Source organism: Lolium rigidum, chromosome 4 (assembly GCF_022539505.1).
Source record: "Lolium rigidum isolate FL_2022 chromosome 4, APGP_CSIRO_Lrig_0.1, whole genome shotgun sequence".
Lineage (NCBI taxonomy): Eukaryota > Viridiplantae > Streptophyta > Magnoliopsida > Poales > Poaceae > Lolium > Lolium rigidum.
Genome location: NC_061511.1, coordinates 64,052,386 through 64,123,873, shown reverse-complemented (window position 1 = coordinate 64,123,873; position 71,488 = coordinate 64,052,386). Strand labels below are relative to the sequence as shown.

General features: G+C 43.1%; 4 protein-coding genes across 5 annotated transcripts in view; 1 reads left to right on the top strand and 3 right to left on the bottom strand.

Annotated features, from left to right (window-relative positions):
• Positions 1-46,225: 46,225 nt before the first annotated feature.
• LOC124708255 (membrane-bound O-acyltransferase gup1-like) lies at positions 46,226-54,394 on the bottom strand. Its single transcript, XM_047239938.1, has 19 exons — positions 54,287-54,394; positions 54,138-54,193; positions 53,868-54,049; positions 53,739-53,787; positions 53,065-53,168; positions 52,904-52,968; positions 52,196-52,266; positions 50,547-50,606; positions 50,003-50,116; positions 49,019-49,143; positions 48,879-48,930; positions 48,262-48,324; positions 47,950-48,059; positions 47,543-47,635; positions 47,368-47,449; positions 46,873-46,950; positions 46,641-46,716; positions 46,496-46,545; positions 46,226-46,416 (listed from the first exon to the last, which is right to left on the bottom strand). Exons 1-19 carry the CDS (start codon positions 54,387-54,389, stop codon positions 46,375-46,377), a joined length of 1,575 nt encoding a protein of 524 aa, XP_047095894.1. The 5' UTR covers positions 54,390-54,394; the 3' UTR covers positions 46,226-46,374.
• Positions 54,395-58,389: 3,995 nt separating this feature from the next.
• On the top strand, positions 58,390-63,750 carry LOC124708724 (LEC14B homolog). 2 transcript variants are annotated; one of them, XM_047240398.1, is made up of 10 exons: positions 58,390-58,469; positions 58,698-59,136; positions 59,252-59,371; positions 60,467-60,544; positions 60,643-60,813; positions 61,686-61,763; positions 62,111-62,283; positions 62,371-62,526; positions 63,101-63,161; positions 63,243-63,750. In XM_047240398.1, exons 2-10 carry the CDS (start codon positions 58,783-58,785, stop codon positions 63,459-63,461), a joined length of 1,410 nt encoding a protein of 469 aa, XP_047096354.1. In that variant the 5' UTR covers positions 58,390-58,469; positions 58,698-58,782; the 3' UTR covers positions 63,462-63,750. The 2 variants fall into 2 exon arrangements, with proteins under 2 accessions (XP_047096354.1, XP_047096355.1); XM_047240399.1 differs by having other exon boundaries at positions 58,394-58,469; positions 58,759-59,136.
• Positions 63,751-65,687: 1,937 nt separating this feature from the next.
• On the bottom strand, positions 65,688-69,744 carry LOC124708241 (putative FBD-associated F-box protein At5g56390). The gene is made up of 5 exons (XM_047239928.1): positions 69,736-69,744; positions 67,860-67,974; positions 66,808-67,740; positions 66,511-66,666; positions 65,688-66,417 (listed from the first exon to the last, which is right to left on the bottom strand). Exons 2-5 carry the CDS (start codon positions 67,962-67,964, stop codon positions 66,058-66,060), a joined length of 1,554 nt encoding a protein of 517 aa, XP_047095884.1. The 5' UTR covers positions 67,965-67,974; positions 69,736-69,744; the 3' UTR covers positions 65,688-66,057.
• Positions 69,745-70,284: 540 nt separating this feature from the next.
• LOC124707980 (ribosome biogenesis protein NOP53-like) overlaps positions 70,285-71,488 on the bottom strand; it is a 4,565-nt gene continuing 3,361 nt past the window's right edge. The window contains exons 9-11 of the mRNA XM_047239669.1: positions 71,009-71,075; positions 70,864-70,940; positions 70,285-70,671 (exon numbers count right to left, since the gene is read on the bottom strand). Of these exons, the coding sequence (XP_047095625.1) occupies positions 70,653-70,671; positions 70,864-70,940; positions 71,009-71,075 (163 nt within the window). The 3' untranslated portion in view covers positions 70,285-70,652. The remainder of the gene's footprint in view (positions 70,672-70,863; positions 70,941-71,008; positions 71,076-71,488) is intronic.

The window sequence follows — 71,488 nt, the reverse complement described above, 5'->3', positions numbered from 1 at the left end:
CACTATACTTATCATGTCATGTATGTGCATTGTTATGCCCTCTCTATTTGTCAATTGCCCGGCTGTAATTTGTTCACCCAACATGCTTTTATCTTATGGGAGAGACACCTCTAGTGAACTGTGGACCCCGGTCCATTCTTTTAATACTGAAATACAAATCTGCTGCAATACTTGTTTTACTATTTTCTCTCGCAAACAATCATCATCCACACAATACGGTTAATCCTTTGTTACGGCAAGCCGGTGAGATTGACAACCTCACTTGTTTCGTTGGGGAAAAGTACTTTGGTTGTGTTGTGCGGGTTCCACGTTGGCGCCGGAATCCCTGGTGTTGCGCCGCACTACATCCCGCCGCCATCAACCTTCAACGTGCTTCTTGGCTCCTCCTGGTTCGATAAACCTTGGTTTCTTTCTGAGGGAAAACTTGCTGCTGTGCGCATCATACCTTCCTCTTGGGGTTGCCCAACGAACGTGTGAAATACACGCCATCAGGCCCCCCAGGCGGCCACCGACCTCGCTCTTCCGCCTATTTATTCACGATCTCGGGAAAAACCTAAACACCCGATCCTCCATCCACGAAAAGTTCCATCGCGGCCGCCATCGCAGACTCTAGCTCGGGAGGGTTTTGAAGCTCTTCCCGGCACCCTGCCGGAGAGGGAGATCATCACCGGAGGCCTCTACATCGCCATGCCCCGCCTCCGAACTGACGCGTGAGTAGTTCATCCCTGGACTACGGGTCCATAGCAGTAGCTAGATGGTTATCTTCTCCAATTGGTGCTTCATGTTTAGATCTTGTGAGCTGCCTATCATGATCAAGATCATCATTATGTAATGCTACATGTTGTGTTTGCTGGGATCCAATGAATATTGAATACTATGTTGAGATCATGTACTAAGCACATACTGGCTCGTTGCAGGTCCTTCTCTTGCGTGCACTAGTCGTGGTCAACAAGCCTGTCATTTTAGACTCAGCAATCAGGTGAAATGTTAATCCTCCTACTCCATTGTCCTTAATCTGTGTTTAGATATCACATTTAAGACCAAACTAGTTGGTTTAAAATAACAAAAATTTGATCTGCCAAATGAATAAGCTAATATTCACTAGATATCGGATTAAAACCAACTAGATGTTACTTTGCATGAGATAAGAATTTCAGATATTCAGATTTAGAGTAGGGAATGAATGTAAATGTAATGCCAAGGTTTTCCACATAAAGTAAACTGGCATTAAGAATGACCAGATGTCAGGTTCAAAGCACCTTCGCTGTTGCTCCAAGACAAGCATATCAAAAAGTAGAAACATAGTAAAGCGTGAGTGGCATAGCTATGGCAGGGTTCTAAGTGTTAATCTCTGGCAGAAAGAACAATGCATACAGGTTATAGATAATAACAGAAGTAAACTGCCAAAATTACCAACCAAGAACTCATTCAAACATTGCCTAGCGTCACCGCTGTTAATGTTTGATGTTCTAATAAGCGGTTCGATGATCAATCCCTAGGAAAAATAACATTGACAAGTTAGCATGTGATAATACAAAGACCAGATATGCACGCAACAATAACTATACAAGTTGTGCGACAAGAGCATTCATGGGAAAAATAGCTATAAGCTAATGACGAGGTATAATGTGGGGCCCCGGACTAGCTGTCCAAAACACCCGTTATGCATACACATTCATGATCCCATGATTAGTGTGTCGTGAAGGCATAACCGAACTGGTATCAATACAGCATCCATTATAGTACCGAATAAAAAGATTACAACGGTCACATGACCAAGTACTTACATAAGAGCCTCAATGGCAGGAGATCAACAATCACACAGCGGAAATACTTCAGACGAAAGCGTTCGCATGGCCCAAGTCACGCCATAACCCTACAGGCAACTGACTGGGAAGACGTTCCTAGCTCGCATAGACGTCGTCAACTCCTTCTTCATCTGTCGAACTCCACCAAGTCTGGCCAAGTAAATAGCCAGGGATAAAGCCATGAGTACATTGTACTTGCAAACCACCTTATAGAGAAGTAAAGGATATGCAATTTGGCAGTAGCAAGGAACATGCACTATTCTAGGGTTACAAGGAGCGAGAGATAGTTTCTCTCAAGAGTATGACATCTCTCTATATCTATGTTGAAAACATTTTTGAAAACAAGTTTCTTTTGAAGACTAATAGGTAAGGGTGGACCATTTTCCTTTCCGGCCATCTCAATATGACCAAAACAACTTTTCCAACTTTTCACCATACCTCCCAGGTACATTTCCACCAGTCCCACTGGTATCATTTCCCAAAACATTTTTGAGAAAACACTTTTATAAACTAAAACTCCTTCAATGCCAAGCAGCAGCCTTTCCCACATTCATAACCGCGGACACGGCTATTCGAATAGATTTACACTCTGTAGAGGTTGTACACTTTCCCCACAAGATCCAATAAATCCGCCGGGATCATCCCTGGTTCAGCAAGCGTCAAAATGCGAGGCTCGGATAACCGATCGCAGTTTTTCGCATGCTCGCCTTAGCCTAAGACATGCCGAATGAGTTGTACCTCCCAACACCAGAGTCTGGGGGCTGTCCAGGAGTAGCAAGGTCCCCAGCACACCCGACCCTCTGGAATGTCATCCAACCACTTAGGCATCTTCCAATGGGAGCTCATAAGTTGTACCCCGTGTACCTAAACATGCAAATGGGTTGCGTCCCTTCTCATGAGAAGAAACCCAGTCGAAGCATCCATGGTCGGACTGCCACTACACTTGCAGGACCCAAACTAAGGCGAGACAAACTACTATGCTACGCCCCATCCCACTTAAGAGTAATGTGGTTGTACTGGCTAGGTCCGGTTAGGTACTCAGTCACCAAAGTTTTTCGAAAACAATTTTCTCCACTTGCCTCCAGCTATTTTCTTCCCAAAACCTTTTAACTTTTCATAAACTCACACTTGGGCAGGGCTACCCCATTCCAAGGTTTTCAAGAACTCACTTTCTTTAAAACCTTTTCCAAATTCTTTTTTCCAAAGGGCTCCCAACCTGTAGTCCAACTTTATTTGAAAATCGGCGACAGAGAGGATAAGGTGTTAAGCACCATATCGCTACCAGGATTGTCCAGTAGGTAACAACGAGGGTTGCACCCTAAGGGTGGAATAATAAAACTCCGAGTGGCAATAACCACTCACATAAATAATAAAAGACATGCAATTTATAAAACATGTAATAATGCAAGAGTAAGACAATGAGGGTAAGGTATGCATCAAGAGGTGGATTGCCTTGGTTGGCTATTTGTCCATGGACTTCTTCTTCAGAACCTCTGCTCTTCCTTCCTCTTCGAAATCCTCACCGGGATCCTCCCCTCCTTCTCCGATAGTACTCGCATTCTAGCGCTGCAAAATAAAAGAGAAGGCAATCAATCCCTAGGAATAGCATCAAACCACACAACAACACGAAACAGCCAACCACTAAATTAGAGACACTAAACACATCAAATAATCGCACCTAGGGAAAATGATTATTTTCCTAAAAAGGCTCTACCTCACAACAAAACATAATCTACACAATCAAAGGTGGCTAATGACCTTTTGGAAACCACCAGTAGGGGTCTGGTGCCAAGTTTCATTAAAAGCATTTTAAACAAAAACAACACAATTTTCCTATAGGTAAAATAAGCACTAGCATCAAATTAACCATCCACTCCAGAATATTGAACACAAGTTTTTGGTAAAATCACAGGGAGTAAGCTTGACTTTTCAAAGCTACAGAAATTGGATTTACTAATTTTGAATTTTTAAAACAAAAGATAAGATTTTTATAAAACCAGAAATGCCTTAAGGACCAAATAATTGGCCTAAATCTTTCTGGGAGTCACAAAAATACATGCAACATACCTACTGGAAGCTATCTACATGTAGAACAAACTTGCACATGGAATCACACACAAATAATTTTTTTAATATTTTTGGAAAATAAAACAGTACAGAATCTAGACCAAACTAAATCCTTAGTCAACAAGCACCAGAGTACAATCAACCAGAGACAACAATACCAATGGATAGGTACTCCCAAATGTGACCTAACAAAACTTGTTTGGCATTTTTCTGATTTGTAAAATAATTTACAAAAATCAGATACTGAAAAGGTACTCTGTTTCACTATTAAAATACTCAGGAAGAAACTACCACTCACAAAAATATTCCCTTCGACCCAAATGTACCCTATCAAGATATCTACAAGTAGCACTTGGGTTTTATCCAAAAATATTTGTATTTTTCAAACTAAAAATCAAGGAAGTCCTCTCTGGACATTATTTGATTTGTTAATCAAGCAAAATCCAAGAATCTATTGCATCCAGAGAGAGGGACACACAGAAAAAAAAAGAGTGGAGAGAGAAGAGAGAGGGATGACATCCACGGCCATGTCAGGACGAGTAGCCGAAAGGCGAGCTCGGGTCTGCTAAGTGCTAACTCCGCGGCCGGGGAGGGAGGAATGCAGGGCTTCGCCCTTGGTTCCTCTGGGAGGGAGAAGGGATAGTGAGGAGCGTCGTGGCTAAGGGAAAAGGAGAGACTCGGGTTCCTTATTAAGCAAGGGCGTTGTGTACCGTGGGCAGCGGCCACGGCTCGTGGCGAGGTGGTTCGCGGATGCCATAGGGCAAACTGGCGGTGCCAAAAGGAACGGCGTGGGGTTCTAGGTGTCTTGCAAACTAAGGGCATCTCTAGCGGCGCGACGCAAACGGTCGCTCAGCGGCCGTTTTCGTCCGCCGTGACCGGAAATGCGTCTGGGGCCTGCTCCAGCGGGGCGACGCAAAGTGACCGGGTCGTCCGCGGAGACGCAAACCTGGCCCAAATATGCGCTAGGTTTGCGTCTCCGCGGACGCTCGGCGGTCGCGCGGAGTGTCTGCCGAAAAAGACGTAGGACCCGCTCGTTAGTGGCAGGAGGCCGATATTATTCCCGCCACTGGCCATTCCCCGCGCGAAATTGCAAACTAGACCGGTGCGAGCAGTCCAGAAGCGATGGACGTCCTCGCCGCCGCATCCACCGCCATGGATGCGGAGAAAATCCTCGCACCCGCCGCCGCCCCACACTCCCCCGTAGCCAGGACCATAGCCACAATGGAGGCTGCAGCTCCGGTGGAAGCAAAGTGGGCCGCCACCGGCGGCGGCCGGGAGGCAAAGCCGAAGGCGGCAAAGAAGGTGCTCTCCCCGGAGGAGAAAATCATCAAGGCTGTGAAGCATCGCGGCCGGCGCAAGAACCAGAAGATTAAGACTGCCGCGGACACCAACCAGCAGGCCTGGCAGATGCAGATCAAAGCCAGCGTCGCGCAAGTAGCCCTCCATCCGAGCTTAGCGGAGGACTACATGCTCGCCAAGAAAGAGGGGATGGCCGGCGTCGCGCCTCCGACCTCGTCGGTGAGCTCGGTAAGTTCCCAGCTGCGCCCTGGAACTCCCGCTCCCTTGCAGGGCCACACGGCGTCACGGTTCGCCTCCGGCCTGCCGCCGGTGAAGTTGACCGGGGTGGCGGTTCCCGACCTCAACCGGACGCCTAGAAGCGGTGACTCCTGCCCTGGCGCGACACAGAAGACGCGCCAGGTGCCGGAGGAGAGCATGCCGCAGCCCCGCATCTTGTTCGACGAAATGGCGCCGCCTGCCCCGACGATGGACGACCCGGTACGTGAGCTCTGTCAATGTGTGCGAGTGTCGTGTATCATGTGTCTGATATCCAGTCGTTCGTAGGACTATTGGAAGGACCGCCATGATTCAGACATCAAGGAAATTATCTTCGGCAGTGGCTTCGTTCGCGATGATCGGGCCGGGACGCAAGATGACTGGGCAGCAATGCAAGATGCGGACGACATCGAAACCGCACGGCTGTTCGCCACCCAGCAGACGCAGCCAACAGCCGTGTCCGTAGACGACTTCGACGACGCGCCAACACAGCCTGACATTATTACGAAGAAGAAGGGGGAGAGCCGCAGGACACAAGGCTTCGTCGACGACGAGGATAAGTGTTTGTGTGAAGCGTAGCTGGCAACGACCCATGATTGTATTAATGGCGCGCAGCAAAAGGGGAAGGTCTATTGGGCCAAGGTCTTGCAGCAGTACAACGAGACCAGGATGCACCCGCCCTACCATATCACAAGCCCTCGGACGGAAGAGTCCCTCCAGAAAAGATGGAACTACATCAAACAAGAGACAAGCAAGTTCTGCTCGGCGGTCGAACATGCTATTAACAACCCCGTAAGTGGCGCTGGCGTCATGACAGTGGTAAACACGATACAACCAACATCATTCTACACTATTTGCATCATTGTATGTACATCATTGGTGGCTATGATTACAGGTATCCTGTGCCTTGGAGAAGTTCAGGGCGACGCATAAGAAGGGCTACCATATGGTCCATTGCTGGGAGGTGCTCAAGAACAAAGACAAGTGGATGACAAGCTTTGTGGCCTACAAAGAAGCTGTGAGGAATGGGACAGCGATCAACCTCGACGGCAAAGACGACGATCAAGGCCGTCCAGCCCTTCCACCTCGTCCACGAGGCCATAAGGCTACCAAGGCCGATCTTGTCCGGGAGGCGCAGGCCATTGCGTTGACCCAGAGCATGGAGAAGATAATGGCCGACAACCGTGCCGCCATGGCTGCTAGGGACGAGAAGAGGCGTCTGAAAAAAGAGGCCGCAGCTGCCATCTACCAGAACATCGCCAAGGAGGTCCTCGATGTCCAAAGGCTGGACGCTGATAACGCGTGAAGCACTGATACGCCCCAAACGTATCTATAATTTCTTATGTTCCATGCTACTTTTATGATGATACTCACATGTTTTATACACATTATATGTCATATTTATGCATTTTCCGGCACTAACCTATTGACGAGATGCCGAAGAGCCGCTTGTCAGTTTTCGCTGTTTTTGGTTTCGAAATCCTAGTAAGGAAATATTCTCGGAATTGGACGAAATCAACGCCCGTGGTCCTATTTTTGCACGAAGGTTCCAGAAGTCCGAGGGAGAGACGAAGTGGGGCCACGAGGCGCCGCCACAACAGGGCGGCGCGGCCAGCAAGGGGCCCGCGCGGCCCTGTTGTGTGGGCCCCCCGTGGCGCCTCTTGACCTGCCCTTCCGCCTACTTAAGGTCTTCGTCGCGAAACCCCCAGTACCGAGAGCCACGATACGGAAAACCTTCCAGAGACGCCGCCGCCGCCAATCCCACATCGGGGGATTCAGGAGATCGCCTCCGGCACCCTGCCGGAGAGGGGAATCATCTCCCGGAGGTCTCTTCATCGCCATGATCGCCTCCGGATCGATGTGTGAGTAGTCCACCCCTGGACTATGGGTCCATAGCAGTAGCTAGATGGTTGTCTTCTCCTCATTGTGCTATCATGTTAGATCTTGTGAGCTGCCTATCATGATCAAGATCATCTATTTGTAATCCTACATGTTGTGTTTGTTGGGATCCGATGAATATTGAATACTATGTCAAGTTGATTATCAATCTATCATATATGTTATTTATGTTCTTGCATGCTCTCCGTTGCTAGTAGGGGCTCTGGCCAAGTTGATACTTGTGACTCCAAGAGGGAGTATTTATGCTCGATAGTGGGTTCATGCCTCCATTAAATCTGGGACAAAGGACGTAAAGTTCTAAGGTTGTGGATGTGCTGTTGCCACTAGGGATAAAACATCGATGTTTTGTCTAAGGATATTTGTGTTGATTACATTACGCACCATACTTAATGCAATTGTCTGTTGTTTACAACTTAATACTGGAGGGGGTTTAGATGATAACTCGAAGGTGGACTTTTAGGCATAGATGCATGCTGGATAGCGGTCTATGTACTTTGTCGTAATGCCCTGATTAAATCTCATAGTACTCATCATGATATATGTATGTGCATTGTTATGCCTTCTTTATTTGTCAATTGCCCAACTGTAATTTGTTCACCCAACATCTGCTATCTTATGGGAGAGACACCACTAGTGAACTGTGGACCCCGGTCCTATTCTTTACATCTGAAATACAATCTGCTGCAATTGTTATTTACTGTTCTTCGCAAACAACCATCATCATCCACACTATTCATCTAATCCTTTGTTTACAGCAAGCCGGTGAGATTGACAACCTCACTGTTACGTTGGGGCAAAGTTCTGTGATTGTGTTGTGCACGTTCCACGTTGGCGCCGGAATCTCTGGTGTTGCGCCGCACTACACTCCGCCACCAACAACCTTCAACGTGCTTCTTGGCTCCTACTGGTTCGATAACCTTGGTTTCTTACTGAGGGAAAACTTGCTGCCGTGCGCATCACACCTTCCTCTTGGGGTTCCCAACGGACGTGTCATCTACGCGCATCAGGACTGTTTTCTGGCGCCGTTGCCGGGGAGATCAAGACACGCTGCAAGGGGAGTCTCCTACTTCCAATCTCTTTACAGGGTTTTTGTCTTGCTTTGTTTTATTTTATTTACTGCTTTGTTTGCTTCTTATATCAAAATACAAAAAAAATTAGTTGCTAGCTTTACTTTATTTACTGTCTTGTTCTCTATATCAAAAACACAAAAAAATTAGTTACTTGCATTTACTTTATTTAGTTTGCTTTATTTACTACTGTTAAAATGGGTACTGTTGAGAATACTAAGTTGTGTGACTTCACTAGCACAAATAATAATGATTTCCTATGCACACCTATTGCTCCACCTGCTACTACAAGTAGAATTCTTTGAAATTAAACCTCGCTTTATCGAATCTTGTTATGAGAGAGCAATTTTCTGGTGTTAGTTCTGATGATGCTGCTGCCCCTCTTAATAATTTTGTTGAACTATGTGAAATGCAAAAGTATAAGGATGTAGATGGTGACATTATAAAATTAAAATTGTTTCCTTTCTCTTTAAGAGGAAGAGCTAAAGATTGGTTGCTATCTCTGCCTAGAAATAGTATTGATTCATGGACTAAATGTAAGGATGCTTTTATTGGTAGATATTATCCTCCCGCTAAAATTATATCTTTGAGAAGTAGCATAATGAATTTTAAGCAATTAGATAATGAACATGTTGCTCAAGCATGGGAGAGAATGAAATCTTTGGTAAAGAATTGCCCAACCCATGGACTGACTACTTGGATGATCATCCAAACCTTTTATGCAGGGTTGAATTTTTCTTCGTGGAACCTATTGGATTCAGCTGCTGGAGGTACCTTTATGTCCATCACTTTGGGGGCGGCAACAAAGTTTCTTGATGATATGATGACAAATTACTCTGAATGGCACACGGAAAGAGCTCCACAAGGTAAGAAGGTAAATTCGTTGAAGAAACCTCCTCCTTGAGTGATAAGATTGATGCTATTATGTCTATGCTTGTGAATGGTAGATCTAATGTTGATCCTAATAATGTTCCTTTAGCTTCATTGGTTGCCCAAGAAGAACATGTTGATGTGAATTTCATTAATAATAATTTCAACAACAATGCTTATAGGAATAATTCTGGTAACAACTATAGGCCATATCCTTCTGCTAATGGTAATAGTTATGGTAATTCTTATGGGAATTATTACAACAATAATAGGAGTGTACCCCCTGGTCTTGAATCCATGCTTAAAGAATTTATTAGTACACAAATTGCTTTTAACAAATCTGTTGAGGAAAAGCTCGATAAAATTGATATTCTTGCTTCTAAGGTTGATAGACTTGCCTCTGATGTTGATCTTTTAAAATTGAAAGTTATGCCTAATTAGGATATTGATAATAAGATTGTTACTACAGAAAATGCCATCCAAGTTCAAATTAATGAGAATATTAGATTGATGGCTGAATTGCATGCTAGGTGGGAAAGAGAAGAAAACGAAAAACTAGCTAAAGAGAATAATGTAGCTAAAGTTTGGACTATTACCACCACTAGTAATGTTAATGATTCACATGTTGCTACACCCTCTACTATCAATGGTAAAATAATTGGTGTTGGCAATGTTACTACTCCTAGTGCAAAGCGTGCAAAATTGCCTGAAACTGCTAAAACCGCTGAAATTGATAAAACTGCTGAAATTTTTCAAAATATCGGGGACAATGATTCCATTGTTGTAGATCATAATGGTTTAGACTTTGATGATTGTCACATCTCTGAAGTTATAAAGTTCTTACAAAAGCTTGCTAAAAGTCCCAATGCTAGTGCTATAAATTTGGCCTTTACAAAACACATTACAAATGCTCTCATAAAAGCTAGAGAAGAGAAACTAAAACTTGAAACCTCTATTCCTAGAAAGTTAGAAGATGGTTGGGAGCCCATCATTAAGATGAGGGTCAATGATTTTGATTGTAATGCTTTATGTGATCTTGGTGCAAGTATTTCTGTTATGCCTAAGAAAATTTATGATATGCTTGACTTGCCACCATTGAAGAATTGTTATTTGGATGTTAATCTTGTTGATAATGCTATAAAGAAACCTTTGGGGAGGATTGATAATGTTCGTATTATGGTTAACAATAACCTTGTCCCCGTTGATTTTGTTGTCTTGGATATTAAATGCAATGCATCTTGTCCCATTATATTGGGAAGACCTTTTCTTCGAACTCGTTGGTGCTACCATTGATATGAAGGAAGGTAATATTAAATATCAATTTCCTCTCAAGAAAGGTATGGAACACTTCCCTAGAAAGAGAATGAAGTTACCTTATTATTCTATTATTAGAACAAATTATGATGTTGATGCTTCGTCTCTTGATGTTACTTGATTCACACTTTCGCGCCTAGCTGAAAGGCGTTAAAGAAAAGCGCTTATGGGAGACAACCCATTATTTTACTTCTACACTTTATTTTATATTTGAGTCTTGTAAGTTGTTTACTACTGTAGCAACCTCTCCTTATCTTTATTTTATTGCATTGTTGTGCCAAGTAAAGTCTTTGATAGTAAAGCCAATACTAGATTTGGATTGCTGCGCAGGAACAGATTTCTTGCTGTCACGAATTTGAGCAGTAGTCTCTGTAGAAAATTTAAAAACATCTGCCAATTTACGTGCGTGATCCTCAGATATGTACGCAACTTTCATTCAATTTGGGCATTTTCATCTGAGCAAGTCTGGTGCCACTTTAAAATTCGTCTTTACGAACTGTTCTGTTTTGACAGATTCTGCCTTTTTTTCGCATTGCCTCTTTTGCTATGTTTGATGGATTTCTTTGTTCCATTAACTTTCAGTAGCTTTGTGCAATGTCCAGAAGTGTTAAGAATGATTATGTCACCTCTGAATATATGAATTATGCACTGACCCTCTAATGAGTTTGTTTCGAGTTTGGTGTGGAGGAAGTTTTCAAGGGTCAAGAGAGGAGGATGATACAATATGATCAAGAAGAGTGAAAAGTCAAGCTTGGGGATGCCCCCATGGTTCATCCCTGCATATTTTAAGAAGACTCAAGCGTCTAAGCTTGGGGATGCCCAAGGCATCCCTTCTTCATCGACAACTTATCGGGTTCCTCTAGTGAAACTATATTTTTATTCCGTCACATCTTATGTGCTTTACTTGGAGCGTCTGTTTGTTTTTATTTTTGTTTTTGTTTGAATAAATTCGGATCCTAGCATTCTTTGTTTGGGAGAGAGACACGCTCCGCTGTTTCGTATGAACACATATGTTCTTAGCTTCATCTTTAATGTTCATTGCGAAAGTTGGACTATTTCATTCATTGTTATATGGTTGGAAACGGAAAATGCCGCATGTGGTAAATGGTTTAATGTCTTGAATAATGTGATACTTGGCAATTGTTGTGCTCATATAGATCATGTTTAAGCTCTTGCATCATGTACCTTGTACTCATTAATGAATAACTACATAGAGCTTGTTAAAATTTGGTTTGCATGATTGATCTCTAGAGTCTAGATATTTTCTGGTTGAGGTGTTTGAACAACAAGGAGACAATGTAAAGTCTTATAATAGTTACAATATGTTCATATGTGAGCTTTGCTGCACCTTTTATACTTGAGTTTGCTTCAAACAACCTTGCTAGCCTAGCCTTGTATTGAGAGGAATTCTTCTCGTGCATCCAAATCCTTGAGCCAATAACCATGCCATTTGTGTCCACCATACCTAACTACCACATGGTATTTCTCCGCCATTCTAAAGTAAATTACTTGAGTGCTACCTTTAAAATTTCTATTCTTTACCTTTGCAATATATAGCTCATGGGACAAATAGCTTAAAAACTATCGTGGTGAAGAATATGTATTATGTGTTTTATTTCTTAATAAGTTGCTTGTTGAGCGATAACCATGTTTCTGGGGACGCCATCAACTCTTTTACCTTTGTTGAATATCATGTGAGTTGATATGCATGTTCGTCTTGTCTGAAGTAAGGGCGGTTCTCACAATCAAATGGTTTGAGTATGCATACTGTTAGAGAAGAACATTGGGCCGCTAACTAAAGCCATGATTCATGGTGGAAGTTTCAGTATGGACAATTAATCCTCAAATCTCTTATGAGAATATTAACTGTTGTTGAATTCTTATGCATTAAAGAGGAGTCCATTATCTGTTGTCTATGTTGTCCCGGTATGGATGTCTAAGTTGAGAATAATCAAAAGCGAGAAATCCAATGCGAGCTTTCTCCTTAGACCTTTGTACAGGCGGCATAGAGGTACCCCTTTGTGACACTTGGTTGAAACATATGCTATGCAATGATAATCGGTGTTAATCCAAGCTAATTAGGACAAGGTGCGAGCACTATTAGTATACTATGCATGAGGCTTGCAACTTATAAGATATCTTATACATAACACATATGCTTTATTACTACCGTTGACAAAATTGTTTCTTGTTTTCAAAATGAAAAGCTCTAGCACAAATATAGTAATCAATGCTTCCTCTGCGAAGGGCCTATCTTCTACTTTATTGTTGAGTCAGTTTGCCTATTCTTTCTATCCAGAAGCAAACACTTGTATCAACTGTGTGCATTGATTCTTACATGTTTACTTATTGCACTTGTTATATTACTTTGTGTTGACAATTATCCATGAGATATACATGTTGAAGTTGAAAGCAACCGCTGAAACTTTATCTTCCTTTGTGTTGCTTCAATGCCTTTACTTTGAATTTATTGCTTTCACGAGTAACTCTTATGCAAGTCTTATTGATGCTTGTCTTGAAAGTATTATTCATGAAAAGTCTTTGCTATATGATTCATTAGTTTACTCATTATCTTCATCATTGCTTCGAATCGCTGCATTCATCTCATATGCTTTACAATAGTATGATCAAGATTATGATAGCATGTCACTTCAGAAATTATCTTTGTTATCGTTTACCTACTCGAGGGCGAGTAGGAACTAAGCTTGGGGATGCTTGATACATCCCAAACGTATCTATAATTTCTTATGTTCCATGCTACTTTTATGATGATACTAACATGTTTTATACACATTATATGTCATATTTATGCATTTTCCGGCACTAACCTATTGACGAGATGCCGAAGAGCCAGTTGCTGTTTTCTGCTGTTTTCGGTTTCAGAAATCCTAGTAAGGAAATATTCTCGAAATTGGACGAAATCAACGCCCAGGGTCCTATTGTTGCACGAAGCTTCCAGAAGTCCGAGGGAGAGATGAAGTGGGGCCACAAGGCGCCGCCACAACAGGGCGGCGCGGCCAGCAAGGGGCCCGCGCGGCCCTGTTGTGTGGGGCCCCCGTGGCGCCTCTTGACCTGCCCTTCCGCCTACTTAAGGTCTTCGTCGCGAAACCCCCGTACCGAGAGCCACGATACGGAAAACCTTCCGAGACGCCGCCGCCGCCAATCCCATCTCGGGGGATTCAGGAGATCGCCTCCGGCACCCTGCCGGAGAGGGGAATCATCTCCCGGAGGAATCTTCATCGCCATGATCGCCTCCGGATCGATGTGTGAGTAGTCCACCCTGGACTATGGGTCCATAGCAGTAGCTAGATGGTTGTCTTCTCCTCATTGTGCTATCATGTTAGATCTTGTGAGCTGCCTATCATGATCAAGATCATCTATTTGTAATCCTACATGTTGTGTTTGTTGGGATCCGATGAATATTGAATACTATGTCAAGTTGATTATCAATCTATCATATATGTTATTTATGTTCTTGCATGCTCTCCGTTGCTAGTAGAGGCTCTGGCCAAGTTGATACTTGTGACTCCAAGAGGGAGTATTTATGCTCGATAGTGGGTTCATGCCTCCATTAAATCTGGGACAGTGACAGAAAGTTCTAAGGTTGTGGATGTGTTGTTGCCACTAGGGATAAAACATCGATGCTTTGTCTAAGGATATTTGTGTTGATTACATTACGCACCATACTTAATGCAATTGTCTGTTGTTTACAACTTAATACCGGAGGGGGTTCGGATGATAACCTCGAAGGTGGACTTTTTAGGCATAGATGCATGCTGGATAGCGGTCTATGTACTTTGTCGTAATGCCCTGATTAAATCTCATAGTACTCATCATGATATATGTATGTGCATTGTTATGCCTTCTTTATTTGTTAATTGCCCAACTGTAATTTGTTCACCCAACATCTGCTATCTTATGGGAGAGACACCACTAGTTAACTGTGGACCCCGGTCCTATTCTTTACATCTGAAATACAATCTGCTGCAATTGTTCTTTATCGTTCTTCGCAAACAACCATCATCATCCACACTATACATCTAATCCTTTGTTTACAGCAAGCCGGTGAGATTGACAACCTCACCGTTACGTTGGGCAAAGTTCTGTGATTGTGTTGTGCAGGTTCCACGTTGGCGCCGGAATCCCTGGTGTTGCACCGCACTACACTCCGCCACCAACAACCTTCAACGTGCTTCTTGGCTCCTACTGGTTCGATAACCTTGGTTTCTTACTGAGGGAAAACTTGCTGCTGTGCGCATCACACCTTCCCCTTGGGGTTCCCAACGGACGTGTCATCTACGCGCATCAAGCACACGTCCGTTGGGAACCCCAAGAGGAAGGTGCGATGCGTACAGCAGCAAGTTTTCCCTTAGTAAGAAACCAAGGTTATCAAACCAGTAGGAGTCAAGGGCCAAGTGAAGGTTGTTGGTGATAGAGTGTAGTGCGGCGCAACACCAGGGATTCCGGCGCCAACGTGGAACCTGCACAACACAATCACAATACTTTGCCCCAACTTAACAGTGAGGTTGTCAATCTCACCGGCTTGTCGTAAACAAAGGATTAAATGTATAGTGTGGAAGATGATGTTTGTTTGCGAAGAACAATGAAAGAACAAGTATTGCGATAGATTGTATTTCAGATGTAAAAGAATGGACCGGGGTCCACAGTTCACTAGTGGTGTTTCTCCGATAAGAAATAACATGTTGAGTGAACAAATTACAGTTGGGCAATTGACAAATAGAGAGGGCATAACAATGCACATACATATCACGATGACTACTATGAGATTTAATCAGGGCATTACGACAAAGTACATAGACCGCTATCCAACATGCATCTATGCCTAAAAAGTCCACCTTCAGGTTAGCATCCGCACCCCTTCCAGTATTAAGTTGCAAACAACAGATAATTGCATTAAGTATGGTGCGTAATGTAATCAACACAAATATCCTTAGACAAAGCATTGATGTTTTATCCCTAGTGGCAACAGCACATCCACAACCTTAGAACTTTCCGACATTGTCCTGCATTCAATGGAGGCATGAACCCACTATCGAGCATAAATACTCCCTCTTGGAGTTACAAGTATCAACTTGGCCAGAGCCTCTACTAGCAACGGAGAGCATGCAAGAACATAAACAACACATATATGATAGATTGATAATCAACTTGACATAGTATTCTATATTCATCGGATCCCAACAAACACAACATGTAGCATTACAAATAGATGATCTTGATCATGATAGGCAGCTCACAAGATCTAACATGATAGCACAAGAGGAGAAGACAACCATCTAGCTACTGCTATGGACCCATAGTCCAGGGGTGAACTACTCACACATCAATCCGGAGGCGATCATGGTGATGAAGAGTCCTCCGGGTGGGCATTACGACAAAGTACATAGACCGCTATCCAGCATGCATCTATGCCTAAAAAGTCCACCTTCAGGTTAGCATCCGCACCCCTTCCAGTATTAAGTTGCAAACAACAGACAATTGCATTATGTATGGTGAGTAATGTAATCAACACAAATATCCTTAGACAAAGCATTGATGTTTTATCTCTAGTGGCAACAGCACATCCACAACCTTAGAACTTTCTCATTCTTGTCCTGCATTCAATGGAGGCATGAACCCACTATCGAGCATAAATACTCCCTCTTGGAGTTACAAGTATCAACTTGGCCAGAGCCTCTACTAGCAACGGAGAGCATGCAAGAACATAAACAACACATATATGATAGATTGATAATCAACTTGACATAGTATTCCATATTCATCGGATCCCAACAAACACAACATGTAGCATTACAAATAGATGATCTTTATCACGATAGGCAGCTCACAAGATCTAACATGATAGCACAAGAGGAGAAGACAACCATCTAGCTACTGCTATGGACCCATAGTCCAGGGCTGAACTACTCACACATCAATCGGGAGGCGATCATGGTGATGAAGAGTCCTCCGAGAGATGATTCCCCTCTCCGGCAGGGTGCCGGAGGCGATCTCCTGAATCCCCCGAGATGGGATTGGCGGCGGCGGCATCTCTAGAAGGTTTTCCGTATCGTGGCTCTTGGTACAGGGGTTTTCGCGACGAAGGCTATAAGTAGGCGGAAGGGCAGAGTCGGAGGGCTGACGAGGGGCCCACACCATAGGGCGGCGCGGGCCCCCTTTGGCCGCGCGGCCCTATGGTGGCGGCGCCTCGTCGCCCCACTTCGTATCCCCTTCGGTCTTCCGGAAGCTCCGTGGAAAAATAAGACCCCGGGCGTTGATTTCGTCCAATTCCGAGAATATTTCCTTTGTAGGATTTCTGAAACCAAAAACAGCAGAAAACAAAGAATCGGCTCTTCGGCATCTCGTCAATAGGTTAGTGCCGGAAAATGCATAATAATGACATAAAGTGTGTATAAAACATGTGAGTATCATCATAAAAGTAGCATGGAACATAAGAAATTATAGATACGTTTGAGACGTATCAAGCATCCCTAAGCTTAGTTCCTACTCGCCCTCGAGTAGGTAAACGATAACAAGGATAATTTCTGAAGTGACATGCTATCATAATCTTGATCAATACTATTGTAAAGCATATGAGATGAATGAAGTGATTCGAAGCAATGGTAAAGACAATGAATAAACAACTGAATCATATAGCAAAGACTTTTCAGGAATAGTACTTTCAAGACAAGCATCAATAAGACTTGCATAGGAGTTAACTCATAAAGCAATAAATTCTTAGTAGAAAGCTTTGAAGCAACACAAAGGAAGATATAAGTTTCAGCAGCTTGCTTTCAACTTCAACATGTTTATCTCATGGATAATTGTCAACACAAAGTAATATGATGAATGCAAATAAGCAAGTATGTAGGAATCAATGCACACAGCTGATACAAGTGTTTGCTTCTAAGATAGAAAGAAGTAGGTAAACCGACTCAACATAAAGTAAAAGATAGGCCCTTCGCAGAGGGAAGCATGGATTACTATTTTTGTGCTAGAGATTTTCATTTTGAAAACATAGAAACAATTTTGTCAACGGTAGTAATAAATCATATGTGTTATATATAAGACATCCTATAAGTTGCAAGCCTCATGCATAGATTACAAATAGTGCTCGCACCTTGTCCTAATTAGCTTGGATTTACATGGATTATCATTGCATAACATATGTTTCAACCAACTGTCACAAAGTGGTACCTCTATGCCGCCTGTACAAAGGTCTAAGGAGAAAGTGCGCATTGGGTTTCTCAACTTAGACATCCATACCGGGACAACATAGACAACAAGTAATGGACTCCTCTTTTATGCATAAGCATTCAACAACAGATAATATTCTCATAAGAGATTGAGGATTGATGTCCAAACTGAAAATTCCGCCATGATTCATGGTTTTAGTTAGTGGCCCAATGTTCTTCTCTAACAATATGCATACTCAAACCATTTGATCATGATAAATCACCCTTACTTCAGACAAGACGAACATGCATAGCAACTCACATGATATTCAACAAAGGTGTAATAGTTGGTGGCGTCCCCAGAAACATGGTTACCGCTCAACAAGCAACTTATAAGAAATAAGATACATAAGCTACATATTCAATACCACAAATAGTTTTTAAGGCTATTTTCCCATGAGCTATATATTGCAAAGACAAAGAGTAGAATTTTAAAGGTAACACTCAAGTTATTTACTTTGGAATGGCAGAGAAATACCATGTAGTAGGTATGTATGGTGGACACAAATGGCATAGTTTTTGGCTCAAGGATTTGGATGCACGAGAAGAATTCCCTCTCAATACAAGGCTTAGGCTAGCAAGGTTGTTTGAAGCAAACACAAGTATAAACCGGTACAGCAAAACTTACATAAGAACATATTGCAAGCATTATAAGACTCTACACTGTCTTCCTTATTGTTCAAACACCTCACCAGAAAATATCTAGACTTTAGAGAGACCAATCATGCAAACCAAATTTCAACAAGCTCTATGTAGTTCTTCATTAATAGGTGCAAAGTACATGATGCAAGAGATTAAACATGATCTATATGTGACGAGGGATCACCTCGGTAATGCCTACATATTGTAGACTAGGGTTTTCGGGAGAGAGCGACGATGGAGATTCCGGGAACGAGATTAGTCACACGATGTACCCAGCTTCGGGTCCCCTCGGTGGAGGATCCCTACGTGCTGCTAGCAATCTACTATATGATCATATGTATGTTTACATGGGGCCGCCGTAGGCGGAGCTATGCTGTCTATATTCTGTCTATATGTTGTCCCCCTTATTTCGGGTGCCCCGGCTAGCTTTATATATGCAACCAGCCTAGGGTTTTACAAGAGTCCTAGTCGACTACTTCTTCGGGTTGCCTTGTTGGGCCTTCTCCATATTTGGTCTTCTCCATATTGGGCCGAGCCGGTATACTAATAATGGGTACCCAAAGGGTATGCCCATGTCAGTAGCCCCCGAGTTTATAGGGAAGTCGAAGACTTTCGTAGAAACTCCAAGCATAACCATCTCCGAAGTCGAAGAAATACAAGGCGAGGTCCACGTCGTAGATCATGTGTAGCGTAGATGATGTCGACGATTCTTGAAATTATCGGGTGCGCGGCAGCGCTCCCGATGGGAGTAGCCCCCGAGTCTATGGGCAAGTGTTTGCACTTGGGCATAGACTCAAGTTGTACTACTCGATGAAGAACTTAACTATATTTCTGGAAGATTTGATGAAATCCATGTGCTCCCGATGGGAGTAGGCTCCACTCGAGTCGTAGAATCGAGTTGAGTCTACAAACCTTAATTGCCGTAGATGTTCGTCGAAGTTATCTTTCTATCGGGTGCGCGACCAGCGCTCCCGATGGGAGTAGCCCCCGAGGCTACAGCCAAGTGTTTGCACTTGGGTGTAGGCTCAACTTGCTTTTAATCGACTCCACAATTTTTCCTCTTTCTTGTATCTTATCGGGAGGGTGAACAATGCTCCCGAGAAGAGTAGCCCCCGAGCCTATGGGCAGGTGCTTGCACCTGGGCATAGACTCAAGTTGTACTACTCGATAAAGAACTTGACTATACTTCTGGGCGCAACCCCTCTTTTTATCGACTCCAGGCCGTTGCTATTTTTATTTGACATCCATATCTATATTGTACATGGATAATGGTAAATGGGGCTAGTTCATCCGACGGATCGTGTACTAGTTAACCGCTCTAGTGGCAATCCGCAAAAACCTACTTCAAGATCACGTCCCCGGACATGATCTCGGGATACCGGTGTTAACTCGACAGTGCCGCTTAAGGTCTTACCATTCTGTCGAGTCCCAGTCATGTTTTATCGGGTACCTAACGCGTCCGTTAGGATTTTTCTTGGTATCTGTTGATACGGATAAAAGTAGCAAACCGACGTCAGAGACGGTGCCACGCCGCTCGGAACGGATCCGGGGTCTTACCTTCGCAGAGTTTTGCGGCATTCAGAGATTATTCGCGACTTTTGGCGCTCTGAGAATATATTGTCGAGTGCCTTGTTCGGCTAATGCAATGACCCATTTTGCGGGTTCTTCTATATTTTTCCGGGCATGATGAGACAGCCGAATATATTGTATTCTTCTATATTGTCGGGTTCATCACCGATGCTCTGGCTCGGAAGAATATGACGAATCAATGGACCCGAAGATTTGTCCATCTCTCTCTCTCTCTCTTTTTTTTTGGTTCCTCCATGATGAAAATTTCGTCGAGTTCATCCTTCAGAAAAATTTCTTCGGGTCCTCTTTGAGGACAATTCTTCGGGTCCTCTTTGAAGATAATTCTTCGAGACCTCCTTGAGGATAATTCTTCGGGACCTCCTTGAAGATAATTTTTCGGGACCTCCTTGAAGATAATTCTTCGGGACCTCTTTGAAGACAATTCTTCGACACCTCCTTGAAGATAATTCTTCGGCACCTCCTTGAAGATAATTCTTCGGGACCTCCTTGAAGATAATTCTTCGGCACCTCCTTGAAGATAATTTTTCGGGACCTCCTTGAAGATAATTCTTCGGGACCTCTTTGAAGACAATTCTTCATGAAGGAGATATGCCCTAGAGGCAATAATAAAGTGGTTATTATTTATATCTTTATGTTTATGATAAATGTTTATATATCATGCTATAATTGTATTAACCGAAACATTAGTACATGTGTGATATGTAGACAACAAGAAGTCCCTAGTATGCCTCTTAAACTAGCTTGTTGATTAATGGATGATTAGTTTCATAATCATGAACATTGGATGTTATTAATAACAAGGTTATATCATTATATGAATGATGTAATGGACACACCCATTTAAGCGTAGCATAAGATCTCGTCATTAAGTTTTTTGCTATAAGCTTTCGATACATAGTTACCTAGTCCTTATGACCATGAGATCATGTAAATCACTTATACCGGAAAGGTACTTTGATTACACCAAATGCCACTGCGTAAATGGGTGGTTATAAAGGTGGGATTAAGTATCCGGAAAGTATGAGTTGAGGCATATGGATCAACAATGGGATTTGTCCATCCCGATGACGGATAGATATACTCGGGCCCTCTCGGTGGAATGTCGTCTAATGTCTTGCAAGCATATGAATAAGTTCATAAGAGACCACATACCACGGTACGAGTAAAGAGTACTTGTCAGAGACGAGGTTGAACAAGGTATAGAGTGATACCGAAGATCAAACCTCGGACAAGTAAAATATCGCGTGACAAAAGGAATTGGTATCGTATGTGAATGGTTCATTCGATCACTAAAGTCATCGTTGAATATGTGGGAGCCATTATGGATCTCCGGATCCCGCTATTGGTTATTGGTCGGAGTGAGTACTCAACCATGTCCGCATAGTTCACGAACCGTAGGGTGACACACTTAAAGTTGGATGTTGAAATGGTAGTACTTGAATATGGAATGGAGTTCGAATATTTGTTCGGAGTCCCGGATGAGATCCCGGACATCACGAGGAGTTCCGAATGGTCCGGAGAATAAGATTCATATATAGGATGTCATTTTATGTGAATTAAAATGATCCGAAGGTTCTACGGAAGGTTCTAGAAGGTTCTAGAAAAGTCCGGAAGAAATAAGGATGGAAGGTGGAGTCCCAGAGGGACTCCACCCACCTTGGCCGGCCAACCTAAGGGAGGTGGAGTCCCAAGTGGACTCCCCACCATGGTGGCCGGCCACCCCACCAAGGAAAGGGGGGAGTCCCACTCCCCCTAGGTTTGGACACTTGGAAGGTTTTGTTGGGGTCTTATTCGGACTCTTTGACCTAAAACCTTGGGGCCTCCACCTATATAAAGAGGGGAGAGAGGGGCTGGCCGGCCACTCAAGCCACCACCATGGCCGCACCCCTCAAGGGTGCCCTAGCCGGCGCCCCTCTCCCCAAACCCTAGCGGTCTCTCTCCTCCACCATATCCCGCACGCTTAAGCGAAGCTCCGCCGGATTTCTCCACCACCACCGACACCACGCCGTCGTGCTGCCGGATTCAAGAGGAGCTACTACTTCCGCTGCCCGCCGGAACGGGGAGGTGGACGTCGTCTTCATCAACAACCGAACGTGTGACCGAGTACGGAGGTGCTGCCCGTTCGTGGCGCCGGAACCGATCGTGATCAAGATCTTCTACGCGCTTTTGCAAGCGGCAAGTGAACGTCTACCGCAGCAACAAGAGCCTCATCTTGTAGGCTTTGGAATCTCTTCAAGGGTGAGACTCGATACCCCCTCGTTGCTAGCGTCTTCTAGATTGCATCTTGGCTTGGATTACGTGTTCGCGATAGGAAAAATTTTGTTTTCTATGCAACGTTATCCTACAGTGGTATCAGAGCCGTGTCTATGCATAGATGGTTGCACGAGTAGAACACAATGGTTTTGTGGGCGTTGATGCTCTTGTTGTCTTTAGTTTGAGTACTTTGCATCTTTGTGGCATAGTGGGATGAAGCGGCTCGGGCTAACTTTACATGACCGCGTTCATGAGACTTGCTCCTCGTTTGACATGCAACTTGTATTGCATAAGAGGCTTTGCGGGTGTCTGTCTCTCCTACTATATTGAAGATTCAACTTACTCTTCTATTGACAACACTAGTATCACCGTTGTGGTTCATATTCGTAGGTAGATTAGATCTTACTCGAAAACCCTAAACCACGTAAAATATGCAAACCAAATTAGAGACGTCTAACTTGTTTTTGCAGTGGTTTGGTGATGTGATATGGCCATGATATGATGATGAATATGTATGAGATGATCATTATTGTATTGTGGCAACCGGCAGGAGCCTTATGGTTGTCTTTAATTTTCATGTTGAGTAGTATTTCAAAGTAGTTGTAATAGTTGCTACATGAGGTGAACAACCATGAAGACGGCGCCATGAACCTTGACGCTACGCCAACGATGATGGAGATCATGCCCGTTGATGATGGAGATCATGTCCGTGCTTTGGAGATGAAGATCGAAGGCGCAAAGACTAAAGGGCCATATCATATCACATATGAATTGCATGTGATGTTAATCCTTTATGCATCTTATTTTGCTTAGATCGCGACGGTAGCATTATAAGATGATCCCTCACATTAATATCAAGATAATAAAGTGTTCTCCCCTCGTATGCACCGTTGTACTGTTCGTCGTTTCGAAGCATCTCGTGATGATCGGATGTGGTAGATTCAACGTTCACATACAACGGGTGTAAGACATGTTGCACACGCGGAATACTTGGGTTTGCTTGACGAGCCTAGCATGTACGTACATGGCCTCGGGACAATGGAAACCGAAAGGTTGAACACGAGTCATATGGATGATATGATCAACATGTTGATGTTCACCATTGAAACTACATCATCTCACGTGATGATCGGTTTTGGAGTAGTGGATTTGGATCGTGTACCACTTTACAACTATGAGGGATGTTGTATTAAGTGGGAGTTCATTAGTAATTAGATTAAAACATGAACTAATTATCATAAACATAGTCTGAGTAGTATTTTGAATTAATTTTGTAGTATTGGCATCCGTTTACTACTATGCGCTAGTCTTATAATTGAGATAGAAATAATGTTAAAATCTGACTAGAAACTTTACGGATTAGTACCGTATTGTTAATGAATCAAGAAATGATTAAGTCCTATTGCAAACATTTAGTGAAACTCACTTTGTTGATTCAGAGAGCTATGGTTTCAATTAGTACCTAAAGTTATCTTGTCTCCGTGAAACTTGAAGTTCAAATCTGTTTGAAAAGTAAGGAGCTGAAAATTTAGTTTTCAGAAATAATCAAGGTACGAGATATATGTGATATCTAAGACCTTATTGCAAGATGATAGAATATAAATTTGGTGAGACTACATAAACTCATAAGTTTTATGGGAATGTACGAAGATTGAAGACGCAAGGTGTCCCAATCCTCCAACTATTGGGGCACTAACGATATTCGCATATCCATGAAGTGATTGTCCTTAGTATGCACCGTTGCTAAGACTCGTCGTTTCGAAGCATCACGTGATGATCGGGTGTTATAGATTCTACGTGTGCTTCCAACGGGTGCAAGCCAGCTTTGCATATGCGAATACTAAGGTTTAAACTTTATGAGCCTAGCATGTACAGACATGGTCTCAGAAAGTTATCATGAATTGATGGATAAAATTATGAGTGAAATTGTTCATCGTATTACAAATTTACTAATAGTGAAATCTGAAACACTTGTCATTTGATGATCAACTTCAAAGTAAGAACCTCAAGGTTATTGGTATTTGACCAACAAACCTAGAAGTTATTGATGTTGAAATGTTTTTCTGAATAATGAGGAAAGCTAAAAGAGAAACTGTAAAAGATATTTTGGCAAAAGAAAAGAAAAGACTAGAAAGTCTAGATCAGGTGTATATAAATGATATACATGTTATGGTTGTATTCCTAGTTAAGTCACACAATGAAATTCTTGGGTATTAGTACCATATTGGTTGGTATGAAGTGTCATACAAAACAACGCAATACAAGAATACAATGGCCTAAGTGACTCGACAAGGAATATGATAGGAATGCACGTCCGGAACAAAATAAAGTGTTATTATGTTCGTCGTTGGCATTCTATCTAGCCCTTAGAATTTATAATAAAGAACTTAATAATTGTTATTTTGCTCTGGTCAAATGAAAACAATGAGTTGTTCAAATTATGACATTACTCCATGTACGATGGATAAGTTATTATAAATCTTAATGGTGAAACACACATACATAACACCGACGCTAAAAATGCCATAAGGCAAATGATTTGAATTCCACTTATTTGTGGAACCGCAATTTAGGTCATGTTAGAAAGGATCGCATGAAGGAACTCCATGCAAATGGATTTTTGGAGTCATTCGATTTGTTGAATCGTTTGGCACTTGCAAAATCTTTTCTAAAAAGGTAATGACTGAAATATCGTTCATAGGCCGAAGAGTTGAACGGGCAACTAACTTAGTGAAAACATACATAATGATATATGTGGTTCACTGGGCATAGTTGTGTGCGGAAGATTCTTCTACTTCATGAAAACTTTCAAACAATGAATTGAGTATATATGTGGATATATTCAATAAGGAAAAGTTTGAAACATTTGAATAGGATTCAAATAAATTTCAGCATGAAGTGGAAATCATCGTAATAGAAAAAGCAAATATCTATGATTGGATCATGGTGGAAATATTTGAATTATGAGTTTTAGCGAACATCTAAGAGAGTTATGAAATTGTTCTACAACTCACATTTCTTGGAGTATCATAATGATGATATAGTATCCGAGATATGTATCCAAACCTTGTTGGATTAATGATGAGATAAAATATTATGACGCCATTATATTTTTGTGGATTATGCTTTAGTGACTACCGCTTTTACACTAAATAGAGCATCATCATGATCCGTTGAAATGACACCATACAAGTTATGGTATGGGTATAAAACCCTAATAGTCTTTTCTTTAAATTTTGGTCTAAGAGTTTACAACCAAAATCGGATGAATGTCTTTGTTGGTTATCACAGAGATTTAATTGGGAATTCTTCCCACAAGACAAAGACAAAAGTGTTTGTCAATGTTTTTTATTTTCGAGAAATTGTTTCTAGTGAAGTATTTGAGTGGGAGGACAATATAATTTGATAAGGTTTATGAACCTGAGCATAATGATCGCAGTAGCGCAGCATCGGAATTGGTTTCGGAAGCGGCCATAACGATCATGGCTCCCATGACTACAAAGTGTTCTAGCCATGGAGATCGAAGTACATATTGAATCTTGTAGGTATGGTTTACTTTGTGATCAAATAAATGATTTGTGAACAAAGGATTGATTTTGAACAAATGATAAACCAACTACAAACAAAGAAGTTATGATGGGCCCTGACTCCGTTAAAATGGCTATACGCCATGAAATCCAAGATAGATGAATACTTTTTGAAAGTAAATGGATCTATAAAATTGATGGACTTGGATGAAATATCTTTGAAGAAGCTTGACTTGTCGAAAAGTTGTTTACGACAAAGTTCAAAGAGTTGACTACGACAAGATTAGATCTTCCGTAGCAATGCTTATAGTCTATATGGATTATTCTAGTAATCACTACATATTTCTTTTATGAGATATGTTAGAAGGATGGCAAAATACATTACTTATCAGAAGTGTGTATTAAAGGTGTATACAAGATACAACCAAGAGTTTTGCTGGTCCGTGGAATACTAGATAGGTATACGAACTTCAATTGGATGAAGTAAGTATCGCGGAGTTGAATCTTCACCAGATGAAATAGTCAAAGAGTTTTTGATTTCATCAGAGACGATGAAGAGGCTTGCATTTGCAAGAGATTGAGTGGGAGCGCTGAGACATATTTATAATACTTATGTAGATGACATATAGTTAGTTATAAATGATGTAATTATATACTTGGTTAAAAGGTTTCATTGAAAATTAACTTCAATGAAAGGATTTGGACTGAAACATATTTAGTGTCAAGATCTATGAAGATAGATTGAAACACAAAATAAGTTTAAGTCAAAGTACATAGAATGGATATTGAAATAGTTCAATATAGAAACATTAAGAAAATATTCTTGTCATGTTAAGTTTTAACAAGACTTGAGTGTATCTGACACTCAATAAGTAAAAACACATGAGTGATTATAGATCACGAATAATATGTACACAATCAGATATCATGTGCTATAAAGTGTTATGAGCATATACCAGAATGATTCATATGATGATCATTGGACGACAGTAAGAATATCCTTGAGTACTTTAGAAGAACTAAGGATATATATATTTTTTTTGTATGAAGAAATGACAAACAAATCGCTGTAAGGTGTTACACCGATATTGGTTTTGTCACATATAAAATATAATTTCAATCTCAAATTAGACTAAGTGTTGTTTAAAAGGTAGCACAATGAGCTAGAAGTTGTCTATGCTAAATTTAGAAGAGTTCTAAATATTGTGACGGATTCTACAAAAGATGGCAGAGTATGTCATTATTTTGACAATGACAAAGGATGTTAAGTCAAGAGGTTCTTTGAGAACTTGGTGTAGTTCCGACAGAGTCAGAACTTTGAAGCTATATTGTGTGTGACAATATTAGTGACATATTTCAGACAGCGGAATTAAGGTTCCACCAGAAGATCAAACATATTTAATGCCAACTCATTTGGAAATGAATGATGCGTTGAGACGCAAATGAATTACAAAATACATACGTTTTCTGAGCATGTCAGATCCGATGACTAAAAACCTCTCCCGTGAGCAATACATGATAAAGCACCAGAAGACCAAGGTGTTATATCTTTACAAATGAAAACTAGATTATTGACTCTAGTGCAAGTGGGAGACTGAAGGAGATATGCCCTAGAGGCAATAATAAAGTGGTTATTATTTATATCTTTATGTTTATGATAAATGTTTATATATCATGCTATAATTGTATTAACCGAAACATTAGTACATGTGTGATATGTAGACAACAAGAAGTCCCTAGTATGCCTCTTAAACTAGCTTGTTGATTAATGGATGATTAGTTTCATAATCATGAACATTGGATGTTATTAATAACAAGGTTATATCATTATATGAATGATGTAATGGACACACCCATTTAAGCGTAGCATAAGATCTCGTCATTAAGTTTTTTGCTATAAGCTTTCGATACATAGTTACCTAGTCCTTATGACCATGAGATCATGTAAATCACTTATACCGGAAAGGTACTTTGATTACATCAAACGCCACTCGCGTAAATGGGTGGTTATAAAGGTGGGATTAAGTATCCGGAAAGTATGAGTTGAGGCATATGGATCAACAAGTGGGATTTGTCCATCCCGATGAAGGATAGATATACTCTGGGCCCTCTCGGTGGAATGTCGTCTAATGTCTTGCAAGCATATGAATAAGTTCATAAGAGACCACATACCACGGTACGAGTAAAGAGTACTTGTCGGAGACGAGGTTGAACAAGGTATAGAGTGATACCGAAGATCAAACCTCGGACAAGTAAAATATCGCGTGACAAAAGGAATTGGTATCGTATGTGAATGGTTCATTCGATCACTAAAATCATCGTTGAATATGTGGGAGCCATTATGGATCTCCAGATCTCGCTATTGGTTATTGGTCGGAGTGAGTACTCAACCATGTCCGCATAGTTCACGAACCGTAGGGTGACACACTTAAAGTTGGATGTTGAAATGGTAGTACTTGAATATGGAATGGAGTTCGAATATTTGTTCGGAGTCCCGGATGAGATCCCGGACATCACGAGGAGTTCCGGAATGGTCCGGAGAATAAGATTCATATATAGGATGTCATTTTATGTGAATTAAAATGATCTGGAAGGTTCTACGGAAGGTTCTAGAAGGTTCTAGAAAAGTCCGGAAGAAATAAGGATGGAAGGTGGAGTCCCAGAGGGACTCCACCCACCTTGGCCGGCCAACCTAAGGGAGGTGGAGTCCCAAGTGGACTCCCCACCATGGTGGCCGGCCACCCCACCAAGGAAAGGGGGGAGTCCCACTCCCCCTAGGTTTGGACACTTGGAAGGTTTTGTTGGGGTCTTATTCGGACTCTTTGACCTAAAACCTTAGGGCCTCCACCTATATAAAGAGGGGGAGAGAGGGGCTGGCCGGCCACTCAAGCCACCACCATGGCCGCACCCCTCAAGGGTGCCCTAGCCGGCGCCCCTCTCCCCAAACCCTAGCGGTCTCTCTCCTCCACCATATCCCGCACGCTTAAGCGAAGCTCCGCCGGATTTCTCCACCACCACCGACACCACGCCGTCGTGCTGCCGGATTCAAGAGGAGCTACTACTTCCGCTGCCCGCTGGAACGGGGAGGTGGACGTCGTCTTCATCAACAACCGAACGTGTGACCGAGTACGGAGGTGCTGCCCGTTCGTGGCGCCGGAACCGATCGTGATCAAGATCTTCTACGCGCTTTTGCAAGCGTAAAGTGAACGTCTACCGCAGCAACAAGAGCCTCATCTTGTAGGCTTTGGAATCTCTTCAAGGGTGAGACTCGATACCCCCTCGTTGCTACCGTCTTCTAGATTGCATCTTGGCTTGGACTGCGTGTTCGCGATAGGAAAATTTTTGTTTTCTATGCAACGTTATCCTACACTTCGACACCTCCTTGAAGATAATTCTTCGGCACCTCCTTGAAGATAATTCTTCGGGACCTCCTTGAAGATAATTTTTCGGGACCTCCTTGAAGATAATTCTTCGGGACCTCTTTGAAGACAATTCTTCGACACCTCCTTGAAGATAATTCTTCGGCACCTCCTTGAAGATAATTCTTCGGGTCCTCCTTGAGGATAATTCTTCGGGTCCTCCTTGAGTAAAATTTCGTCATGTTCTCTTTTGAAGAAAATTTCGTCGGGTTCTCTCACGATTTTATCGGGTTCCTCCCTGAAGAAGATTTCGTCGGGTGCTATTTTGATTTCGTCGGGTTCCTCCCTGAAGAAGATTTCGTCGGGTGCTCTTTTTATTTCGTCGGGTTCTCTTTTGAAGAAAATTTCGTCGGGTGCACTTTTGATTTCGTCGGGTTCCTCCCTGAAGAAGATTTCGTCGGGTGCTCTTTTGATTTCGTCGGGTTCCTCCCTGAAGAAGATTTCGTCGGGTGCGCGGTCAGCGCTCCCGATGGGAGTAGCCCCCGAGGCTATGGTCGGGTGCGCGCATCTTATTTGGGCACGACGGAATCGATGCGCGATGAGGTCTTCGAGTGCAGCGAAAAAGTCGAGCCGAAGTAGAAACCACCGAATTACCAAAAGTGGATACCACCAAATTATTGATGAAGAAATAGCCGAGCCCCCGAGCACTGCTGGGGTGATGTCATGATTGTTGCTTAGACGCCGTATCACAGTTGTTAATCGGGGCGAAGTTGTTGTCGAGCCCCCGATTGTTAGTCGTGATATCGGAAGAAGTTAACGGAGTCGCGACGTCATATAAGGTGAAGCCATTTAGGATGAAGCCATTGACAATAATACAATATGAAGCCACTGGGCCGAGTAATCCAGTAATAACCATAGAAGATGAATCTGCCGAAGAAAATAAATCCAGTAATAATCTTCGATGATAAATCCACTGACCCAAAACTCCTCGGGTAATGTTGTATAAGAGTAAACCAATAGTATTCATATAGATACATCCGAATAAAATATATTCACCGATCCGAAGAAAGTAAATTCAATAATGATCATAGATGACTGACCCGGATATACATCGGGTAGTATTGTATTTAGAAGAAAACCAATGATAACCTCATAAGATGAATCCACTCACCCGGAAGTGCACCGGGTAGTATTATATAAGAATAAATCAATGATAACCATATAGATGAACGGGGATATAAATCTACTAAGCCGAAGAAAACACTGAGCCGAAGAAGACAAATCTAAGGCCGAAGAAGATAAATCCAATTCACTGAGCCGGAGAAGATATATCCAGAGCCGAAGAAAATAAATCCACGAGTAATCGAGTGTATTTGCGGTACCGATGTAATGGCGCATCCCCGAGTGTCCGGGTATGGCGAAAGTAAATAATAATTGAGTCTTGAAAGAAAAAAAAACTTAGCTTTTTATCGGGTGCGACGGAGCCGATGTAGATGCAAGTCGTGCCTCAGACGCAGTCTACAGTCGCGAGGTGTCTGGTCAGAAGTAGTCGATGTAGCCGTCATAGTAGATGAAGAAGACGCAGTCGATCCGGTGGATCCGTGATAGGTGAGCACCCGAGTATATTAAGTCCGCGATAGGTAAACACGCACTGATGGGTACGCGCTGGCGGATCTGCAGGAATCGATGCCGGCCGGTGATGCGATCAGCCGGTCACCGTATAATGTGGCTTCATGTCCGAAAAATCCATGCAGCTTAACGCGGGCAAGACTTCCTCGGTTCTGGTGATCTATGCATGCAATTAGTACTTCAAGAGGGCGTCCATGTACGCAGTGCATACATGACATGCGAGGAGTTAGTCCATACAAATAAAACAATTGAGTTGATCACGCAATAAGAGATGAGATCGGATTGAATAGAATAAACCCATCAGTTAATGGCCGCACGGTCCAAACCCGATGGCGACGGAGCATTGCTGTTGCTGCCTTGGACGAGATTGATCGGGTTACGCTTTGTCGATGCTGATGAACTCAACGGATCTCGCCCGGATGACAAAATCCAGCCGTCGCAAATTCCCACAGACGGCGCCAATTGACGAGGGATCACCTCGGTAATGCCTACATATTGTAGACTAGGGTTTTCGGAAGAGAGCGACGATGGAGATTCCGGGAACGAGATTACTCACACGCGTACCCAGCTTCGGGTCCCCTCGGTGGAGGATTCCTACGTGCTGCTAGCAATCTACTATATGATCATATGTATGTTTACATGGGGCCGCCGTAGGCGGAGCTATGCTGTCTATATTCTGTCTATATGTTGTCCCCCTTATTTCGGGTGCCCTGGCTAGCTTTATATATGCAACCAGCCTAGGGTTTTACAAGAGTCCTAGTCGACTACTTCTTCGGGTTGCCTTGTTGGGCCTTCTCCATATTTGGTCTTCTCCATATTGGACCGAGCCAGGTATACTAATAATGGGTACCCGAAGGGTATGCCCATGTCAATATGAGCACAACAATTGTCAAGTATCAAATTATTCAAGACATTATACCAATTACCACATGAAGCATTTTCTGTTTCCAACCATATAACAATGAACGAAGCAGTTTCAACCTTCGCCATGAACATTAAAAGTAAAGCTAAGAACACATGTGTTCATATGAACGAGCGGAGCATGTCTCTCTCCCAAAAAAAGAATGCTAGGATCCGATTTTATTCAAACAAAAAAATACAGACGCTCCAAGTACAGCACATAAGATGTGACGAAATAAAAATATAGTTTCACTAGAGGTGACCTGATAAGTTGTCGATGAAGAAGGGATGCCTTGGGCATCCCCAAGCTTAGATGCTTGAGTCTTCTTAAGATATGTAGGGATGAACCACGGGGGCATCCCCAAGCTTAGACTTTTCACTCTTCTTGATCATATTGTATCATCCTCCTATCTTGACCCTTGAAAACTTCCTTCACACCAAACTCAAAACAAACTCATTAGAGGGTTAGTGCATAATCAAAAATTCACATATTCAGAGGTGACATAATCATTCTTAACACTTCTGGACATTGCACAAGGCTACTGAAAGTTAATGGAACAAAGAAATCCATCAAACATAGCAAAACAGGCAATGCGAAATAAAAGGCAGAATCTGTCAAAACAGAACAGTCCGTAAAGACGAATTTTTCTGGGGCACTTCACTTGCTCAGATGAAAAAGCTAAAATTGAATGAAAGTTGCGTACATATCTGAGGATCACGCACGTAAATTGGCATATTTTTCTGAGTTACCTACAGACGGGGCTGCTCAATTTCGTGATAGTAAGAAATCTGTTTCTGCGCAGTAATCCAAATCTAGTATCAACCCTACTATCAAAGACTTTACTTGGCACAACAATGCAATAAAATAAAGATAAGGAGAGGTTGCTACAGTAGTAACAACTTCCAAGACTCAAATATAAAATAAAAGTGCAGAAGTAAAATAATGGGTTGTCTCTCATAAGCGCTTTTCTTTAACGCCTTTCAGCTAGGCGCAGAAAGTGTGAATCAAGTATTATCAAGAGATGAAGCATTAACAGAGGGGTTTGGAGTTTTCTCAACTATGCATTGTATATTATCTGTGTAAGTTTCAGAGGCCCCTTTTTCATTACTCTTAGGCTTGCTATTCTCATCAAACAAAATTTCAGGAACAAGCCAAGCATAGTTATTTTCTAGAGCTTCATGCATTCCTAGGAGCTTACTAGGTATCGGTAATTTAATCTCCCCACCATCATTAACATTATTAGTGTACTTTATTCTATCCATGTCCATCTTTTCAAGTGTTCTTGCAAAATCGGTGAAAAGACCAAGCCTCTTATGCTTAATAAAAACTTTTCTAGCTTCTTTAGCTATATCACCAAATTCTCTAAGAAGGACATCTAAAACAAAATTTCTCTTTTCTCCCGTTTCCATATCAGAGAGTGTAAGAAACATATGTTGAATTATAGGATTGAGATTAACAAATCTAGTTTCCAACATGTGTATTAAACAGGCAGTAGCACTTTCATAGGTAGGAGCAACTTTTACCAAGGGTGTATCTTCAAAATCTTCATCCATACTAACATGGGTGAAAAATGCTTCTATATTATCTCTTCCAATGATAGACCCTCGTTCTACCGGTATGTCTTTCAGAGTGAACTTAGGAGGAAACATGATGAAATAAACAAAAGGTAAATAAAGTAAATGCAAGTAACTAATTTTTTTGTGTTTTTAATATGGAGAATGCAAACAAGACAGTAAATAAAGTAAAGCAAGTAACTAATTTTTTTGTATTTTTGATATAGAGAACAAACAAAGCAGTAAATAAAATAAAGTAAAGCAAGACAAAAACAAAGTAAAGAGATTGGATGTGGGAGATTTCCCTTGCAGCGTGTCTTGATCTCTTCGGCAACGGCGCCAGAAAAAGAGCTTGATAACGTGTGAAGCACACGTCCGTTGGGAACCCCAAGAGGAAGGTGTGATGCGTACAGCAGCAAGTTTTCCCTTAGTAAGAAACCAAGGTTATCAAACCAGTAGGAGTCAAGGGCCACGTGAAGGTTGTTGGTGACGGAGTGTAGTGCGGCGCAACACCAGGGATTCCGGCGCCAACGTGGAACCTGCACAACACAATCACAATACTTTGCCCCAACTTAACAAGTGAGGTTGTCAATCTCACCGGCTTGCTGTAAACAAAGGATTAAATGTATAGTGTGGAAGATGATGTTTGTTTGCGAAGAACAGTAAAGAACAAGTATTGCAGTAGATTGTATTTCAGATGTAAAAGAATGGACCGGGGTCCACAGTTCACTAGTGGTGTCTCTCCGATAAGAAATAACATGTTGAGTGAACAAATTACAGTTGGGCAATTGACAAATAGAGAGGGCATAACAATGCACATACGTATCACGATGAATACTATGAGATTTAATCAGGGCATTACGACAAAGTACATAGACCGCTATCCAGCATGCATCTATGCCTAAAAAGTCCACCTTCGAAGTTAGCATCCGCACCCCTTCCAGATATTAAGTTGCAAACAACGAGACAATTGCATTAAGTATGGTGCGTAATGTAATCAACACAAATATCCTTAGACAAAGCATTGATGTTTTATCCCTAGTGGCAACAAGCACATCCACAACCTTAGAACTTTCATCGTCATCGTCCCCGATTCAATGGAGGCATGAACCCACTATCGAGCATAAATACTCCCTCTTGGAGTTACAAGTATCAACTTGGCCAGAGCCTCTACGAGCAACGGAGAGCATGCAAGAACATAAACAACACATATATGATAGATTGATAATCAACTTGACATAGTATTCCATATTCATCGGATCCCAACAAACACAACATGCAGCATTACAAATAGATGATCTTGATCATGATAGGCAGCTCACAAGATCTAACATGATAGCACAAGAGGAGAAGACAACCATCTAGCTACTGCTATGGACCCATAGTCCAGGGGTGAACTACTCACACATCAATCCGGAGGCGATCATGGTGATGAAGAGTCCTCCGGGAGATGATTCCCCTCTCCGGCAGGGTGCCGGAGGCGATCTCCTGAATCCCCCGAGATGGAATTGGCGGCGGCGGCGTCTCTGGAAGGTTTTCCGTATCGTGGCTCTCGGTACTGGGGTTTTCGCGACGAAGGCTATAAGTAGGCGGAAGGGCAGAGTCGGAGGGCTGATGAGGGGCCCACACCATAGGGCGGCGCGGGCCCCCCTTTGGCCGCGCGGCCCTATGGTGGCGGTGCCTCGTCGCCCCACTTCGTATCCCCTTCGGTCTTCTGGAAGCTCCATGGAAAAATAAGACCCTGGGCGTTGATTTCGTCCAATTTCGAGAATATTTCCTTTGTAGGATTTCTGAAACCAAAAACAGCAGAAAACAGCAACTAGCTCTTCGGCATCTCGTCAATAGGTTACTGCCGGAAAATGCATAATAATGACATAAAGTGTGTATAAAACATGTGAGTATCATCATAAAAGTAGCATGGAACATAAGAAATTATAGATACGTTTGAGACGTATCAGACGCCGAGGCCAAATTGCGTGCAGAAGACACAAGGATCATGCTTGCCGACTTGAGCGGCGTCGACGACGACACCAGGGCATGGTTCATGAAGAGGCGCGCCGAAATCCACGCGCGAGACGCCTGATCGCCGGCGCCATGCGCCCAGCACCTTGGCCTCCTTTTGGACTTTTTTTAATTGCTGTTCAGGCCTTGTTGTGCCCCTTTTGGACTCCACTTTGCGCCGTACCAGCTGCAAAGTGTGATAAACTTATTTCAGCCCTCAATTTGCGTTGTAATTTCGTGCAAAGTTGACGCTAGTTCATCTTTTTTGAATTCTGGCCTGCGCCAAAAATGCGTCGCCCCGCAGGAGCCAACCCCATACGCAAACGGACGCACGACCATTTCCGCGTCCGCCAGGCAACGCAAACGGACGCCCGCGGACAATTTGGGTGTCCGAAATGCGTCGCGCCGCTGGAGATGCCCTAAGGAAATGAGAGGAGAGTGCGGGGATGCTTGCAGCGATGCGGGCGTTCAAGTGTGGACAAAAGTGTTCGACAAAAACTAAACGACAAGGGAGTCACCTAAGGGGAGTGGTAGAACACCAGAGAGGTTCCTCCTACGGTGCCTTGTAGGAAAAGAGAATTTATGGCTGCTTTGGTGTCCAAAGACATGGTTATCATAACTTTGGCGAGCACGGGCGGGTCACTGTGGGGAAAGGGAGGTTTCGGGAGTACCCGGGCCAGAGAGAGAAGGCTCTGTGGCGCAGCCTTGGTAGCTAGGACGGTCTCTTCCTTGCTACCCAAAATTTGGTGTCCAAAAGAGAGAGACAAAGGATAGGGAGTGCTAGGGTTGCTAGGGCTGCTTGGTAGGGGTGCATGGCATGCCAGGAGGGTGCAGGTGTAGGGTTGTCCATAGGCTTGGCTTGGAGTGGGGTTGCATCAAGGTTTTGGATCAAAACTTCCTCAAGATTATGCACCGGCCTACTTCTCCCTTCTCTCCAAACATCAGCAAACAAAAGAGGATACAGTGCTGCAGCCCTAGCCTTCCTCCACCCCGTTCCCCGTCCTCCCCCTGTCGCCGCTGCCGGCGGAAGCCGCCGGGCAAAGCCCAGGCGGTGTCAGTGGCGGTGGCCCTTTCTTTACCCGGCGCTTCCTCTCCAGGCGGGGCTGGGAGGCAGGCGGCGGTGCTCACAGGTCGGCGCGGTTTCGGCGGCGACGCTTCCTCCCAGGCGGCATGGTGGCGGGTGGCAACGAGGCGGAGGCGTGGCTCCTTGGCCGCGGGATGGCGCGGCGGCTCGGGGCGGCGCCTACCTGGCCCAGATCTGGGCCGTTTGGGCTCCATCTGGGTCCGGGCGGGTCGGCTCCCTGCTCGGCGGTGATCCTCGTGGCGGATGGAGGAGCGGCCAGAGGGAGGGGTGGCGATGCCGGCGGCGCGTATGCTGCAGCACGGAGATCGGAACTTCACGAGCCCGCAAGGGCTCGGCCGGCCCAGGTGGGCCCGGTGTGATCTGGTCGACGTGTCCGATCGGTGTCCGCAGGTGGCGGTGGAGGCGGTTCCCTCCGACATGGATGCTGACATGCTACCTCTCGCTCCCGTATGGCCCGTCTTGTTCGTGATGACCCCGGTTCGTTGGTCACGGTGAGACGGCGGTGGTGCCTGCAAGGCTGTGGTGGCGCGAGGTGGTGGGCGGCGAGCGTGGTGGAGCACGATGGAGCATACAAGGCGGGGTTACGAGGGTCAGGAGAAATCCATGTCTAGTTCGCCGACACCGACGCGGTGACGCCCGTGGGTGCCACCCTTTCTTCTTGAAAGGCGTTGGGTGAAGCCATGTTTCCCTGTCCTTGCGCGTACCGGGGGAAACCCTAGGACCACTCCGGGCAGCAGCGGCGTTGTTGTCGCATCCCTTCTTGAAGGTGTTGCTTGGTACGTGGGGCTTCCAAGTGCTAGGAACGTGGTGGAGATTCTCCGGCGGGCGCAGCGGTTGCAAGGCATTTCCGTTTTCGTCGATCCGACCTTTTCGGCATTAGTTTCTCTTATCTTTCTTTTGTGTTTTCTTTTGGGCATGCTTGTGTTCTTTGCCCCAGCCATGGATCCTATGTTGTATCGGTTTTGTGCTATATTAATATAGCGGGGCGAAAGTCTGTTTAGAGAGAGAAAGCTAGCAAGTAATATTAGTTGAAGAACCGACTCAAGAACGTAAGCAGAGCACACTGCGCACGTGGAATATAATTACATTGCCACATAGCAGTGGACTCGTAAGAGCATCTTCACCGGTGCGCTCCAAATAGTAGCCGACAGGAGCATCGACACTATCGTACGGGGGGCATCGGCACATCATCCTCTATTTGGGGGAGCTGCTCCCACACCGACGCGTCCATACGACAGTTCCGATATATGATTTGAATTAAAAATTCAAATAAAAGCATAGAAATTTGAATAAGTTTTCGAAATTAAAGTTTGGGTCAACACACGGCCACCAAATTCGAATAGGTTTTCGAATATGAAATTTGGGTCAACATACGGTCACTGAATCGCCGTCTAGCCCGGCTGCAAAAAACAACTTCGGCTTCCAGGCCAAATGATCAGATGAACGGGGTGATGGGCGGCTCAACCTCGACGACGTCCTCATCGTCGGCGAGTCCCGGCGGCAGCTCCGTCGCTGCAACAGGATCCACGGTCGCCGGGGGAGGCATGAACGTTGATGGTGCCGGTGGAGACATGAAAGTCGAGGGTGCCGGGGAAGACGCCGACGCAGCTCGCGCCGCCAGGACCTCTTGGCCGATGCACTCGCAGTACATCGCATGCCACGCCCTCACCAACGGGTCCATCTTCTCCATGTCGGCCATCAAGATCTTGGATTCTTGAGACATCTTGGCCAACGAAAGCTGTGTTGCTTCGTTGGTGGCCTTCATGGCAGCGGCGTGAGCTTCCATCTTCGCCGCCTCCACCTTCTCCCTCTCCAACTCGATCTTCATGTCTTGCTTGTCGAGGATTGCCTTCCACACGAAGGCGTCCATATCCGCCGCTTCCTTGTTCTCCATTGAGAAGGAGGATATCATCTTCTCGAGGGAGGCGTCCATGGCGGCCAATGTCGGCGCTGCATTCCTCTCGGCCTTTGCCTTCTTGTTGCCAATGGGGCGCCCGGTGAAGGCGTCGGCTGGATCGACCGGCCCATCTTCCCCGTCCTTGTTGAGAGTGTGGCGGATGTCGTCCCATTTCTTGCAACCTTGTAGCTTGTTGAAGCAATGCATGAAAGGGAAATCTTTGTCCTCGTTTTTGTACTTGTACATCGCGAGGGCGTCGAGAATTTAACAATACATGATGATAACAAGATATAGAACAAGATGGATCATCAAATAGATACACTATGATGCATTATGAAATAGACATCACCAAATAGACGTAGATCATACCCAATCCACCATCGTCTCGCCGCTCTCCTTCCGGCCCTTAATCATCTCATAATAGTCATGGAACTTGCTACATGCCGCCTTGATGATGTTCCAACGGTGGGAGATGGCGCCCTCATTCCGGATCATGTTGATGGTGGCGTACTCACCATAGTTCTTCTTCTCGTTGAGTGAATCGAGGATGCGCTTGTAGTACTTGTCGGAGGATTGATTCGCGCCGGTGATGGGGAAAAAGCTCACTTGCTTTAACGCGTCGATGAGACATTCATCCTCCAAGGACCTCCACCTCGGACTACGAGTGACGCCGGTCCTCCTGTTCGTCGTTGTCGTGGTCACGGTGTCGGTGTCGATCAGCTCCTCCTGGACCTCCTCCTCACCTTCATCCTCCTCAGCCTCTTCTTCATACTCGTCGACGGGGGGTCGTAGGTGTGGCCGCGTATGAAGCCGGTGAGGATCTCGTCCCCGGCGGCAATCTACGCAACAAGTTGCCTACTTTGAGTCGTCGGTGGTGTCTACGATGCACATAACACATAAAAAAGTAAGGAAACTCACCTCGCCCTCGCCCATGGACACGCCGAACGTGCTACCGAACACCAGGTTGGCGCTCATGCTCTCGTCGGTGAAGAGGTGGCGGGGAAGGCCGGCGTCATCTGTCACGTGACCGTCGGTGCTTCCCGGGCGGCGCAGGTCAGGCGACGAGTTTAGGTCCACGCCCAAGCGAAAGGCGCTGCTGCTCCTCGGCGCTGAATCCAGCGAGAACAGCGCATTGGGGTCGAAGATCATGTCGCTGTCGGTGCACTCGGCGGAGTAGTGGGCGCGGCCGTCCATCTGCGACAGCCGCATCTTCGAGAGCGACGGTCCCTCCGTGTAGTACCCCGTGTAGTACCCTGGCAACGACGGTGAGCTTGAGAAGTTGTGGCCGGCGGGCAGGTGGCTCCCTTCGGGTTGGCCGCTGCCCAAGCTGAGGCACACTTCCGCAGCAGACGCCGCTTTTTCGCGGCTTCAAGAGCTGCGAGGCGGCGTCTCCTGCGGTTGGTCGTTGCAAAGGAGCAGCGGCGTTTCTCGTCTTCCCACGCCTCTTGCGACATGTCCGCTGGCTTCTCCTTCGGCGCGACGGTGCGCGGCTTCGGCGGCGCCTTCGTCGGCGCCTTCGCCGGAGCCTTTCTCTTCGGTGGCATGGCGGCGACGAGGGTTTTTTCGGGTTGGAGGCTGAATGGGAGATGGAGTGAACGGGCAGGAGAGATGAGCATCGGAGGGGACGGGGTTTTGGTAGAAAAGATGTATAGTTTGGAGATGTGTGGCTGACAGGCGGCTCCCACACCCAAAAATATTCGTCTCGCGAGTTGCCGGCCCGATTCACGCCTTTCGCAAAAGGCCGGCATGCGGTTGCCGGCGCTTCTATTAGGCTCGAAAAAGCACCGGCGCTTTTTGAGGCGCGCTAGTGTGAGCTTATTTTCGCTGCCGGTCCCCAAAACGATATCGGGGCCTCTATGGGACGCGCCGGTGGAGATTTTAACAGCAACCCTCACTATTCAGAAAGAAGGGGGAAAAAAACAGGAGCCCTCAGCCCGTTTTCACTCTGGACATGTGGCTGCTACCAACTTTAAATTCGAATGCGCTCAAACGGATGAAACTGGCAACACGAGCCAGTGACCTCTCTTAACACACACATTGGACACGTTTGATAGTGTATGGATTCGCCAGCGAGATGGCTGTCTTGCGCGTCGCGAACGAGCAATGGATCATGAAACACGGATCGTTTGGTAGCATGGTGGTATTTTCTGCGCCGGAGAGAAAAACCATACCCCGTGCCTGCACAGACTACTTACTTCTGTGATCGTGCAGCCCACACACAGTTTGGTTGCAAATATGAGCGTACTGTGGTAACCCCTTCTCTTAAAGTGGTGGGGTTACCCAGTACTGCTAACTGAATAACAACACACATCAGATTTAGTTCATCATAAAAGGTACTGCTACTATACAACAACTACTTAATTAGTGGGTGATGCATCACGAGCGAAGCTACTATAGTTCGTGATGCATCACAGGTTGATCACACGAGGGGTTAGTATATACCACCTCGAACAGGTTCATCATTACACACCGGGATCATGTTCAAGCAAGTCCTAGCTAATGGAGGGATACAAGACCACCTCCCAAAATCAGCAGATCATGATCAAGGATGCGGAAGCACTAAGCAGAAAACTGCTTGCGAAGCCAGGTCCTAAACCAGCTCCTCCACTCTGGTGGCTGCAACTTACGGTACTCGGCATACTCTTCTCCGTTGTCTGCAATGAAGTCGATAGCCCTGACCAGCAAGTTAGGTTGGAACAGCTGCGCCCTGCAGACAAACCGAGGCATGAAGATAGTCTTCATCTGAGCATAGTTCGTGATCGGGGTCCCGACTTATGGACGATGTCTCAGGTAGCGCTGCAATCCATAAAGAACAAATGTTAGTGCAGACGACATTCACGTACAGATATATGAAGGAACTCAAAGAGCCTTACTACCTGAATGTACTCGTCCACCGTATCTTCATCAGCAGCATAGAAGCAGCAACCATCTTCCCTCTAGTCCAGAATGCGATTGGTTTGCATATTCAGTATGACGCTCCACTTGGTCCTCCGGTAGAGTTGTAGAGCTGAAGAGTGGTCACATGTATGCCAGCGAATGCAAGAACATCAGCTGCTACCTTCTTCATCTGTTGCTATTTGAATCCCATGTTGAAACAGACGCCGCTACGGACGAGCTGAACCAACCGGTTGAGCACAAACTCTGAAAGCTCAGGTTTGCAAACCATGGCTGGTTTGCTTGAAATCAGATATTGCTCACCATTGACAGTAGGAGCCGAAAAATCAGGGGATCCCAATGGTATGATCGCCTGCATGACAAACACTAGCAGATCAATGAACTACCACTACCACATCCACATCCTTAAGCACTACCACATCAATGAACTACCAGTACCACATCCACATCCTTAAGCAGTACCACATTAATGAAGAGCGAGAAAAGTAAGAGTGGCCTTACAATCCAAGGAGCCACACGTAGCACCGAGGTCGGGGAAGCAGAGGACTCTGGCGAAGATGCAGGCAGCACCAGCATCCCAGTAATAGAGTCAGATGCAACTTGAACAACCACCACAACCTCGACCGGGGACGAAGGAATGTCCTACAATGGATTCGTTCAGACCCCGTGTGTACCCACAAGATCTAGATCTAAGAGCATCTCTAGCAAAGCCCATAAACGGGGCAAAACCGAATAATAACTGCTAATTTATGGGTTCAATTCAGAAAATGGCGCAGATCAGTAATCGTAAACACGTTTGGCCCGGAAAAAAATTACAGGTCGCATCCGAAAACCCAACTCGACCTGTAAATATAGGGGATGAAATGGTGAACTGAACACCAAACTCTACTTGTGGCACGCTGAAATTTCAGGTGAGACCAACTTCTTCCGCCGGTACAATCGCTGGAATCCGGCCAAATTTGTGGCCGGCGTGGGGTGGGGCGAGCTCGTGGGCGCCGTGGGGTGGCGCGAGGCAGCGAACTCGCAGCGGCGTGAGGCAGAGCGGGGCGGCCCAATGCGGGGCCGACGCGAGGTGGCATGGGGTAGGGCTGACGTGGGATGGGGCGGGGCGGCGCAAGGCAGGGCTGACACGGGGCGGCGCGGGGGTGGGCGCGGAGCCGGGCGCGGCGGGGGGCAACGCGGCGTGGGCTGGCGCCTTGGTGGCCGGCCAGGGAGAGCTCGGGAGGAAGCTCCCAGGGAAGAAGACTAGAAAAAAATGGGGAAAAATAGAAAAGGCTGACAGGTGGACCTTTCATGGCATATTTAGGGACTATGCTGTTTTACAGTTTTCGTTTACGGGGTCTGTTCTACGCCATAAATTTTTTGACCCGTAAAAATGTGTTCGGTGAACTGAACTCGGGTGTTTTCAGTTCGCGTGTTTACGGGTTGTTAGAGATGCTCTAAGGCTAGGGTTTGCATAAGATTACTACAACGAAAGTCATCGACGCAGAGGAAGAAGACCGACCATCCGCTGCCAGTAGCCGCCGCCACAGCCACCGTCGCCGTCGCCGTCGCAAACCTCACCGACCGTGCGGGTGAGGAAGAGACGGCCATGTCGCTAGATCGGGAAGGGTGGATGAGCTCGAAATGGCGGGAAATAGGGGATTTGGATTTGGAGGTGAGAGCCGTGACCGAATTCATCCCGCCGAGATTTCGCCGTCCCGTGCGATCTCGCGCAATCTCCTGCGGTGGCTCTGCAGGGAACGCGGCGTTCTCGAGTTCTCCGAGAACGGGGCTGGCTCGCTAGAAACGGCTGAACCGAGCGTTCCTCGAGGCCTGGCCCGAGGGTGTTTAGAGAAGCGGTTCCTGCAACAACGCGGACGAAACCAAGTACCTAAACGAGCCAAAAATTATTGGACCGATACGAGCCAAGGCGAGACCAGGCTGCCAAACGCGTCCATTAAGTTTTGGTCGTTCCTGAATCCTTATACGACGTGCACGATGCATCCTCAATAATTTGAAGGGGTACTCCTTGGTAACGAGCATGATTACATTATGTGTCCAGAGACTACTCCACTCTCCACCCCCATTGTTGAAATAAATGGGCTAAATCATTTGGTCCATGTAGTATTTCAGTTTTGCCATAAATCTCAAAGTCTACATAGTGGCAGCCCATGTGAGTTTGAGCCCAAGTTGGTGGCAGCTCACTAGGAAGTGGTAAGATGTGGTAAGTTCAGTCTCACATGAAAAGTTTGGAAGAAGTTAGACCATCTCCACAAAGACAAGAATAAGGAATGTGATGCAGATTTGTCTCCTAATAGGTTTTATTGATCACAAAACGTTGATCAACGGAAGAATGATCCCTCACTTGGCTATATATTGTTAGGTAGAATGAGACTCTCTCGGTGGATGGACGATAGGATGATAACCCGGTTTAAAGTTCACCCTCCCTGCAAACTTACCGTGCGCGAGATGAGAATTCGAACCCGAGTGGGCTGGTTGCACACTCGCTTACCTTGCCACTGAGTTAGAACTCAGTTTAACCTAGCGGATGGACGCTAGGTTTTATTGATCACACTAGGATTTTTCTAACTTTTTCGGAACATGATTCACTTCTGAAGGTTGAGGCTGGCCCGTGGTTGCCTTGCTAACATTTACTGTCCAGAAGCTAAAACTAGTGAACGTACCTACTAGACCCTCAAGGCTTAAGCACCTAAGAGCATCACTAGTAGTACCCTCAAACCCTCAAATCCTCAAACGAGTTTAAGGGTTGAGAATTGACATTTTTTAGCACTTATAAGGGTTGAAAAATAGGGGCAAATACTAGAACCCTCAAACCCATAAAAAACGGTTATTTCCCACAGTGGAGGAATAGGGGTTGGGGTTGTTTCCCCTCTCCAACCCTCACTTTTAAAGGTTGGGAGGGCAACACGGGGTCCAACCCTCAAAATTATTTAGGGGTTTAGGGGTTTAGGGGTTCTAATCTTTGCGTTCTTTTCATTCTAACCCGTAGAAAAACGGTTATTTATGAGGGTTTGAGGGTTTAAGGGTACTACTAGTGATGCTCTAACCTGTTCAGTCACATCGGTCCTGAGTAGTGGAATCTAGTGATGCTCAACCTGTAGAGGGTCTGATGGTTTACGCTCTCCTCGACGCACATAGGCCGCAAATTTCTCTTGAGATACGAGCAAGACTACCTATATGTGTTGTTAGCCATTCCTCGATGACTCCCATTCATATATCTAGATTCATTTTTTCTAAAAAGAGGCCCTGGTCTCTTCATCGAGTAGTGTATAACATATATGCAAACTCTAAATTTCTTACACAACCAAATTGATCTATGCGCATGGTGTAGTAGTCGCTGCCTTGCACAAGTGTGCGCCACTATATACTATATATAGTTGTAGATCAGTGTGGATGGGCAACGTGCCTTTGGTTTTTCAGGCTCGAGTTACTGTGATTAATTGCATAGCCATGTTGAGGGACTGAACCTGTATTGACAGTATTGTTGTACGAGACTTGAAGTGCACATGTCCCGGAACTACGCCACCAATTAAGGGATCTAGAAATCGAAATCTGGTAATTTCAATTATTATTGCATAACCAGCCAAGAACAACTTATATTTTATTTTTTGCATTGGGCTTCATTTTCAAGCTGCCTTCTCTTGAAAAACAGGTCCCTGCAAATTGGACCCCATAGGCTGATTTGCATGTGCAGCATCTGTACGTACTGACATCCATTTCAACCTAATATCATACTCAGTTAAAAAAGATGTACTTAGTAATTCCCGCTCCGTGTCCGCGGCAGAAACCACCTGTGATCCGTGATGCATATGAGTATGTACTGATTGTTTCTATGCCCCATAGTTCAAGGTTCATCAATTGGCAAAGCAAAGCTGGGACATTCCATCTCGTACTATGAGCTGACAGGCAATTTGGCCTGAGGCACAACAAAAGTGCAACATCTTAGCAATTAGTCCTTTTCTTATTTCTTCCTTCCTATTTGTCTATGAAAATAGCAAATCTAGATTGGAAGCTCCGGATAAACCCCCATTTATGGCTTGTTTGGTTCCATTGAGTTCAATATGAATTTTGGAGGATTCCATTCCATAGAATTGTTCCAATAGAGCTTGTTTGATTTGTAGGATATGAAACCATGGGATTTTTCACACGGTCTACTTTGCATTCAATTTCATAAAGTACAAAATTCCTTAGGTCCAACATCATGGAAATTTTCTTTGCTTGTTGACAGTTATGGTGAAACACACAATCCTTCACAAACTTTCCTGTATTTTTTCCTCAATGCAACCTATCATTGTATTATAAATTCTTGTAGCATTCAGAACAAGCCCATAGCGTTTTGCACCATCTATCTTTATCGCTTGGATGGACGCCGACTACACTCTTACTATGTTTTGGCTCTTTTTTTGAAGATATGATTGCACTAACCCTCCATTTAATACTTTCAATTATTAAAACTATCTGCTGCAATACGTACTGACACTTTGTTTCTTCTATAAATTCCCCATATATTCAGCAATTAAACTCTCATGTCTTATCAACCATCCAACATATACGTCTGATAAAAAGGCTCATTGATCTAAGCCAGCCCCAGCTTGGTTTCTTGATGTTTTCCTCCTTGTGCTAGCGAGTCCAATATCCGCTAGAGCCTGCCAAGGACAATCCGGAGCAGTAATGAAATCACCATAAATCACCAGTTTCAATGGAACTATCCATCCATAGCCTGAGCAACCACCTTGATTCAGATTGCTCTATCGGTCTTGATTAACAATTTATGTCTATCCTTCTTGTTTCCAGATTGTTTCCTTGTGGCGGCGCTAAGGTTCCACCCCCGTCAGAAGAGTGATGTGCGGGGCTGGGGAGAAATTTAAATGACACAGTACAACCTAGTTGTTGACTTAGTGCCAAGTGGCTCTGCTGAATTAGCACAAAATGAAAGCAAGTAGAGAAACCGAGAACATAAAAGTTGTTGGCGGTCGTACAACAAAATGGAAAATGTATTAACAATCAATATCACCAGGCCAAGCTTAGAAAACATGTGTAGGAAGAAAAATGCCCTAAACTACAGAGAAGGAATCTCGGATCAATGCACACATGAGCTTTCGCTGGTGTCAAACAAAGCCAACAAGAAGAAGAAAATGGTTGAAGCATCGTCACCCTTACGATGTCACGCTTACAACGCCACCAGGTTCCCAATCAAAACTGGATAGTTGTTCTTCTGACTTGTTGTCACCCCCGACTCTTCTTAGCATCACGTATATGGAACATAAGCTGCAGACACATTGACCAGCAATGAGGAGAATATTCATTTTTATGAAGTTAAACATTTTTTTAAGTAGCAGATAATCACCTTGACGCCCACATAGAACGTGGCAAATATAGTTGTAAGGGCAGGCAAGGCTGTGGAATCGAAACATGTATTAGCGACAGAATTTGTGCATATTTTAATCACTGAAATTTTTAGTCGAAGTGATGGATGTGAATATGCAACTCACCATCCTTCTGGAGCATCTGCGACATCAGAACCTTAATGCCCGATGGCCCTACGACATAGCCGACAAGGTTTGCCACCTATATGCATTAAACAAGTCAAGAGCAGCACTTTGATTACAACCAATAAGGTATGTAGCCGACTAATCCAGTGTGCAGATCATAATTTCTGTAGGTGTGAAGTTTGTGCAGAAAATCGGGACTAATTAACATCAAATATACAAAAGATAAAAGTACCATAAGGCAGCTGACTGTCACAGCACCACCAATAGCACCTAACTCACGGTGAATGAACTGCCCAAGGGCGCTTTTTGCCTGCAGAAAAATTATTTTGGAAGTATTACTTGCGAACAATGTAAAACTGAAGCACCGAGCAAGAATGCTGAAAGATATATGCGTGCAAGGAAGAACAAATAGACGGACTTGAAACATCTAGATAAAGGAATTGAAACCACATATTGTTACCATACTGCAGATACCTAGACATCATGTTGGCTTGTTTTTTGGACATTCAAATTGTATGTCTTTCTTAACTTCAGATTTAAGGAGTGTACGACTTTCTCAAAATAAGGCTTTGATGTTGATGTTGATGTTGACGACTTTCTCAAAACAATAAAAGTAACTTCATACAGTGAAGCTAAATTTAGTCAGCATGCAAGCTGTTCCAAAAATTGAAACTTGGTAACAAGCAGATGAACTGCAGAAAACATCCAACAACAACCTTCGGATTACCTGGAAGTTGTTGGATAAGGACTTGATCAGTATTTCAGGGACAAAAAATAAGCATGTTAACCACGCCCATGAAATAAGTTTCCTGTTCAAAAGAAGTAACCAAAGGGCCAGTGTAAGTCACCACAAGCTCACAACTTCAATGTTTAAAAGACTTAAGGAGATTGTTCGAAGGTACCATTCCAGGTCATGCCAGACTGCTACGAATGTGAATACAACCCAAATACTAAGTAGTTTTCGTCGAGACCCACCAAGAGGTATGTACAAGTACCTGAAACAAGAGATAGATAAAAGAAAGTTACACGTCGGGATTAATCATTGCCTATGTGTATTGACTGCAAATCCACCTCTGAATATACATATACCAACTCTAGAGCTCCATGCATGGGCCATGGGGTTCAATAATCATATGACTGGGCCCAAACTATATCTGAACTGTATGCATCTGTTCAGTTAATTAGTAAAAATTCTTTAATCTATTTACATCCCATCCCATTACAATATGTGTACAAAAGTGCAGATGCTATGAATAAGAAACTAAAATCTGAAAAAATTGCTTGCAAGACACGGTAGTTTTACACAGACCTGACCAGCCATCTGTTAAAAGAAGCATGCCAGCTTTTCCAGAAGCTCTCAAGGTCATGACAATTATTTATGCACCTAGGCATGTTTTCAGGTGTCTCAACTCCTCCTACCTGCAATAAAATGCTAAGGTTAAATCCTTCTTTGTTACATCACTTGAATTTTCAGCACAAAAGAAAAACATTTCTCAAGCATAAAGGACACAGAGAAGTCATTTTAGCACAACATACAACAAACTTGGAATTAGCACTCCAAGAGGTAGTATGAAAGGCTGCACAATGGACTGACAGAGGATATTTTCAATGCTTGTCTTACCAGTGACCAGAACCTGAAGTAGCGCCAAATAAGGAAGAATTTTAACCACATAAAGTTCAACACCTGCATAGGAGCTACGGTGTCTTAGCTAAGAAATATAGACATCAGAAATGGTGCATGTGACTAGTGAGGTAATCAGGTGTGTCACAACACATGCAAAAACCTTTGAAAATGAAAATTCAATGTTGTTACCACTATTCAGATTACAACCATTTGAACTCTGTTCCAGTTTCAAGCAAGGGCCTAGAAAGGCCGAGCCTGGAAAAGCAAGGGCATGCCATGAAAGACAAGCCTCAGAAAGACAGACCCAAACCCAAAAATCTCCTGGATACAGTCAATGAACTTTATTTAAATCATAGTTGTACTTTGCCAGGATTTCATGCCTCTGGTTGAGCCTGCAGGCTCAATAACTGGGCCTGAGTCCAGAACAATCACACTGGCCTTGACTGCCTATGAAAAGTTAGAGGTTCGTAGCAAATGGAAACTATGGACTACACAGGCCACTCAATTAAAAAGAACTTGACTAAAAATAGAAACACTAAGTGAAAATATCAACTGCGGCATGCTGACCCTAAGTGAATACTGATGAATATTAATTGCAATGTATATAATCTTACCCCATAACTAATGATAAAGATCTCAAACGGTGTCAACTGCCGCCATAATCGGCTGTCATCAGAGCAATTAACTCAAATTTCAGATTTCGTACACTGATAATCATAAGAAGGGATTAGTCGTAATGTATAAACAGAAGCACCTGACTACAAAGGCATTGTAGTGGAAAAAGTGTGTCATGGCTTCCATCAGAAGGAAATTTAGGATCCACCTCAGCCCATAAATACATATCTGCCCAACTGAATAGTTTTTCTGAGGTACATCTAACTGCAATGTCGCTACATAAACCACTGGTTAGTATATGTAACTGGAGAGTTCTGAAGTACTGTCTTCTATGGAGTACTGCAACACAGTTTCCAAAGTCATGGATTACAATCTTGAAATTAGTTACTGTTGTATGGCCCCACCACGGAATCTCCCAATTATGGGATACGATCCTACTCTGGTTTAAGGAGTTCATCATTCAAAATTAGGGCGATATCTTTTAGCTTGGGCTTTAAGCCAATTAAAGATAAGATCTACGATTGGACTGTTGAGGAATAAAAACAAGCAAGAAATAGAAGGGTATGCTTCTATCTTGCTTCTGGGCCTTATATTAACTAGGGGTATTAATCCCACCATCCTCTATTTTCTGGCAAAATGAGCGGTTTCCCTATGCAGTTTAACTTGCCTTGAACCAAATAAATACTTTCTCTTGGATTTGGCTCTTAGATGTGATCTCTTCTTGGGTAAACAAATACTTCAGGTTCATTCATAATATTACAGAATTCATAGAGTACGTATAAATAACATACTTTCCTTTCCTTCATAAATTATTTTGGTACGAATGGATACATATATGAAATGCATGTAACAAATTATGTGAATTACGTATGGCTTCCACAAGACCACACCAGATATTTTCAGAGTTGTCTTTGCAACTATAGAAAGGGATTCGTAACATTATTTCTACCTGCTAGAAAGTACCAATTTTTGGCTGTCCTTTATTTATTTTTATCCCGTTGCAGCACAAGGCATTTTAGCAGTTCACTCAAAAATAGCACTTAGTTTGCTATTTTCAGCTTTTGAAATTTAAATGAGACGAAGCAGCTACAATAGACAATTACTACCTGGAGAAAAGACCAACCTGAGCTGCAAATGCGTTGTAGCTTACAACAGGACCAGCAATATAGAGTGGAGCATATGTTAAGTAGCATAAATAAGTTAGGAATGTGTATTTGTCAACACTGAGCCCTTTCTCCTGCCAGAATAATGTAAAATCTTATCACCATATACAAAGAATGAATATTTGCTCAATCTGCAATGCTGTAACTTATAACATATTCGCAAAGGCTCATGATTCAACACTGGCAATAATACGGAAAAAGAAAAAAAAATATAGACATAAGTAGCTACCAGACCTGCTTTATATGCATCGACCTGTAGCGAACAACAGGTCAGCCTCAAATCAACAGAACATTAAATATTCATTTATGGTTGGAAATTACCAACATCTCTAAGTAAATTTCTAGTTTCATTCTTTCATGTATCAACACCTAGTTCGCAGAAAAACTCAAGCAGTACAATCTTCCATATGTCCAAAACTATCAGTGGCTCTCTTCTCTGTCAGTGCCATACTACACACAACTTGGATAAAAATAGCTTAACTGGTACAAAATAAGCTGGAGTACCTGCAAAGCAAGGTAGCATGTCTTGCCAGAATAACAAACTTCACATTTCTGCATGTGTTTCTGTACCAAGAGTGTTCATGTCAGCACAGATCACTATTTGACAGATAGTGTGCTGTGCAAATGGAAGATGATGGTATGCCAAGGATATAAATATTTTTACTGAATGGTCAAAACAAAATAAAGGTTCATAAATGTCTATGAGTTTTATGTATAAACAATAATGTTATTAGTTGTAGCACAGACAGAATATGTTAAAGACAAACTCAACCGATGGGCACTAGTATTTGTGCCATTTTTTATTATAAGAAACTCCCATGAGCACACCCAGGCTAAACCTCGAATATGGGTGCGGCTTGGGCCCACACGCACGTCTAGCCAACTGAGCAACATTCAGTTCTACAGTTTCGACATTGAATCTCCTTCTACACTTTAAATAATCAGTTTTTTTTATTACAGTATTATGTACAGTTATATTCTTGTCCAGTATGGCTGCTTTCCCAGTTATAACTTTCCTTGTCCTCCTTAAGCTTTGGTACGTCTGGTCTCTCTTTCCATCTCCCCTCTTCAATAAACTATTGCATGACACAAATAATAGTTCTACTAGCCAATCTTTACAGAAAATATAATTCTATAAAAGAACGACTTCCAAATATTCTGTACGTAGACAATAAAGCAAATTATCTTTCTGCCCGAACGAATGAACAAGAAAATAGATCAACATCAAGACAAAAAATATTTGTTGATAAAGAAAGGGAAACACCACATGGGGAGGGGCAGCCATAGCTAGAACACTGTGTGACGTTTCAGCCATCAGACACAGCGAAAGGCATCATCATTTCAGCTCTATTTTATTCAGAATAATTTAACATCACACATGGTGTGGCTGAAACATAAAACAAATGTTTTGCTCACTACTATGCACCTCCAGCACATCTTACAACATTTTTCATACAAACCACTTTATTATGTTATTCATCATACATTCATACGAGCCTTAGCAATTGTTGGATTCTTTCACTGATATAATATTGGTTCTACACAGGCATTTTTTCCATGATAAAAGTGTCTAGTCATTTCAAGTGGAAAAGTTGATCAGAGAGTTAACTATGCAATTCAAATTCGAATTTCAGTACTCCCTCCGACTCATATTACTTGATGTTAATATAGATGTATCTAGACACATTTTAGTTGTAGATACATCCATTTTAGCATCAAGTAATATGGGTCGGAGGGTAGTTGAAAACACCATCAAATACATCTTTGCATTTCACTGAAAACTAACATGTTCACTTCTGGTTACATTCTCAGAGTTACACCACCAAATACTTCTTTGCATTTCACCTGACAACTCACAAGTACACTCTCAATAGTGGATAAAAGGACAAGGTGGTTCTATCGGGTTTTAGTGTTGAAGTGCCCAGAAGACAATTTATGGGTCTGAGTTCACAGTCAAAATTGGAGGTTATAGTCAAGAACTCACGTGTTCATGAGATTAGCTTGATTTCAAATCCAAACTACTTAATAAATGTGTGAAAATGAGAAAACCCATGTTTCTAGCTATCTCTATGTATTTTAAAGCATCTGGTGTATGCAGCACTTAAATGTGCATGATACAGAACACGATATTAAGTTACGAGGATACATGGTACCTTGTGATCAAAGTGAGAAGAACGAAGCGTCCAGCAGTAATCACATCCGTAGCTAATCATGCGTAATACAACTGTCGCATGAAATAAAATATACATCAATAATCTAGATAAATTAGAAGACACACAAGAAGTACAAAATATCGTGCATAAACAGTATGAACAACTCGATATGAAACTGTAGTGATATTCAGATAAAACCTATAGCAAACTGAAAAGTGAAACAGGATAATGTCAGCAAGACAATTATCTATAAGAGGTAGTCAAGTCCTACTGCACTTAATCCCACAAAAGCAAGCATAACGAAACTGTGTTCATTGACTTGACACAGGGAAGTAGTCAAGTAGTTCAGTAACTTCAGTTTACTGCCCCATTGGTTTGAAACTTCTAATGCAATCATACATAGTAAATGAGATTATTGGTTATCTGTTCGTACCAACTGAAAATACAATTTGCCACAGCATGTTACAATAACTTGTGGGCTGCTAGTCAAATCTCGTGTCTCTAGATGAGATCTAAATGCACTATTTCTCATTCTGTAGTTTTGCAATTCAACACAAAAGATGCTACAGAATGTTAAACCTTTTACGACACCCTAATAATCAACTGAGAGTAATCATACATTTCCATACAGTAAGCATCAACAGATTTTATCAAGAATTTTTCCAATCAAAGTAAAACCAAGTGATCAACACGACATGGAAAACATACCGAAATTGAAGCATATGTGCCATCGAAATGTACCCCGATAGTTGTCAAGAAAAGCCAGTTTTTGCCTATTCATATGAGATAAATATCATGAAAACGTAAATAAAAAGAGATTCTACTAATTGGAAGTGTAAGATGCAGTACAGCGGCATCAAAAATCTCACCCGAACAACGAGAATGAATAACCTTCATAGACTCGGTTAAGTATAAGCATAGCTAAGTTGAAGCTCCATATGAGGCCAGTGCAATACTTAAATCGAGCAAATAACTGCAAAACAAAAAATTCTAATTAACAATAAACGCTAATTTGAACGTATAAGGAGATCGAATGAGCTATGCTTCACAAAGCAAACGGAAAATGGTGTTTCAAAATTTGTTAATTATCTTAGTTTAGTTCTTAGTCGATTCATCTGATAAGAATAAATCAAAATTATAACAGCAGAAAGAAAAAATCAATTCCGGCACTGTAGCCCACATGATCGATTCCAACTGATGGTGCCACTTACTGGTAGATGACATAGACTCACATATTAGATCATGCGTTAGCTTGGCTTTCTTTTCACCATGTTCTATCTCTGAACTACTCAGATATTAAATGGTGTAATTGTTCTTGGTGAATGGAACACGGATAATCAAGACAGCAGACCTGCTCTTAAACACACACACATCAGCAAAACAAGTACCGTGCCTAGCCAATTTTCCTAGAAAAACGCTGACCCGCTCCAAACAAATGGTTGCTTTTGACTGACAATGATTCATAACAAGAATCTCAGCTACTGAACCGATTGAGAAAACTGCAGCCAGAACCATACTTGTGACGAAGTATGCCAGCACTGACCTTCACTATCGAGTAATTAACCCCTGCTATCGCGAGGATGAAGCCAACACTGCCACACAGGTAAATAAATCAGAATGTCTATAAGTTAGTTAGAAAAAAACAGAATAGGGGGATCGGTCAGTCGCCTACCAAGCGCCATGTAGATAGCATAGATAGATCAGGGACAGTACGAGCCACACCAAAGAGGCCCCTCTGCCCTTCAAGCTATACACATAGCGCAACCCATTCGCCACGACCAGGAACGCACCCATTACGGCGGTGAGGACAGGTAAGTTCCCGCGAAAGTTTCTCCATTGCGCGTCGGATAGGTCCTAAGAAATGGTAGCAGGAAATCAAACCGGTGGCTCTAAAATGTTGGTTTTGAGGTGAACTAGAAGACAGAGTGCAGAATTTACAGACATTCAGGCGGCCGGCGAGTGATCCTGCTCGTAGACCGTAGAGCCTCCCGGAGTACTCTGCGGGTGAAGAGAGAATGTGATGCCGATCAGCACGGAGATGCTGATAGAGGGAGGGGGGAGGAGCAAGGGAGAGGGGGAATGTTGGGGTACCTTGGGAGAGTTGGAGCGACTTCCAGATCATGAAGAGGTAGAACACCAGCGCGTAGGCGCACAGCACGGCGAGCTCCAGCCGCTTCCACGGGACGCCGCTCATCTCGCACCGGGAGCAACCGGCCAGCCGCGGGGGTGAAAGGCGCGGGGCGGGGTGCGCGGGCAGCGGCCGGGAGCGGCGAGAGCGACTCTAGAGGCGGCGCGGCGGCGCTGGCCCGGCCCCGATGGTGGTCGCCGGCGGAGGAGATGCGAAGGAGTGCTCGCCGTTTTCTTCGATCTACTCCGGTCCAAAACCAACAATCGCTGAAGCTAGGAAGCGGGCTCTGCGTCCCTACTAGGCCCATATTCCATACGGCCCATCTCCGCAGCCCACGGGCTTTTCTGTGACATCAACCGTCACCGGCGCGACCACACGACGGGCTCGGTGATTCCGATTTGACGCTCGTTGCACCCATTAGCGGCGCAACGGGGCGCGCCGGGGAGGGGGGATGCTGTACACCGACCTGGTCGGCGTGTACGGGGCACCGCACACCCCACCGACCAGGTCGGTTGGTTGGGCCGCGGCCCATTAAGAGGAGGTAAGTTGTTTTCTTTTTTTGCTGTTTTTTTTCTGTTAATAATTTTCTTTTTCAATATCTCACTTTAAAATAAAAAAAATTCGGAGAATAAAATTTCAAAATCTATTCAGATTCGAAATTTTAAAAATATTCAGATTTTCATTTAATTTTTTTCGAAATTTGAACATTTTCGGATATGGACATAATTTAAATTTGAACATTTTTTAAAATTTGTAAATTTTATTTTTTCCAAAAGTTAACATTCTTAGTTATGAACAATTTTCGAATTTGAATATTTTTTCAAATTTGAACGCTTTATATATTTGAACGGATTTCAAATTTGAACGCTTTTATAATTTGAATATTTTTTGTATTTGAATATTTTTCAAATTTGAACGGATTTCAAATTTGAACGGGCTTTTTTAATTTGAACATTTTTTGTATTTGAACGGATTTCAAATTTGAACGCTTTTTTAATTTGAACATTTTTTGTATTTGAACGGTTTTCAAATTTGAACGATTTTTAAATTTAAACATTTTTTGAATTTTGAACTATTTTTAAATTTGAAAATTTTCTGAATTTAAACTATTTTCAAATTTGAACAAAAATAAAAATAAACAGAAAAGAAAAAAGAAAAAAGAAACCAAAAAGAAAAAAGAAAAAGGAAAGAAAAGAAAAAAGAAACAAAAAAGAGAAAATAGAAAATAGAAGCGAACTGGGCCGAGCAGACCGGCCCATACCGCGCGCGGAGGGTGTGCGGCGCGCGGTAGCGGCCGACCTGGTCGGTGTATAGGATTTGCCCCCCGGGGAGTGCTGTACACCGACCTGGTCGGTGTGTACGGGCCACCGCACACCCCACCGACCAGGCCGGTTGGTTGGGCTGCGGCCCATTAGTAGTAGGTACGTTTTTTTTTGCTGTTTCTTTTTCGTTAATATTTTTCTTTTTTAATATCTAACTTTTAAAAAATATTTCGGAGAACAAATTTTCAAAATCTGTTCAGATTCGAAATTTTGGAAATTTTAAAAATGTTCAGATTTTGATTTAATTTTTTTCGAGATTTGAACATTTTTCGAGATTTGAACATTTTTCCAAATTTAAACGCTTTATATATTTGAACGGATTTCAAATTTGAACGCTTTTATAATTTGAACATTTAAGTATTTGAACATTTTTCAAATTTGAACGGATTTCAAATTTGAACAATTTTTTGTATTTGAACATTTTTCAAATTTGAACGGATTTCAGATTTGAACATTTTTTGTATTTGAACGTTTTTAAAATTTTGAACAGTTTTAAATTTTGAAATTTTTCTGAATTTAAAATATTTTCAAATTTGAACAAAAATAAATATAAACAAAAAAAACAAAAAAAACAAAAAGGAACAGAAAATAAAAAAGGAAAAGGAAAAGAAAAGAAAAAAGAAAAGAAAAGAAAGAAAGAGAAACAGAAAACAGAAAAAAGAGGCGAACTGGGCCGACCAGGCCGGCCCATACCGCGCGCGGGGGGTGTGCGGCGCGCGGTAGGGACCGACCTGGTCGGTGTATAGGATTTGCCGGGCGCGCCTACTCATCGCATTAAGCGGCGATCCGGAACGCCTCCGCTCAGGAAATAAGATGGTCCTGAGTAAGATGGGCCAGGCCCATGTTAGATACGTGCACCAGTTTACATAGTACTAGTGTACTACTAGTTTCTTTGAACTCGTTTTAGTACGTGCAGACTACGTAGTAGTTTCTTTAAACTCGTTCGAGTATGTTCAGATACGAAACCGAAAATGTTATAAGCTGAAAAAGTTCAAATTTCAATAATGTTCATATACGGAAAAGTCAAAATTTTAAAATGTTCAGAGTAAAAAGTGCTCAAATAATTATTTAAATTTAAAAATATTCAAATTTAACAATTGTTCAAATTCCAAAAATGTTTGAATCTAAAAAAAGTTCATAATAAGAAAATTCAAAACAAAAAATGTTGATATTAAAAAAATGTTCAAACTTTAAATTGTTCAAATTCGGAAAAGGCGAGCCTCAAAACCCTACTATTGAGGTGGGACCATTTACCTGGCGAGCCTAGTTCGGTCGTACATTCCAGAGTTGATCGTGTCGGTATCTGTTTTCTCCAATTTTTTGGAGGTTTTTTCTTGAAAATATTCGGATTTTGAATAAATGTTTAAATTTGAAAAATGTTCAAACATGAAAATTGTTCGGATCTAAAAAAATGTTCAAACATGAAAATTGTTCAAATCTAAAAAATGTTCAAACATGAAAATTGTTCAGATCTAAAAAATGTTCAAAACCATAAACTATTCTAATGTGAAAAAATGATAGATTTTGTAAATGTTCAAATTTAAAAATTGTTCAAACTTCAAAAAATATCAAATATGAAAATAGTTAAAACTCAAAAAAATCAGATTTAAAAATTGTTCAAAATAAAAATGTTCAAAGTTAAAAATTGTTCAAATTCGAAAAAAATTCAAATCTAAAAAAAGTTCAAACTTGAAAAAAAAAGTTCTAATTCTAAACATTCAAAATTTTAAAATTTTAAAAAAGACGTTTGATAAAACCAAGAATTGGAGTGAAAAAACCAGCTTAACCAAAAAAAAAACTGAAAGAAAAAGCGAAACTGAAGAAAAACTGAAGGGAAATCCTGCCCTCGCTAATGGGCCGGCCCAGCCTACCGCGCTCTGAGCGGAGCGAAGAATAGCGCCCGCTATGAGCGGCGAATAGGTTTCGTGGGCGCAACGCGTATGTGGATCCCTCAACAGTGGGATTCGTGGGCCGGCCTAGGTCGGAGGTGGTGGGGAAAAGAAGATTGTGCCACAGGAGGAAGAAAGCGACCATGCTCCACCACCCACCTCGCCGGAGACGGGAAGACGCGGTTGGCCGCAGCATCTCTGGCGAAAGCGAGGCCGTGACCTTACCGGAGACGGGGACGACGCGGCTGGTCGCTGGTGGAGGTGAAGCTGAAAACCTTATGGTTTTCGGTGCGGGGCTCGCTGGAAAACTTAGGGGCAAGTGGGGGATCGCTGAAGAACTTAGGGGAGGGTGGGTGAGGGCTCATCGGAGTTGTGTGGGGGGAAGTTTCAGCGCGGGTTTCTTCGCGCGAGTGTCGAGCGATGCCGCGCGCTGCAGCCGGAGCCCAAAGTATAGCGATAGGATAGGGCAAAACTGCACGTGCCCAAAAAAAATTGCAACACCACACCATATACTACTGAAGGAACGATTCGGCGGTTTATATAACGCGCGGCCTATATATCGTGGCTGTTGGAGATGCGGAGTCGACCCAAATAAAGAGAAACAAATTGAATGGATATTTTGGATGGCCCAGCTGCAAATGCCGTCGATGCGTGAGATAGGAGCACCCGACGGGCACGCGACACGCGTCTGTCTCCTCGTCCTAGCCTTGTCCCACGGAGCGCACGCACACACGTCAGCGCAACGTACTGCCAATCTGGGCCCACACGTCAGCGACAAAAGAACCAGATTACCCTGGACCGTATTTTGCAGAAACACCCTCCCGTTTCTCCGCAACTCCAACCCGATTCACCACGCTCACAGTTCTAGTCTCCTCCTCCCCTCTCCTCTTCCCCCATTTCCTTCTCCGCCCGCCACTCCGCTGAATCCAATCCAGGTACCGTTCCCGCGATTCCTTTCCCTCGTTCGCGCGCTCCACTGATTCAATCGGACCAGCTGCAGATTCCCTGAATTTTTTCTCGCTTTTCCAACGATTTCCCTGGCTCTAGCTTTCGGTTGGTGAGGAAGGTTCAGGGTAGAACAAAACCCCGCCGGCTTCAGAAATCCGACGAATCCCGTATTGATTTCACACGAATTGATCCGCCCCCTAAACCCTTTTACGCAGCCGCGACCGCGAGCTCTGCCAATCCGGTCCTAAAAACCGGTTCTTGCGCTCTTTCCGGTAGGTTTTGGACCCCTGCCGAGCAGCAATGTCCGCACTGGCGAGGCTGCGGGGGCGGCGGCGGGCAGCCGCCAAGGAGGCAGCGCGCGAGCCCGACCCGTTCACCATCGAGGAGGAGGTGGCCCACCTCACCCGGATTGGGTCGGAGCCGTGCCCGCGCACGCGCAGGCGCAAGAGGGGCGTCTCGGCCTTCGACATGCTGGCGTCCAGGGAGTCCGGCCGCGCGGGGCCCGGCGGCGGCGGGTTCTGCTCGGCCGACCGCGCCTACGCCGCCGGGAAGCACCTCCCGGCGGAGGGGCCCTGGTGCGTGGAGGACATGGACAGTGAGGCCTATGTCTCGCAGTTCTCCAGTGATGGCTCGTTGCTCGTTGCCGGGTTTCGGGTACGTGATCTTGCTTCTTTTCTAGTGTGATTACAGTGGTACTGTGAACCTTGCGAATACAGAATGTGTATATCTAGTGGCTAATATTTCTCTGTGACTTGAATTTGATGATAAGGGAAGCCGCATCAGAATCTACGATGTCGATAAAGGCTGGAAGGTTCATAAGAACATAAGCTGCAGAAGCATGCGGTGGACGGTTTCAGATATCGCGCTCTCCCCTGATCAGCGGTACCTTGTAAGTCTTTTTTTTTCATCCATATTGTCTCCTGGATTTTTTGATCTCACATAACTTTACCTGGTAGTGTGGAATCTACATATAACATAAGTAATTAAAGATTCAGGCACCGACCGCCTTACTTTGGCATCCATCCTCTCTTTTTCTCTAGAAAAGCTTGTGTCGCGATAAAATTGATACAAAGAGTCAGTATTGGCAAGCCTAAGACTAAGCCACTACAACCAACACCCACGGCAAGACTAGGACTGTTAGTTTCTACTATGCAACAGTCCATTTCCTATAGTTTTTGGTTAGTTCAAGATTGATAGAACATATTTGTATTGTGCGTCTGGCTTCTGCATATTAAGATATTTAAAAAATATCTTAGGAATTAGGATTAGTTTCCTCAAAGCTTTTCTTCTCCTAAGGAAAATTTCTCTATTAGTTACTCTACAGCATCAATCTGACATTACAACTAAACTGCTTCAGAATGTTTTACATGGTGAGCAGTCCTCAAAATGACCTGCAGCCTTTCTGAAAGGCGATCCGCAGCCATCGTTTTTACTATCAGGCTATGGGCAGTTATGTATCCTTAGGATATCTTCCATTTACTCCTTAGAAGTTACTACACTTTAATTGTATACATGTGTATGTAACAAACACCTGAGTAAGGGCCACCAGTTTACACTGGTTTCTTGTAATGTGGAATCTAGTTAGTCATTGGAATCTTAACGAGGAATGGTTTTGTTGTTATGACTTCAAAATAATGCTTTGAAACACATACTGTTTGCAAAAATTAGAAATAAATTCGCTAAAAGGGGCTTTTGAAAAGCCACCACAATGCCGAACGACGACAGTTGCTTCCCATGTTTTATTAACATTATTTGCTTATTCAGTCATTTTGCTATTTTACTTTGCCATTTTTAATTTCGAATTCCATAAAATTTAAAGCTTTACTCACTTCTTTTCTCAAAAATGACTCTTTGGAGTATACTTTCTGTCTTTTTGTTTTATGCTGTTGGTTGCGGACTTCAATTAAGTTGTATTCTAGTTGTTTCATGCTCATTTAGATACTTCTTATTCATCTTTTACTCAAGTCTGCTCAACCCTTCACAGGCCTATTCCAGTTTGTCGCCTATTGTTCACATTGTGAATGTGCAGAGTGCTGGAAGGGAATCGGATGCCAATGTTAATGTATGTTCTACACTCTGAAACTATGACTAGATGTTTGATTCACATTCATAAAATGATGTGTGTATAGTCCATGTTTCAGCATTCTTCTTTTTCTGCAGGAAATTCATGAGGGCTTGGAATTCTGTGATGATGATGAGTACTCTTTCGGGATATTCTCTGTGAAATTTTCAAAAGACGGTCGAGAAGTTGTTGTTGGGAATAATGATAGTTCAATATATGTCTATGATCTTGGAGCAAATAAAGTATCAGTCCGCATCCGTGCTCATGCGGTATGAAATAACTCGACTAGCCATATGTGTTTTGGTTCAGTCATTTATCTTGGTGCTTTATACTTAATTTCATTCCATTTCATCTATTCCAATCATTTCTCTTATGCCCTGGACTTCTCCTGTTTTGGTTCAATCATTTCTTACACCCAGACCTCTGCGGGTTACTTGTCCGGGTTTCCAAGTTCTATGGGATGAAACACCATGTTTTGAAGTTCAGGAGATCAAGTGATCAAATCGTGAAACCTCAAGGGGGGTTGCGCATATGGACTTAACTTTATAAAAATATATGTGTTATCCACAGAAGAACAGTTTATTACCTCAAATCAAATCACCATCAACTAAAGTTCCTAAACAAAATGGGTATAGCTCAGCCCTTGCATCATAAAGGTGTACCTGATACTTTGAGATTTTCTGTACGTTCTTTTGGGAAGTTGGAAGTAGCCACATAGTTAAATAGAATGTGAGTCAGTCCTCTTGAAGACTCATGAAACACTTTGGAGGAAACATAAGAACGCAAATTGAAATAACACTTTGCAATAAATTTTCATTCTTCCATCACACAGTATCAGCATATCAACATGATGAGTAATGTATTCCAAGTTTGAGGTAGTCTGGGTTTGCTGGAGTACGGTGAGTAACCACTGGATCATCAGTTCATTACATTAACAGCATAATCCTTACTACATTTTCCATAGGAAGACTTAAGTAAATCAAAAATCTGTGGATGTGAATGATATAACTGATAGTGTACAAGCTAGAACCACCCTCATGTTTAGACAGTTTGGCAGTATAAGATCTATAGGATTGTTGCACGCCTTCGGGCAATACTTTGTTTTTCGCAATCTAATTTTCTTGTCCATTGGTTCTGCAAGGCTGATGTCAACACGGTCACCTTCGCTGATGAAAGTGGTAATGTCTTGTACTCTGGAAGTGATGACAATCTCTGTAAGGTCAGTATTTTTGTTAATTTATCTAGATCGCTGCTTGGTTCTTTCTATCTTTTATCTTGCTTCAGTACAGCCGTCAATTAACTATATTCTAGTTTATCTACTAAAGAACAGAACTAACATAGGCTTTGTGTATAATAGATGTAATTGCGACATTGCGTAGCTGGACTTAAAGATTTAATGGCTCTTTATGATCCAAATAGCTTTGAAAACGGAAGAATTGAGTGCTTATCGTTCAGATTCTGCTACAAAAGTAAACAAATGAAGGGCATGTTAGGACAACCTTTTAGAAACGCAATCAGCCTTTTATCCGATCTCACATTAGCCTGACCATGCTTTGTAACTCTTAGGTATGGGATAGGCGTTGCCTTGTAAGAGAAAAACCATCAGGTGTTTTGTCAGGTCACTTAGATGGGATTACGTGTATTGATAGCCGTGGTGATGGGCGTTATCTAATCTCCAACTGCAAGGATCAGACTATCAAACTTTGGGACATAAGGAAAATGTCGGCCACCACAAAAGGGTAACACTTTTGTTTTACGGATGTACATAACTGTAACAATGATGTTTCCAATTTCGTTCATTCCTCAGTTTGCTACTTTATTTTCAGACGACCACCAAGATTATATGACTGGGACTACAGATGGATGGCGTTCCCAACAAATGCTAGATACTATAAGCATCCAAATGATCAGTCTCTGGCAACATACAGGGGGCATTCAGTTCTGCGGACACTTATACGCTGCTACTTTTCCCCAATGCACAGGTTAGGATTGAATGATGATTGTGTTGTCAACTTCAAATTTGGATTTTCATCGTAGCTAATTAGGAAGGTTGTGTTATTGTATGAAGTAGAAGTACTCGGTGTGATCAGGTTGGGCCTGTGATCCGAAACCACCTCTTAGCGAGGTAATGGAGTGTGGTGGGGGAATGAGAATGACTGAGATTTATTTTACAGCATTCATGCTTTACCAGCTCACCAAGAAATGTTAAAGTTGCCATGTGAAAAAATGGATTGACCAGCTTATAGGGTTGGAACTACTTTGTTTGCTAGAGTTTGCAGCTACTTAAAGGTGAACATCTGAGTAGTTACCACTTACCAGGGTTTACTGGCTAGAACCATGGGCGATGGTCTAGGCAGCCTGGGTTCGAATCTCACCTCCTTAATAAAAGTAGTGTCTAGTTCCTCCTAGACACTCATTCTTTTTCTTTTAAAGGCGAACATCTGAAGATGCTACTTTATTTGCCACAGTGCATTTAAATTTAAACGAACATGAATCATTTGTAACTGCCGAGTCACTTCATTGTTTTTTTTCCTGTTGTTGTGTTATTTGTTGCAGCACGGGTCAGAGGTACATATACACCGGATCAAGTGACGATACTGTGTATATCTACGATGTGGTATGATATCCAATCTTTCAGCATTCCTAGTTCAGTGGTTGCAGATTTCTGTTGTCAATTACACACCTGCTGCTCTTGCAGGTAACAGGGGCGGTCGTCAAGAAGCTTTCGTGGCACCGATCGATCATCAGGGACTGCACCTGGCATCCCTACCGCCCAACACTTGTCAGCTCTTCCTGGGACGGGTACGTGGCCCGGTGGGAGGCATCAGGCGATAAGGAGGACCCATCGATGCTCTCGTTCGATGAGCAGAGAACTAGCCCTTACCACCAGACATACGGGTTGTCATTTGCCATGTAGCAGAGCCAAGGCGCCATTACCTCGCGTAGGGTTCATGGTATGAGCATTCATGTCAGACAACTTGGTTCCTCTTGCTGTCACTAATAGAAAATGCAGGGATGGAAACATGCTGTCTTGTAAATTTGTGCGCGGTTGATCTTGTGATGCCATGCCAGTGACAAGCCAATAAAGTATGATAGTGAGTTCACTGTAACGATGCAAGTTAATAATGTATGTGTAGTTTAGTCACGGTACGGATTTGTCCAGATTATTGCCATGAATGAAGAGTGCAGTTGCCAGTGTGCCGTTCTTTTAGAGCTGAAATACAGAATTAGACCACAGCACAGCAACCGATGATTATTATTATTATTATTATTATTATTATTATACCTGCTCTAGAAACATAATATGTTGCAATGGACAACAAAGGTACAAAGTCTGATATTTCAAAACTTGCCACAAGTCATTTCAGGAGAGACACGAGTAGCAAACAAAATTTTCTGCCGAGTAGCGAACAAAATTCAAACCCTGAATGAATACTAAGAACGCAGCTTGGGTCCATCGTGTTGGGTTATCTAGGTCCGCTTGATTGCCGTGTTTGATTATCAAACAAAAAGAAAAGAATTGCCGTGTTTGTTTGGCAGTGTTAGCCGTTCATGTCAATTGTCATGTTCGGCAACTTGGTTCCTCTTGCTCTCACCAACAGAAAGTGTAGGGATGGGAAGAGTCTGTCTGTCGTAGCTCAGCAAGTTTGTGTACATGCGATGTCAGTTGTAAGTCAAATAGTGTACGGTGGTGCGTGATGCAAGTTAATAGAACAAGAACTCGGCCGTTCTTCTATTACTTTCTCCGTTTAATGAAATTTATCTTAGACTTATGTAAATTAGATATATCTAGTCACTAAATAGTATCTAGATACATCTAAATTTTAACATGTTTCATGGGGCAGAGGGAAGTACTTGGAATACAGACTTTGGAGTGGGAACACATAGTGGTTTATTACAATGACAAGAACTCGGCCCTTTTTCTACCAACAGATTAGTAAAGGAAATGACATAATGCTTTGTCACCGAAACATAGTGGTTTGTTACAATGGATGACAAGATACGAAGCCTAGTATGAACTTGCATTTCAGTAGTTACACTATGGTCAGAAAATTAATTTGGCTCCGGAATGCATATGCTCCCTCCATCCAAAAAAAACATGTTTCTAATTGTTAAAAAAATTCAACAACAAAAAATCGCATGTACATCTAACAATCTATATGTGTTCATACAGTTTCGCGAAAAAGCGATATATTTTGTTGTCGATATAAAAAAAGACAAAACATGTCACACAAAAAGTCTTATTTTTAGCACTATTTTTTGTCTTTTTATACAACCCAAACAACAAGCTGATTTTTCATGGAAAGACTTTGTGCGCAAGTAGCATGTGAAGATGTATATGTGATTTTTTCGTTTGAATTTTTTAACATTTTTAAATATATCAAAGATGCATTTCTCATAAAGAGAGCATATGCATCCAAGAGTCCAAATATCACTCCACACTAGGGGGGTGGGGGGCAAACAAATGAGACGGTAAGTACTAACTTCAAAATTGTGCAAGAATCTTTGAAGATGTCTGTCTTCCATAGGATCATGGGTGGTGAACTGCTGATCCTCTGATACCTCAGCCACCACCACATCCTTTGCCTTACGGAAAGCCTCTCTCTCAATATTGTTCATCAGGTTGCTTTGTTCATCGCCGTATTGGACCATGTATTTAGCGATGACGGCGCTGCAGCTCATGGGCAAATATACGTGTTTCTTCAAGAAGGGGCCATTTTTGCAAAATTAAGTACTAGCTTCTTGTGTCATAAAGCATCTAACTCCAGAAGAACATCTAGTTACGCTCAACAATTGGCGTGATAATAGAGGTCGATTCGGGGCAACCAAGGAGATAAATTATTATAATGTTTTAAAAAACTGCAACACCCCCACTATAGATTCACCCATGATACAAATCAAGATATGCACACATTTTGAGTGTTTACAATGATGGATCTCTAGAGTAGTTAGAAGGGGCGAAGTTAGTAATTGGATGGTAGAAGGGGTGGCTTCTCTGATTCTGTTGGTTCTGACTTCTGAGTTATAGATCTAAAATCAAATGTAGGAATGGAAGTGCTCAGCTGCATCATACACGCATGAGATAAGATGAGATGAAACCATGAGATAAGATGACATGAAACGATCAATAAATTTTGTGCATAAGTTTTGGCTGGATAAAGGGGGAATAATTACACGATTTCACTATCAAAAGAACACATATATATCACTACATTACATAATAGATAGTAATTACCCAATTTGAGGGCTTCTATTCACTCTCAAAGTTCAGAATTCGGAACCCAGCCTAACTTAGAGTGCAACAAAAATTCAGAAACAATTAGTACTGAACTTTTGTGGACATGCTTTGCCAGCCTGCAAGGATTCAGATTATGCTTCCCTTCTGAGTAGTTCTTAAAAGCTTCAGGTAGGAATATCAGAGGGAGGGGGGGAACTCCTGCTCAATTTTCCATCACACCGGTTCGTCCATCATCCACATGTGTAGAAAAGAACTATAGTTCTACATTTGTTATTCATAACACGGTGAGGACATGACGAAACTCCTCTCTGTCAAGGTTCATTTTCGCAAACAATCTCATCTCCTCAAGACAGTACCGATCACCCTCGGTTGGAAGAACGAACTCTTCGCTGCTACCAGCCTTGCTGACCGAATAGAAACGTTCGGTGTTCAGATCTTCCTTCATCCCTGTCACAGGATCTACTACCATACGTTCAAGCACAATAGCATTCTCAAGGATGTAGAACGCCAGCTCGGCTAGCCCTGATACATCAGAAAATCCAGACATGTAGACACTCTTGAGGTGACGATGCAGAGGCCCTTGCGCCGCTGTCACCATCCTCAGATTAGAAGAGCAATGTCTATAATGATCCATCTGCACGTGCATATTCATTAATTTCAATGTTTATCTTTGTTCGAGCGGAGAAAACAATCAGAAAAATACCATTATTAAAAATGAAGCGCTTACATGCAGTTCCAGTTCTTCTAAAAGAGGTGCCAACTCCAAGAGATTAACAAACCCCATAACCCAACTATCATCATCTGGATACAGAGAGATATTAAGGTTCATGTTCAGATGCCTCAAACAGATGAAGCTATCACGTGTGTTACTGAATCTTTGCACCTGCAACAGAAATAATGCATGGCCATGAAAGAAATATTTAATTTGAGACCGATCATGATGGAAAGTCAACAAGCACCTAAATGTGAATATCAGGACGGCAAAATTAAAGAATGAAATAAGGCACTTGTTTCAAGAGCAAACCTGAGAAGAAGTCAAAAGTAGAAGTAGTGTGTCCATATGAGGAAGAGCAGCTGGAAGCTCAGTGAAGATATCATCCAAAACATCATCATAACCATTGAGCACTCTTAGGTTAGACACAAAAATTGCCTCTGACAACTTTGAGGATTCACTGAGCACAGTATGCATGAGACTGTCGTCGAACACAAATTTGGTAAGATTCGGAGCATGCAACTCTAATATTTTCATACCACAATAGCGCACACGCAGGTACTGCAACTGGGACAGCTCCTGTGGTACGCATAAACTTGACAAGTCTGAGCACATCTCAATGCTTAAACTCTCGAGAAGAGCACAACTTAGCAACAGGCGCTGGAGATCACCACCATTGATAGACACCATCTTTAGTGTGAGTTTCTTAAGGTTTGTGATACCACAGAAACTGAGGGGCAGCTTTAAAAATATATAGCCGAGATCAAGAGACATGATACAAGAGCCATTTGGGCCACTGAGATCACAGAGCGGAAAAACATACTTGTCAAATCCAGAGTCACAGCTAGACCCATCGGACGTGAAATCAAGAGCAATATGTTTGGCCCTTGACGTGATGGAAAAGCTAACCCATCTGTCAATGTAATGCTTATGCTCCCTGCGAAGACCAAATTTGATAACAAATTTATCCAATGTAGTGGAAGTTGACCACAATGGGCGCAATACACTGTCCACATTGTCGATGAATTTCCTGTTGAGCAATTCCAGCTTCTTGGCGTGCATGTTCAACAGCTCACCAACTGTCATGGATTTGTCAATATCCATGGCCGTATTTATACCAAAGGTGTCTTTGGTGAAGACCAGGTCTGGGTGGCATATCCTTAGCCGTCTCCATTCACGAGAAAGTATGCTCATCCGCACGAATTGCTTGATAGATAACCAAGACAGTATGTCACGTAGAATGTCCTGTAATGAGAACCAGGATTCAAGTTGTGGCACGAGTGATCAACAGTCATGCTCCTTCCAAAAACCATGATCTTTAGAAGAGTGGATAATCGATATCAATAAGGCATGTCGATCCTTACAGGGGGTAGAAGTTGAAGCTGCATTGGTTCTGCTAAATTCGGTTTCACCACCCTACTGAAAGCATCGCCCTTGTTTGAATGTTCTTGACTGCATTGTTTGTCCATCAGATTAAGCCTGATAGATAGACAGAGGTATTTATGTGTCAGTGAAGAAGTACAAAGTAGATGAAGCATAATTATATTTTGAGCAATTAATGAAGCAAACAAACAAACAAGCAGATAAGCTGAATCTGGCAACAAATCTGTATAGGCCTGCGAGTTACTAGTTTGGACTGGTGGAGCAGCGACCAGGTGAAAAAAATATTGAAATTTTGCAACAGGAATCGCTAGAAATTTTGCAACAGGGGTCGCTTTGGATGGGGATTGGAATTCGATCGAGCTATGTATGACAGGGGATTGGAAATAACGTACTTAGGGATGGAGGCATGGTGGGGGAGCACAAAGGAGGAGCGGCGCCGAGCTGACATGCCAAAGGAAGGAATGGACAGCACCGGTGAAGCTCACTGCTGCGCCACTGATCACCTGGATCGGAACTCACTGCCGCACTAACCCTAACAATTCTTGCTCCAAAGGGGATTGATAGATCGGGCAGAAGAAGGGAGAGAGGCTGATCTGAACCGCATGTTTCATATCCAACATGGGTTAACATTTTCTCTACCAACTAGTATTAATTCTCCTCTAAAATAGAACATTTTTTCTGGTTCATTCTTCTTTCCAGTTTATAAAATTTTACACTTTTTATTAGAAGAAATTCAGACATTTGACTTTGTGCCGCGCTTTCCCTACACCTACTCCTCCTCACCTTGTCGCCGCACCCCTCTTTGCACTACACCGTCACCGCACCTTCTCTAAGATCATTGGGGCGCAAACGAACCCCCATCAGGCATATCTTTAGGCACCACGTGCACGCTCGCCGCCACCAGTCGGCATTACTGATCAGCCACACTTCTTCGTTCTGCCCCTTCAGCCTTCCATGCACTACATAATCCTATACTCCTATTATTCGTTTAATTTTTGTATAAATTGTTGAAATAACAAAATCCATGAAAAAAACAAAATGAGGACGACGACTACCTACCAATCAAGAAAGAGCAAGTGATTGCACAGTAGGTTGCGACCGTATTAGAGGCAATTGATGGGAATAGATCAAGATCAATGAGAACATCTCAATAGCATGCACGTTTTTTTTCACGTATTATAGACAATAATTCGACGATTATATTCATGGAAGAGTACCCCAGATCAGTTCGTTACTACCTGCTTCCGTTCATAGTAAAAAATCCCAAGGAACAGAACCTACCATCGGTTCATTACTACCTGGTTTTGTTCTTACTTCTTAGTACCAAAGAAAAAAAAATAACAGTCCCAGATTTGCACACAAAGTGCAGCTGCAGCAACAACTGGATTTGGTGCACCTACTACCTGTGTCTCAAACCATTCAGCTTGCGCATGCCACCATCGTGAATCGCTCAAGTATCATTATACTAAGCATCGACTGACCTGCATTCTAAATACGTTTATGTCTTCTTCTTCTCTCCCTCTTTTTTATTTAGATACAGCAGACGATAGAACTGAACAGATGATTTGATTCCGCATCATACTAGTGCAGGTTTTTTCTACGAAGTTATTACTGTACTAGGCTGGAGGAGAAGAGGACAAACTCCTACATATGATTTTGCAACATGGAGCCCCAGATCGGGTTTGGAATTGGCCCCATACAGGATCCCCTTGCCACTTGAAACGCATTTCTTTGAGAGGAAATGGCAGAATCGTAGACCCAATACACAAATACACAAACCAATTCCCCGGAGAGATTGCGAATGCTTAAATATTTCCCGAAAGAAAGGACTTCCTCAAGTCGCAAATCACAAGATACCTGAGGACCTCGCCGGAGGAGGGAGTCGCCGCCGGAAAAGGCTATACGGGGGGTGAGAGGGGATTAGAAAGGGAGGAACGCGCCGTAGCCCTGGACCACCGCCATGACATTCGTCGCCTGGACAGGAGCTCGCCGCCGCCGTAACCCTGGCTCACGGCACGTGGGAGCAGCTGTTCTTGCGGAGGAGGATGGAAATGAGATCTTTGGGTGGTCTTGCGACCGCACAGATCATCTGGACCGCAGGTCATTTTTTGTCTATCATCGCCTCAAGTTTTCTTAGTATTTGCATTTACTTGTATTACTAGGCTAAAATTGCACATTGTTGTCAAGAAAATGTTTAGACACCAAAAAGATTATCCTTCCCAATTGCACCCAAAATATGCAAAGCTTCCCTCTCTATTTTCTTCTCAAATTTCTCCTTTAAAAATATGCCACACATCGCACTGTAAGCATTCATGCCAGTCAAGTCGGGCTGCAGGTCAACAATGAATGCTTGTAACGGTAGCGATGCATGTATAAATTTGCTGCCATACAGAACTCTGCAGATGATTGCCATGAACAAGAACCCACATTCTTTTATACCAGCACTTGAAATACAGATTAATAAAGGAGATGGTATTATACTTGCCATCAAAAAACAGTGTTCTATTACAATGTATAGTAAGATACAAAGTCCGACATAGACTTGCATTCCAGCAGGTACACCAGGGGGAGCAAACAAAATTCAAATGTGATGGTAACCCCCTGAAAACTAACGAAGCAAAATTGTGCATATGTCTGCCTTCCATAGAACATAGGGTCATCGGCGCTTGTCCTCCAATTCTTCAGCAACCACCACATCCTTCGCCTTGCAGTACATCTCTTTGGCAGGACTACCCGATCAGGTTGCCACAACGTACTGGACGTACACCATGCATTCAGCGACGACGACGCTTGCTGCTCATGGACAAATACGTGTGTTTAAGATGGGGCATCTATAAAGCATTTATACTTCTCCCGAAGAACATCTAATTATGCTCAACAATTGGTATGACAACAAAATATCAATTATTTTAGCATACGAGACAACCAAGGAGATAACAACTAGCTCACTAGAACTTTTGAATCAGCAAAGAAAGAAAGACATACCTTATTTTCTTGTTTGGTGCAAGCATACCACGTTTTTCAATGCTCTTATAGCGATCCCTCGCTAGATTACAGCACCCCTGAATATAACATTTAGCAGTTAGCTCCTGCATGATTCTAGACAGCACAGAAACAAAAAAGATGTTACCTTCAGCTGTCTAAGAGAACCACTAATCTCCTCTGTCAACAGAACTTGAACTGGAGCTGGTTCAAATCTGTTAGATTCAGATTTTGAAATTAGTATCGAAATATCAAATGGCAAGTACAAAATCTCACCACGTACATTACTTGTATGTATAAATATAGCCCAAAATAATTATAACATCATCATCAAATTTTATATACTCCCTCCGATCCAAATTATTTGATTCCACTTTGTCTATATACGCATGCATGTAGTCTAGAAACTTAACTAGATACATACGAATCTAGACAAGGTGGAGTCAATTAATATGAATCAGAGGGAGTAGCATAAAATGGGTAATTGATAAAAAAAAACTCAGTGAGCAGATTATCTTCATATTTAAACTTCCACCAAATTAAAAAAGATTTCCTACCAATGATAAGATTCATGAAAATAAGCAACATTAAAATATGCAGACCAGATTTGCTATGATAAATCTGCAGC

What these genes read in the sequence shown, in the direction of transcription:
- LOC124708724 (XM_047240398.1), top strand. Translation starts at nt 58,783, where the DNA reads ATGTCCGCACTGGCGAGGCTGCGGGGGCGGCGGCGGGCAGCCGCCAAG. An exon ending in CCCCTGATCAGCGGTACCTT is followed by an intron (nt 59,372 to 60,466) that starts GTAAGTCTTTTT and finishes AACCCTTCACAG; the next exon opens with GCCTATTCCAGTTTGTCGCC. An exon ending in GTGATGACAATCTCTGTAAG is followed by an intron (nt 61,764 to 62,110) that starts GTCAGTATTTTT and finishes TGTAACTCTTAG; the next exon opens with GTATGGGATAGGCGTTGCCT.
- LOC124708255 (XM_047239938.1), bottom strand. Translation starts at nt 54,389, where the DNA reads ATGAGCGGCGTCCCGTGGAAGCGGCTGGAGCTCGCCGTGCTGTGCGCC. An exon ending in CACTCGCCGGCCGCCTGAAT is followed by an intron (nt 54,050 to 54,137) that starts GTCTGTAAATTC and finishes ACCATTTCTTAG; the next exon opens with GACCTATCCGACGCGCAATG. An exon ending in TGCTATCTACATGGCGCTTG is followed by an intron (nt 53,788 to 53,867) that starts GTAGGCGACTGA and finishes CCTGTGTGGCAG; the next exon opens with TGTTGGCTTCATCCTCGCGA.
- LOC124708241 (XM_047239928.1), bottom strand. Translation starts at nt 67,964, where the DNA reads ATGGACAAACAATGCAGTCAAGAACATTCAAACAAGGGCGATGCTTTC. An exon ending in AGCTTCAACTTCTACCCCCT is followed by an intron (nt 67,741 to 67,859) that starts GTAAGGATCGAC and finishes TTCTCATTACAG; the next exon opens with GACATTCTACGTGACATACT. An exon ending in TACTTTTGACTTCTTCTCAG is followed by an intron (nt 66,667 to 66,807) that starts GTTTGCTCTTGA and finishes TTTCTGTTGCAG; the next exon opens with GTGCAAAGATTCAGTAACAC.